This window comes from Lipophrys pholis (genome assembly GCF_963383615.2).
Source record: "Lipophrys pholis genome assembly, chromosome: 15".
In the NCBI taxonomy this organism is placed as follows: domain Eukaryota; kingdom Metazoa; phylum Chordata; class Actinopteri; order Blenniiformes; family Blenniidae; genus Lipophrys; species Lipophrys pholis.
In genome coordinates this window covers 6,505,578-6,577,666 of record NC_137642.1, presented here as the reverse complement: position 1 = coordinate 6,577,666, position 72,089 = coordinate 6,505,578, and the positions used below count along the sequence as shown (strand labels likewise).

At 42.4% G+C, this 72,089-nt stretch overlaps 3 protein-coding genes across 8 annotated transcripts in view; all 3 read right to left on the bottom strand.

Annotated features, from left to right (window-relative positions):
- Positions 1-23,715: 23,715 nt before the first annotated feature.
- On the bottom strand, positions 23,716-28,580 carry LOC308120393 (amine sulfotransferase-like; the record flags this gene model as incomplete). The annotated part of the gene is made up of 6 exons (XM_080480997.1): positions 23,716-23,834; positions 23,942-24,116; positions 24,190-24,284; positions 26,927-27,053; positions 27,141-27,349; positions 28,427-28,580. The coding sequence occupies 6 exons, from the start codon at positions 28,578-28,580 to the stop codon at positions 23,716-23,718; spliced, it is 879 nt and encodes a 292-aa protein (XP_080337123.1).
- A 16,468-nt stretch (positions 28,581-45,048) lies between these two features.
- Positions 45,049-63,464, bottom strand: LOC308120808 (atlastin-2-like; the record flags this gene model as incomplete). Of its 4 annotated transcripts, XM_080481649.1 has the most annotated exons (15): positions 63,158-63,232; positions 56,400-56,566; positions 54,664-54,876; positions 51,958-52,092; positions 51,766-51,870; positions 51,633-51,683; positions 51,464-51,520; positions 51,145-51,237; positions 50,814-50,952; positions 50,585-50,712; positions 50,237-50,293; positions 50,072-50,143; positions 49,514-49,945; positions 47,646-47,660; positions 47,324-47,446 (listed from the first exon to the last, which is right to left on the bottom strand). In XM_080481649.1, the coding sequence occupies exons 1-15, from the start codon at positions 63,228-63,230 to the stop codon at positions 47,324-47,326; spliced, it is 1,860 nt and encodes a 619-aa protein (XP_080337775.1). In that variant the 5' UTR covers positions 63,231-63,232. The 4 variants fall into 4 exon arrangements, with proteins under 4 accessions (XP_080337773.1, XP_080337774.1, XP_080337775.1 ...); XM_080481647.1 differs by lacking the exons at positions 47,324-47,446; positions 47,646-47,660 and adding an exon at positions 45,049-46,913 and having other exon boundaries at positions 63,158-63,452; XM_080481648.1 differs by lacking the exons at positions 47,324-47,446; positions 47,646-47,660 and adding an exon at positions 45,056-46,913 and having other exon boundaries at positions 49,503-49,945; positions 63,158-63,235.
- Positions 63,465-69,847: 6,383 nt separating this feature from the next.
- Positions 69,848-72,089, bottom strand: part of LOC308120635 (equilibrative nucleoside transporter 1-like) — a 20,310-nt gene continuing 18,068 nt past the window's right edge. The window contains exons 12-13 of one of the 3 annotated variants that reach the window (XM_080481358.1): positions 71,897-72,089; positions 69,848-71,723 (exon numbers count right to left, since the gene is read on the bottom strand). The exon at positions 71,897-72,089 is cut by the window's right edge and continues 7 nt beyond it. In XM_080481358.1, coding sequence (XP_080337484.1) covers positions 71,612-71,723; positions 71,897-72,089 — 305 coding nt within the window. In that variant the 3' untranslated portion in view covers positions 69,848-71,611. The remainder of the gene's footprint in view (positions 71,724-71,896) is intronic. The other 2 variants (XM_080481357.1, XM_080481359.1) reach the window with 2 other exon arrangements.

Sequence of the window (72,089 nt, the reverse complement as noted above, 5' to 3'; positions counted from 1 at the left end):
GCTGTTAAAAAAATAAGTTATGTGGGTTGTTCGTCTTCACGCAGTCAGGAAATTGACAATACTGGCGCAGTGAGGCACAGGGCTGTCCCAAAGCTGAACTTCATGCTTGACCGTCCCAATTGGAGAAAAGAGTCACAACATCACTTGTTTCAGGTGGATTTATTGACGACTCATCAAAGCCTCGGCATAACAAAATGTGTAAAACCAGGTCAACGCTGTATAATGGAGATATTCACTCAACATCTCTGCAACGACAACCTTGAACTCGGTGACAGAAAATGAAACTTTACGAATACGCTGAAGAAAAGAGACACTGAGTTGACGCTCTTCACATTATTGTGCAGTTCTATTGTTAAGTGAATATTTATTTCTACTTTGCATTCAAGGGTCAGTTCTCTGAAACCATAGAAAAGCATGTTTTCACATTGTGGTGACATGATTTCTCTTTTTTATCTCCCCACCTCTACCAACCCCTCCTTGGATTATTGATTTCCTCCCTCCTCTAACTTTCCTCCATGCTCGATCTGAATGTGAATACATTTAAATAATGTAATCCTTCAGATATAAAGCAGAAATCATTTAATTTAACTGCTCGGCCAGTCTGTTTCTCCCCTCTGCTGCACATATGTCTTCTTCTTGTCACGGTTCATTTCTCAAAAGTTGCTCCACTGAGAAATTTAAATTAGGCTTGTAAATGACTGTCGAGCTTGTATCAATTAGCATTTTACTTTTTCAGAAGACTATTTATTTGCTGAAAATCCAGTAAAGTGCAGTACTCCATGCAATACAGGGCTACTTTGAATTTGTAGATATTTACTTAAAATGCTCTGAACACCAAATAATAACCGCAGCTAGATTAATTGTGGTAAAACTAAACATATCTTCACCATCCAGGAATGGCTGAAGGAAATTCTAAAAGCTGTGAGTTTCCAGTAAAAACAAGATCTGAGTTTGTCACGCCTCATTGTCTAATAATGGTACAATATGCAAAGTCATATGCAAAGGTGTTTTGTGAATTAGGTGTTTTGAATTTAAATTCAACAATAGAAACCCTGTGGGATTCTTAGGTCCTGTTTACACGACAACGTTTCACATGACAACACCTAATCTGCAAAAAAAAGGAGAGTGTTTACACTTCAGCAGTGGACACAGAGACAACGATGTAGTTAGTATGCCGGGCCACTGGGGGAGCGCTGTTGCTTGATTTTGTTATGAAACTACACAGACGTGTGTGCAGAGAACAATACGCTATAAACATGTGGAAAATGGAGAGAACCTGACATCCGCATGGCCTGAAGATGCATCGGATGCTATCAGGGGTGAGTCTCAACTATTAAGCTACTGATCTGGACCATAAAACTAGAATATAGACCGTTAGTCGTACCACTACACGGCCGCCATGTTTGTTTACAACTGAATGAGCAGGAGGGAGAGATGTGCATGCGCAGTAACAGGCTCTGTAGCCTCCGGCAGTCTCTGCAGGAGGGATTAGCGCCGTGAAAGAATCTTTCCACCTTGGGAGCCGGATTAAAAACTTTGCGGATACAGTGCACATGCAAACTGGTGCCGCCTAAACAGACCCCCTAAAAGTGCAGAAAGTTTTGCGGATACACTCAAATTCGTTGTCGTGTAAACGGGGCCTTAGATATTACAACCTAGCCGCTGAGTCAGTACCTCGTAGAGCCACTTTAGGAGTATGGTCTCAGTCATTCAGAGAGCATCCGTGAACAGCAACTTTCAAAGAAAATTTCAATTAGATTAACGTCAAGACTTTGACTTGTCCATTCTCACACATGAATATACTTGGATCCAAACCTTTCCCTCAAAGCTCTGGCTGTATGTATTGGATCATTGTCCTTGCTGGAAGGTTAACATCCACTCCAGTCTTTTGCAGGCACTAACAGGTTGTCTTCCTGAATCGCCTTGTATTTGGCTCCATCCGTCTTCCCATTAACTCTGACCAGCCTCCCTGTTCCTCCTGAAGAAAATCAACCGCAGAGCATGATGCTGCCACCACCATATTTCACAGTTTTCCTGCACATGGTGTTTTGCATTTGGTCCAAAATCTTTAACTTATGTCTCATCTGCCCAGAGCATCTTCCTCCACGTTGGCTGTGTCTCTATGGCTTCTGGCAAACTGCAAACAGGAATTCCTGTGGCTTTGTATCAACAATGGCTTTCTTCTTCCCACTCTTCCATAAAGGCCTGATTTGTGGAAGGCAGGACTGATAGTTGTCCTAAGGACAGACTGATTGTCCACCTGAGCTGTGGATCTCTGGAACTGCTCCAGAGTTACCATGGGCTTTTCTGCTGCTTCTCTGATCAATGCTCTTCTTGCCCGACCGTCAGTTTAGGTGGACGGTCATGTCTTGGTCAATCCATTTTGTGACGATGGATTGCACTGGTGCTCTGTGAAAAGTTTTTTCATCTTAAGTACTTTGAACGTCTCAACAACTTTATCCCTGACATGTCTGGTGTGTCTCTTGGTCTTCATGATAGCGTAAGTTTAACTTGACTAAATGTATATAAAGATTACTTTTAAATACAATAAAATGTATTAATGTATTATAATTTGCCTTTTATGTGTTTTCAATAAACCTGAACAAGTTGAATAAGTGCATAAGTCTAATGTTTATTACTAGAGCAAGGTAAAATGAAATGTCAATAAAAAAAACAATATTAGATATTAGATAAGATTTAAAGACTTTTCTACGTTGAAAAAATTAATTCTCAGTCATTTCTACAAACACAAAAATAATATGCTGAGTAAATGTAATTTAATCATGTCACACATTTCCACCTATTCATATTAAGTAGATTGAATCCCATTTATTGATATTATCTGAACAACGTGTATTAGAATGAACTATTTAACAACAAGAAACTCAATATGCTCATGTTAATCAAACATATTTCTGATATGTAAACTGAAAAACTGCATAGTTGATTTTTTTGAGTGTACAGTGCTTCTCTTCAGACCGAAGTTTGCAGGAGTCATAACAATCAAAGACGCAAGACTTCTTAAAAGTTACTCAACACACAACAATCTCACAATGCCTCTTCAGATTATAAGAAAAATGTATACTGGAAATAATAAAATCATAATGTAACAAAGATACAAATTCAATGAACAAAAAACTGGCTTCATTGCAACTTTTAGTTTTATTTGGGGTTTTTCTGCATTTTCCTATCATATTAAGGATACAACTTCAGTTTTGAGCTGCAGTTTTGGGTTTTTTTTTCTTCTTTTTTATTGCTGGCAAAATGTCAGGCCGGCACAAGACAGCAGCAGGGGCGGAGCTACAGGAGTAGTGGACCAACTCTGATAACCTCAGGTGCTTCTCCCAGGCAAGTACACAAAACGTATTTGACAGTAGTCTGGTTGTACCTGCTTGTTGATACTTTGTTAGCCACAAGCCTGCCAAAAATAACTAGATAAATAAAAAGCTCACCTGCAGCCAGCCAAGCCTTACAAAATGAGATGACTTTTGTGTCGGAACAGGTTTGAGCCACTGAAGACCAGAGTTTTCCTGTTGTCTGTAGTGAAGTGCTTGGCATGGACAGACAGACTGAGAAATGATATAATTCTCCTCACATGTAACCCATAGATGGCCAACAACAGCTATATATGCAACATCAGTGCTCTTAATAGTAAGTGAAACAGATTTTTAGTCAATAGTTTTAGTAATTTACAAACAAACAAAATCTCATTGGAAATGATTCGATCCTCTTTGAACATGCACATATTGTATAGTCCTTATTCAACATGCCTGACTGTACTTCAGAGGGAAAAACACAGATTTTGGGGTGAGAACATATTTTATTTCCCTTTTTAGCGTCTCTGAATTGCAAGATAGCGATGGCAGCTCCATCATTTACAGTTGATTTAGCAAAGACATGAAACTAGTGTGTGTCAAATGAAGTCAGTGGATGAAGAGACACTGACAGAAATGAAAAACAATACTTCTGTACTTCCTTGCAGAGCTACCTCCATGGATGCGGCGAGAGCTCTGGTTGCATCCTTTAAGGAAGTTTGGTGCAGCTGCAAATGTTTTCTATATCTCAAACTTTACATGCTGCACAGATCTGTACGGCGTAATAAAGTCCCACAAAGAAACAATGATTGTGCAAATAGTTTTTCTACTGCAGGGGACACGTGTGTGTGTGTGTGTGTGTGTGTGTGTGTGTGTGTGTGTGTGTGTGTGTGTGTGTGTGTGTGTGTGTGTGTGTGTGTGTGTGTGTGTGTGTGTGTGTGTGTGTGTGTGTGTGTGTGTGTGCTGAGGCAGTGACATGGGATGGGAAGGATCTTCAAAGCCCAGTGGAGAGGTCCCTGGCCCCCCACTGCAGCCTTGTTCACATGAGAATCAATCTGGTGCCAGTGTTTGATGTGAACCGCAGATAAAAGAAAGGAAACAAAGAATGACAGCGGGGCGATATGGAGAGATGGGGCAGGAGCAGACAGGGAGATTAATGGCTGAGGAAGATAAAAAATGTAGAGGTACGAAGGCGTGCCAGAGGCCTGCGCTAGCCGGAGATACGACAAAGGTGTGTGTGTGTGTGTGTGTGTGTGTGTGTGTGTGTGTGTGTGTGTGTGTGCGTGCGTGCGTGCGTGCGTGCGTGCGTGCGTGCGTGCGTGCGTGTGTGTGTAGATACAGGTAGATACTAAATGACGCAAACAAATAAGATGATTGACAGAAACATGCATGTGGGAGGACAAAGTGAAAGACTGAGTGTGTTTCAATCAAATACAGACAATCCATTAGTCAGTCAGACATCCGAGGGCAGGAGAAGGTTCAAAGCCAGCGTGGAGGCCACCAGTGCAATGTCTCCTCGCACCGTCTCTCCGCGACGCCAGGAACTTCAATTAAAAAAAAAAAAAAAAAAAAAAAAAAAGGAACTTCAATTATCATCACAGTGCAAACTGCATTATCATCATCACCGTCACCATCATCGTGAAAAATGAAAATCGTCTTGAGTTCGGTGCAGAGCGTTCAGTCACACTGTTTTAGATGAAGGATTGTGAACGTAGCATCTCCTTCCACAATTTAGAGAAACATCCTCACGCACTGTGTCAAAGGCAGGACGAGATAAATCAGCACAAGAGTCTTATAGTAAATCAGAGGCTCTCTTCTCCGGCTCAAGACGGCCGAGGTCTCCCCCTTCCAGCCTCCATCGGCCGGTCGTCATGCTCCTCATGGAACAGTGTAGGAATGTTGTTTTATTTGTATTAAGTTGAACAGAAAAGTCAGAGCTCTGTTATCACGGGCCGTATGGGAACAATGAGAGGCGGAGAGAGCAGCTTTTGGGTCTTTTCTTGTTTTTATTTCAGCAGAAACAGGCTCGGACATTGTTGTTCTTTCTGCTAATTAAGCTGTTAGAGAGCGAGGCTGGTCTGACAGGGCCCTGCTTGGCAGGGAGGCGAGGAGTCAATGGGCCGAGGCTGAACAGGAGACATTTACGGGCTGCCTTAAGCCATTGTTTCCCCCCATCCAGGATCTTTTCAGGCTGGCCGCCTCTGTCTCAGTGACCTGTACAATGAGAAGAATGCCACTCCGAGAACCCAGAGTCGGTCACAAAGAGCCGCCCTGCAGAATGCGGATTTCACGGCACTGGGCCGAATCCGGACGCTGCCAAGATACCTTGGATAGTTCCCACTTCTTCTGACCATTAGACTCTGTGTGCGTGTGCGCATGCAGGTAAGTTAAACTACAATAACAAAAGAAAGAGTTCCCTCTTGCACAAGGTAATCCCAATGTATTCTGGAGACAACAACTAATAACACGGTTTTTCTTACCTCAGTGTGACAAAAGTTTATATTTCCAATTAGTATGCGTCGGAAAAAATCAGATTGGGCTTTAATCAACTCTTTCTCCAAGTTTGTCCAGCAGCAGTTGTTCCAGCCACCTGTTCCTGTAACAGAAGCTGTCGCCCAACCTTGCAGATTAAACAGGTGAGATTAAGGCAAAGCTCTGGGCAGCTTGCAGAACATCCCCTAACACCGGCTACAAAAAAAAACCCTTCTGTGAGTGTGTTCGTGTGAGCGCGCTGGCCCATTTGATGGTCGTCCAAGCGTCTCTGTGTGTTTACTTGGACGTCGAAGCAGATCCTTCTTCTCTCGCCGAGTCACAGAGCTCCGTCGCTGGCCTGAAGATTAGTTTGTGATCTGCTTAGTTGTCACAGAAAAAGTTTCTTTTTTCAAATTGTGGGTTTTTTTTCCGACCGACTTAAAACAAACCATTTTTGTGTCCACACCACCTGCTTATGTCTTATCAGCTTGCCAGTTTCCGCTTCTTTAGCAACTGCCATGTGTTGTCGTAATGTAAGTCCATTTACCACAAAGTGTTGAACAGCACTTTCAGACGAGCCCGCGCCTCGCACAACAAAGCGGCCCAATTATAGAGCCATTTATGTGTTTGTCAGGAGCTTCAAATGGGCACTGGTTTCTCGGGGTAGCCATATTGGCGAGGTCAGGCACAGCATCTAAAAAGGCAGCTTTATTACAGAACAACTCATCCCTCTCTTAGATGAACGCCCAAGAAGGAAAAAAAAAAAGGAAGAAATAAAAAATGACAACTTTGTTCTTTACAACAGTTTGGCTCGGGCTGCCTGTCTGGCTGCTCTGCGGAGCGCAGCAGCATGTGTTTCAGGGATTGTTCTGGAAGGGGGAGTGCAGAAACAGCAGGGAGCAGAAGACAAACAGGCAATTCGTGACTCATTAAACACGGCGACGGTGGCCAGCACAGTGGAGGGGTGTGAGGACCCGCGTTCCAACCGGGCGATAAACCCCCCCTGTACCAGCTGGAGCAGGCATCTGTCAGCCGCACGCCGCACCACACCACGCCACCGATTATCAGCAACAAGCCATATCGAAGTGACCGGCCGCTGCCGTTTTCAAACAACCCTACAACTTACGTAACCGCCCTGATTGGCTTACGTGATACAATCAGGTCCACTGGTGGGCTTCTGCTGGGAAGCTTTGCTCTCCAAGTTTGAAGGAAGCAAAGTAAGATCCCCATTTTGCCATATCAAAGGTCAGAACCCGTCATTTCATTTTTAGCGGCAGGTTGGCAGTTTGGTTTTGGAAGGACGTCGGCTGACTCTAAAATGTAATAATAAATTTGTGGCACATGCAGCAGAGAGCATCACTAGAAAATCACAACGTGGTTGTATTTGCCCTTGAACAACTGAAGCAAATGCAAATGCACAGTGTTCTGGGTGTGATGTCACATTTTCACCTTGACGTTTGACATGTATGATGCCTACCAGGACCTTCACAGTCCAATCACAGATTACGTTCACCATTGAGTCCCATGTTTGTAACTTGGACTTCTCTGTAATGTGATAAACACACGGATACTAAAAGATTATCTTCAAAAGGGGACCAAAAAGAATTCACTACTTTTACTAATTCTGCTGTCATAAAATCAAAATGACTCCAGTCACCAATGGACGCTTTTCATGTTTTGTCCGTTTAAAACAAATCATAATGCGACTAATGTGAATGCTGCCAATCAAACCCCGATACACACCAAAGACATTTCAATGTCTTGTGTATGTTGAGTGTGACGTCAGGATAATTTATAAATTTAGTACAACAACACAGCACTGTATTGATTGGCTTTTTGTGCTGATATCCATATTTAGCTTAAAGGAAATAAAACTGCAGGGGATTATCTAAATATTTTTAAATCTATGCAAAGCATTTATATATATATATATATATATAGTTTCTTTTTAGCCTTGTAAAATGTATTTCTTCAGTGGCCTGCGCGCGTCAGCAGGTAAAGGTGACGCTAAATGTTGAACATATGGGACATTTAGAAGCTAAAGAGCCAGATGTTTTCCTCACGAGGTGGTGCATTCATCCGATAATACCTTAATAATGATAGATTACGCCAAGTGAATCTTATTCACAGACTCATTATGTAAATTTGTGCTCAAACTTGAGTAACTTTAAATAGTAAGGTTGAAAAACCTGGAATTTCTTCTAAGTGGAGTGGCAGGATGTAAACTGGAGCCTCTGGCTCCTTGACGAACTGTTTATGTCTCCATCTGTCTCACCAAGAACAAAGACATTTCAAAACGGGGTCTTCTCGCCGAAAGATACGAGGCACTAAACCAGCCACCGACCAACACAACATAACTCAACAGTAACTTATGACGCGGTGGATGCAAGGTAATCAAAAGCCCCCGCCGCTCGAAAAAGCTCAACATCAGCACAACTTTGCAACGAGGTAAAAGTTTGCTCCCAATAGAATTTAACGAGCTGCTAACGGCCTAATTAAACGCTGAGAGCAGATAAAAGCATGAAATATAGATAAGCTGGAAACGCTGCCTATAGCTCGGCGGTCCGTGTAGAGGAAAGCAGCGATGTCTCCTAAAACCACAATCAGCAGAGCAACTGCACCGCGCCTCGCCCTCCACCCGGCCGTGAATGTTTAATAAGAAGGTGACGCTGAACGTTGCCGCCTCACACGCCATGAATAAGACCGAATCGCATGCCAGAGGAGCAACGTATTAAAGAACGAAAAAAAAGTGTGTCTTTCAGTGAAACGCCGCCGTTAATGTGGTGCTTCAGAAGCCCATGGCATCGAACGGAGGGATTGGGGCTTTAACAGCGCTCGTGGTGTGACAGAAGGGGCCTTTCCCTCTCCTCGCCAATGGTAGCCAGGGTTGTAATTCTGACTTTAGCAGTCTTTACGACTCCCTCTCCTCATTTCTCTGGAATATGAAAACATCAGCATATGGCTGCTGACAGAGCCGAGGCTAAGAAGTCAATTTCCCTTAAGTAACATTGGGACAGGGGTGACATTCACTTCAGTAGTGCCCCCCTGGCTCAAAACGAGGACAGAAGTGAGACGGAAAGAGAGACGGAGGATCCAGATGGTGAGCTGCACGAGGACGGGGGAAATTCACAGGAAAAGACAGAGTGGGACAAAAATAGTCCATTCTCGCGTTCTCCTCCGCCGTTCTGTCCCAGTGTGTTCAGTATGCGGTTCACAGAGTTTCACGTGGCTACCAGGAACAGAAAATCTGTCCGTCAGCTGCCAAAGGTTCCAGCTCCGCTCCGTTCCTCTGAGCGCTCTTAAAAACCCGCTGTTTCACACCCATGAATTACACTGTTTATGGCCCTGGTTAAAATGGGCAGTTTCTGGGCACGCTGCATGTGTGCGCCTCTGTTTCTGTGCGAATGCGAGTGTGCCATGTGGCAGATGGGAAGCAATATGGCACACCTCTGCCCGGACAGATGTGGCACAGCACATCCCAGCGAGCCGGGAGAGGGATCGGGAACCTCGGGAACATCTGGGCCTGTGGCAACCTTCACCCTCAGCCAACAAGCTAACTTTACCTCGCTGCTAAGGGCCGAGGAGGAGAGGAGTGTGGCGGCGGCGGCGGCGGAGGCGGAGGCGGCGGTGGCTGGGGGACCCCAGTGCCCGCGATCCTTCACACCGCATCTCTATCTCCAGCGACATGTTGACAGACACATGAGGAATCCCACCTCCCTCAGTGAGGGCTGTCAATCAGTTGCTCTGTGGAGTGGAGCGCTGAGGCCTGTCCCAACATGGGCCTGTCATGGCCTGCTGCACAGGAGTATATTCCCACCACGCAGGGGGCAGCCAGCCTGGGACATAGGACTGGTACATGTGAGGGCCGACACTGGGACAAAGAGTGAAGAGCACAGGAGCGAGGGAAAACGCGGGTAGTCATGTCAAAGTAGATCCAAGCTTATGTCTGCGCCATAATGTAAACACAGGTAAATAAAGGTGGAAAGTAAGAAATATTAGTAGATAATAAATAATAGAGTACATATATTAGTTTTCTGTATTGTGAAAACATAACGTCGTAGAGTGCAAGTCTGAAATTAGTGACTCAGATACATAATTTCTATTTTCAGAGCCCTCATTAGTCATTAAAGTATGAAAGTATTTTATTGCACTGAGGGCATCTCTGTTAATATTTTCCCAAACTTGTGTTCATGTTCACACAGCAACAATTTGAAAACGATGTCTGTTTAGACTGAAATGGCAGAAACAATGATAGTGATGCAGTTTTCTTGTTGGGTTATTAGTGGGTGCTGTCGGTTGTTTTTGTAATAAAACCACACACACATGCACGTAGAGAACAGTACACTATTAACATTAGCAATAGGATTACAGGGACATTCTAGTGGACACACCACCAAGCTGTATTGTTATTCCGGTGACTCTCAACTATAAAACCACCAAAGTCCCAGGAGAACATGGACTGGGAGTCATGACACTCTGGAGGTGGCCATTGTTGTTATTGTCCATCTACTGAGCATGTGCAGAAGAACCACTTACTACTGCTGTGGTGCACATGTGCAGTAGCAGCATTTCTGCCGTCTACATGGAGACAAAGCCACTGCGTTTCCAGAAAGGTGCGTTTTCCCCCGTGAAGAAGCCAAATGTTTGGTATAACCATTAGGTGGCGCTGTGAGTATATCAGGGATTGTTTTCTCTAGGCAGGTGAACGCTAACCTGGAAGTGCATACAGGTTTTGACTGCTGTCAATGCTTTAATATCGCTGTCGTCATGGCTTCTTTACTACTGCAAATGTACTGGTTTTGTTCATGCACTGGAAAGGCCAGTTGTTGTATTTGCCATTATGGACCCAATAACAGATTGGTGTTGCCATTTATTCAACATCACGCAGCGATCGGAGTCGCATCCAGGAGGCGGAGGACCGAACAACCCGTCAGTCACGCCAAGCTGGGGTCAGTGTTCCCTCAGTAGCTGGTAGGAGACCGATTCTTTTAACTCCTCTTTTACCCGCCAGAGATTTTTCAATAAGTCCCACTTTAGGAGCAGATTTCAAAATGTTGCGTTGTTAGTGGCTGCGAGCACCCTCATGTCAACTGTTTTGTGTTTTTATCTGTAAATGCTGCTGTGTCAACGGGGCCTCAGTCACAGTATTGCTCTTAGTCCTCCTCACACCACAGAAGATTTTCTTAGTTTCATTTTCCATGCATATTATTTTGCATGTTCTCCCTGTGAGTGTGTGGGTTTTCTCTGGTCATTTCCTTGTACAGTCCAACAGCGAGCATTTTAGTAGAATAGCTGACTGTCATTTGCCCGGATGTGTGAGTGACTGTCCGTGTCACTCTGTTTGCCCGGTGATGGACTGACCACCAGTCCAGAGAGTGACCTGCCTTCACTCATGGTTAGCTGGTGAGAAGAAGAACCGATGGATTTATCTCAAGTCCCTCTGAAGGATTAGCAGATTTAAAGAAACACAAGCTTAATTTATAAGACCTATCTGTTTACATTTTGTTTAGCCGCTGATTATAGAGCATCTTCCTCCTCATAACTGGTGTAACTTTAGCTAAACTTGCTGAAAGCTTAGCTTGTCTGTCACAGAATCACTACAAAAATACACATATGTGCACTTTATTAATTCTGGCCAAATTAAGTGGAATATAACACACAAGCTCTTTCACAAACAATGTGAAAATCAGAATAGACACAAGAAGGAGACCTGAGTCGAGAGAAAAGGTGTTGAATGAACGAGCTCACAGATACATTTCATTCAAGGCTACGTGTCACATTCACATTTTGTAAAATATACCTAATAGAGGATGTATTCTCAATTATTATTATTATCATTGATATATTTATTTGATTCGTTTTGCTTTTGTTTGCTCCACACAAAGATGAATGGGTACAAACTGACACGTTTGCTCTTTTTCCGTTAATAATATAGTTATAATCAGACTAATCCTACTGAAAAGAGAGGCAGTATTGTTAATGTTTACACTCTATCACACATCCACAGCAAGTAAAAGTGATTACAATCACCTTTTGGAAAATTACTGAGGAATGTGTATTTTGGTATGAATGTAAAACTATTAAATTTATTACAAAAGTATGAGATGTTTTACATAATACACAGGAACTAGGGTGATAAATGTGGATTACTGAATGTTGGAGAAGGGCTCGGATTAAATGAGTTTTACTTCTTCTTACACCTTTTCAGACATGTTAAACTAGATATATGTGTATTTCTATGTATAATAAGTATGTCTAGATAGATGTGTGTACAGTGGGTATAGATTTATTTATTGTGTATATGTATATTCATAAAATATTGATTTATTTACAACGGTGTGTGTGTGTGTGTGTGTGTGTGTGTGTGTGTGTGTGTGTGTGTGTGTGTGTGTGTGTGTGTGTGTGTTGAGGCTTAGATTGGAATTCCTTGTTAAACTTAAAAACAACAGTCATTCCCAAAATCATAATTTGATTTGGTTAGAATACAGTTGATGAAGATGTTAATTATTAACAATGAAACTAATAATGAGACCTGAAAACTGCAGTTCATTATCTGCAAAAAAAAAGAAGTCAAAATACAGAGTTCAGAAAAAAAACTGCATCCAGAACCAATTTAACACTTTAAGATTTTATTAATATATTTTTTTTAACGACTTTCCCTCCTGCCAAGGTTGTGATGGCAAAAAAACAAAGTTTTTCAGTGCAGTTTCTCAGACAACAACACCATAATAACACCCCGCAGCAGCCACTGGAGCTCAATTAAGCGATCGGAGAACAATTTCACCGTCGAGCAAACAACAGGTAATTAGCTGATTCTCCGGAGTGAGGCTGAAGCAGGCAGGATGGCTTCAGGTTCCTTTATGCTGGCGTGTGAGACACAGGCACGGGACAGCAGTGTGAGGCGAGAAGTTAATGTCTCTCTCCCTGCGTGATGCGCACACACAGACACACACACACACACACACACACACACACACACACACACACACACACACACACACACACACACACACACACACACACACACACACACACACACACACCACAATGTTATAGGATTTGAAAAGTGCCCTAAGCAGCCGTTTCTCCTCCAGTGTCTTTTGCATCCTGACAGAAGTCAAAGATGATAAAAGGTTGTGTTTTTAGTATTTCCTGCCTGATGAAGAAGCTTTTGAAGGAATGAGGGAAGGCGTATGTTGGACAGAGGTGTCCAGGATTCCAGTCGACCGTAGCACAGATGTCCTCCTGCTCCCACCATGCACAGTCAATATGGAGCACATCCTCTCAAGCGCTCCTCACGCCTAAGACTATTCATTTAGATATGATTTCAAACTCATTTTAATACACATTCTCTTTTAAAAAAAAAAAAAATGCAGCAGTTTACTTCCCTCTTGAGTGTAATTTAGACTAAAATCGTATATTTACGTTTGCTGGCAAAACTAGGTGATAGTGTTGACGTGGGGCTTCCACACAATATCTAATTCACGCCTGGAACTTTTGTTTTTCCCCTGCAAAACTGTGAATTTTTAATTAGGTTGCTAATTTACGGCAGCTGTATTTGTACATATAAAATAGTCACATTAAAAGAGTTATGATAACATAATTAGTGATTCTCGCAGAAGTTTTCTCGTTCCACTTCCATTTTTAATCAGATTTAATTAATTTAGAGAGAGAAAAATCTAATTCTTAAAGACATAATAGAAAGATAAATATAGAAATAACTCTGAAGAACTATCAACAGAATGTTGGGAACATTAAACAAATTCAAAACATGGTGTGAAATTGACCTGGGCTCAGGTTAGTGAGTCTTTTCTTGTTAAATTGTACGAGTCAGTGTATAATTTCTTTACAATACAGAGAGAAAACAGACCGATCGATGCCTTCTTCAGCCTTCTTCTTCTCTCTCTCCCTCTCTCTCTCTGGTCTTTGAATAATTAGTGATGTGTGTCAATATTGTGGCCCATAGTAACCATATGGTGGGTGCAGGCAGACAGGCCATTGTTGGGAGCTGTGAAATATTGTGTATCCCTGCGAGGGCTGGAGCCAGCGGAGGCAGGAAGTGTTGTCGGGACTGACAGGGACATTGTGCGCTTGAATGGGCGAGTCCTCGGTGGCAGGGAGCACCGCGGACCCAGACAGAAAGTCTTGACCCTGGCGAGAAAGGCTGATTAGGCATGGTGCTGCAGGCCTCTCCTTCATCTACCCCCACCACCTCCACCCCATCTCCACCCCACCAGAGGCCGTTAGGGCCCGGGCAGAATACAACAAGGCCACTTAACTCAGCGACGCCTTTTCACTGCACACATAAAAACACTCATATATTCATGTCAGGGGTGGAGAGCGGAGGAGAGGGACGGGGGACTCGGGGCTGCAGTCAGTGTGTGAACTATGATGAGAGAGAGACGAGTGTGTGATTTGTGGGACTGACAGAGTAACATGCAGAGTTTCAACCCAACCACTGAACTAATGTCTCTTTCATGGAGCAGAACAGAAAGCCATAAAACTGACTTTGTGATTTTTTTGACACCTCCTTTTTTTTTCTTTTCTTTTCTTTTCTTTTTTTTTTTTTTTAGCATTCCTGACTCGTATTAAAACATGCATCAAATCTAAGTAATGTAATTAGTGTGTCGAGTAGAGAACAGATTGGAAATGATGCGTAGCTTTTGTTTTACATTCTGCATATCGCCACCGGATAATCAGACAAACACATTAGTTCAGATGTAATAGAAGGAGGCCGACATTACCCTGTCACATTAACAAGCTGTGGAGTGCAGGAAAGCTAAGCGGCGAGTGTACCCTGACACTAAACAAAGGCTTAAAACACCATATAAACCCCCAGCAAACAACCCACTCTTAACTCTGCAAACATTTAAATTCGGAAAATCCTTCAAAACGTCGAGGACAGACATTAAATTGCCGCGCTGCAAACATCTGAGCGTTATAGCAAACATTTTATTTGGTAATTAACCATTTAAGAAATTAAATATTTAAATGGAAAAAGTTCCCTCGCATGATGGCGGAATAACTCCGCAGAAATGTGATGCTTTGCACATGATCACATGCTTGTAAAATACTGATGATTCCAGCATCTCTTGAACGCTTTTAAAAGTATTTTATCATTAATTTTAAGAAACTGCAGTTGGGAAGTTATAGACGAGGGACTCATTTTTCTCTCCTGCAAAAACAAGCTGGATAGTTTCAACTGGAGGAGCTGCTTCGTCTGGTGGAGTTTCACTTCGCACCGTCTCCGTCCTTTGCTCCTCACCGCCGATCAAACGCCCCTTCATCTGCACCCTCTTCTCCTCATCTCTCCATCCTTCCCCTCTTTCATCCCATCATCCTTTCCCCTCTCTGCCAATTATCTCTCCGTCAGTCTGTCACACTTTGTAGTATCATAAAGGCATCCTAAATTGCTGCCCATCCCGCCTTTATCCCCCTGATAAAGCACAACAATTAAGGCCCATGTCTCTTTGCTCAGGGCCTTTGATGGCGCACAAAGCTGCACACAGGAAGAGGGAGAGGTGGTGGAGCGGCACTCGTGTTCAGAAACATTTCACTCTCTCTCCATCCAACTGCATGCAAACATGAGAGTACACAAAGAGAGTACATTCTTGTTCCCCTGAACTCAACGTTACTACAGCCGTGTTACATTCATCCATTTTTGACTTCACCACAACTTTGTTTTGGGGTTTTTCTAGTTCCACATGTGAAAACTGTAATTTATCTCTGAGGATGAAGATCACTTACCACAGAATCACAGGTGGGACGACAGCCTCGGGAAAGACACATTTTCTACTCAAAGCCTCTTTGACGTCCTTAAAACCTCTGACCTCTGATGGCAGAAACTCCACCACAAACGACAAAAAGTTGGATAAACTTTTCAGCACCACCATCTTGGTCAAAGTGGAGACAAAAGATATTAACGATAAAAGATGGGAATATTAATATCACAAATCTGCATCAAGTGGACGAGGATGAGCCTCCTCTGGATCTTTTATGTAACCTCCACCATACCATACCATACCATACCATACCATACCACACCACACCACACCACACCACACCATACCATACCATACCATACCACACCACACCATACATACTATACCATACCATACCATACCACACCATACCATACCACACCATACCACGCCACACCACACCACACCACGCCACGCCACGCCACGCCACGCCACACAACGCCACGCCACACCACACAACGCCACGCCACACCACACCACACCACACCACACCACACCACACCACACCTCACCACACCACACCATACCATACGATGAGAACCAATGTAGATCGATTACACCAGCAGACTGTATGGATGCAAATTGCCGTTTCTTTCTTACTTACTTTCTTTCTTTCTTTCCTTCTTTGTTTTTTTTGGAGCATTGGGGATAGTATGGACTAGCTGGAACCAGCAGATGGCGGTAGTGCAGCTTCATGGATGCCAACTGCCATTGAACCCAAGTGAAGAAGAAGGGAAACAGTCATCAGGGATGACGGGAAACAATGGAAACAATGTAGCTAGATCCAGCAGATGGCAGTAATGCAACGTTAAGGATGTGAACTGCCTTTAAACCCAAAAGAAGAACATATGTGCGATCCGATGCGATCCGATACGATAAATACGATCTTTGCATTCATCTGTATCTAAAAAGAATATCCAACCACATGATCAACCACCTGAAACTCCTTTGAACTTGATGAAATTTATTGTGCATCATAAAATAATCAATTTCATTCTGAAACATTTAAAACATGTGTGGACCAGATTTAAATCATCTCAGAGATAGCATTAGAGATCACACCACTCCAATACTAACCTCTCTTCATTGGCTCCCTGTTAAATCTGGAATAGAACTTAAAATCCTCCTTCTAACCTATAAAGCTCTTAACAACCAGGCCCCATCATATCTTACAGAACTGTTAGTCCCACATCTCCCCAGAAGAACACTTGGTTCTCAGAGTGCTGCTTACTGGAGGTTCTTAGGTTTTCTGAAAGTAGAATGGGAGGCAGAGCTTTCAGCTCTCAGGCTCCTCTTATGTGGAACCAGATCCCAGTTTCAGTTAGGGAGGCTGAAACAGTTTCCACTTTTAAGGTTCGACTCAAGACTTTTCTATTTACTAAAGACACTTTCAAACACTCCCTCTTTACCTCCCCCTACCCGAATCAGGGTCTCTATCCTAACCCGAACCAGGGTGTGTTTCTTTCTCCCCGCCCAATCCATTAATCTGTCTATCCTATCCCTTCCTCTCCTCTAGCCCCTCACCCCAACCGGTCAGCAGAAAGCCGCCACCTCTGAGTCTGTTTTCTGCAAAGGTTTCTTCCTGTTAGAGGGAGTTTTTCCTTTCCACTGTCGCAAATAAATCTGCTTGCTCGTGTGGATTTGTTGGGTTTTTCTCTTTTCTCTGTTAAAAGCAACTAGAAAGGACTGTGTTGTATTTGGTGCTATATAAATAAAGTTGAATTGAATTGAATCGAATTGCATCTCCCTTACTTTTTTTATTCCCAACCAGGTCATTTTTCATTGTGCTGTGAAATATATTGTAAGTTATCAATTTGTTTATGTGCTTTGTGTGTGTGAGTCTGCTTTCTTTTTCAAACCAGGTCAGACTGATACAGAAAGTATTGTTGTTATTGGTGGAAAACAGATTAAGTGTCTCAAATCAACACAAGCACTGATTAATTAGGTTATGAAATGTAATAATGTAATGCTTCGGTGGCACCGTGGGGCAGTGGTTAGTACTGTTAGTCGCCTCACATGAAAAAATATCCAGACTGAACCCGGGCTTCAGGACCTTTCCCTGAGTGCATGTGTGAGTTTTGTCCCACAGTTCAAAAACATACATCAGAGTCTAAATGTGTGTGTGTGGTTTTTCTCTCTCTGACGGACTGGCGATCTGTCCAGGGTGTAGCCTGCCTTCACCCATAGTCAGATAAGCTCGAGAACCCAAAGACCTCGAAAAAGCAGGATATGAAATGGACAGAGTGAACAATACAATATTCTAAATAATAAGGGTTTTGCTATTCTATCTTGCTCAGACCTGTTGAAAACTGTCGCCGCGGCTGAGAGAAGCAACAAAGTTTGTGTTTTGAGGAGAAGAGACAATCGTTTGGAAAAGATTGCTAAGTGTCTTCAAAGATCAAAATGTGGTAAACAATCAAATTTACTGAGAGTTGATGAGGTTTAAAGCATAGATAATTACCGAGTAAATGCCAAAACATTTAGAACTACAGAAAAGAACATTTAAAAATCACAGCGTGACTCCTGCAAAAATGTTCCACATGCTACCTTCCTGTTTATTGAGGTTTGGGTTTTTTGTGTATGCCATGACTCCAGGGGGTGAGCTGGAAATTTGAATAGTCGGGGGACGCAAATGGAAGCGTGTGAAAGAAAGCAGAAGACACAACGTTGTTAAAATCCATCCTCGGTCTGTGGAGGATTCGGGTAAACAAGAGATGCTCCGTTGCCGACGACTGAAATCAAATCTGCACCCTGTTATTATACCGCATCTTTTCACCAGAGACAGACAGCGACGACAAGAAGGAAACTCAAACTTTTTCTCCTCCGAGGAAAACAAAACTATGGGAAACAACTTGTTTTTCAGAACTGTACCAATGTTGGATCATTTTAAGTGACATTTTTTCTTTCCTTGCTCATTCACTGCATGGGTATGATGAAATATGTTTCTCTGTTTCTGCAGAGTTCATTTATTACTCATCTATTTCATAATAGAGCGTGTTAGTAAACGGTTGGCCAAAGGTTGTGCATTTGCAGTTTTTCAAATTATTCATTTGAAACTGGCACAAGCACTCATAAGCTGATACGACTTGAAAACGTAGGTTCAAACCTGTTTGTTTTTGTAGTGAGGGGCCTTTTATTGGCCTTTGTTCAAGTCAGAGTGAGAATAAATTTAAACTTCAACAAAATCAGCGTTGTTGATTTTTTAATTTTTTTTTTTTATTCGTCAACTGGTTAAATTTAACCAAAATCAAGTCAAAACTTTCTTGTGAAAAACACATTCAGAGGTTGGAGGTTTTTAACCTGAGAGAGTGTGATATTATGTAACACCAGTTTTACCGGTCAAACTTCTCCTTTTGGTATTTTTTCATTCGAGGTTGCCACAGCTGATCATCGTCTACCTTCTGTCTCCATGTCCTCCATCCCTGCTTCCAGGAACTCCCTCACTCTTCTTCCTCTTTGCCTTTTACCTGGAAGCTCCACCTTTTCCCTGCATAAGGAAACTTATTGTTGTTGTAGCAATTTGAGATTTCTCTGCACTATAAATGTGTGATTATGTTTGTCAGTTCTTCTGTAACATTCTCAACATACTTTAGATGAAATATTTATCATATTGCCTGTGTAATTTGAGTGGAACAGACCCCTCCTCTGGTCTATATATAGAGTTTTATTGCCTAAAGGGTTAATACTTCACCTGCAGACTGAAAAAATAAATGCATCAAACATCATCTAAAATGTAAATCATAAATTCAGAGAGAAACTCAGTCTCCCATTTTTTTCACGCAAAGTAAATTTCAATTGAAGTTCTGTATTTTCATAGTAAAGATAATCTTGATCATACTTGTCAACAGGTGTCTGTTGGAGGCAACTGACACACTCTAACATGTGTTACTGTGATGCGATTTATCATTATATTATTTATAGTATGCCCTTTAAAGATTCAAGATAGAGGAACATAGATATTGACGTCTAAGTCTGGATTTTATGCACACTAGGAAATTTAAGTTAATAGTTTTAACCACCACAACACCGAAACAGACACTCAAAGTCAAACTGCAAATATACTCAACATAAACATCAATACAATGTCCATGTACAAACGGAACTTTAACACAAGGTAAGTATAAATAGAACAGGAGTAATTGTGCAATAAAGTTGAATATAAGTGCAATATGTTTAGTATTATGACATGCGTGCTGTGACGTTATTATGGGTTATGTTGTACCATTCACACTTTAATATTGATTTCTTCTGGAGTTGCATGGAAGTGTCACCGGACTCTGTTCAATAAATTACTTGATCTTGAGAGTGTGCGCGTGATGTGGAAAAACTCCCAAATCCACACAGGTAATTTAGTTATTGCCCGGGCAGCAGGTAACCAGCAGTTAAACGTTGCTTTTCTGTCTGACTGTCTTTTATGCTGCTCACTTGGCTGTGTGCAGGCAGAGGATTGGGTCCCTTCCTGCAGCAGCGCCGGCTCAGCAGTACAGTTACCTGGGAGGCACGGCCTCGTGGGTGAGTAATGTGGCTGAGACAAAAGCTTTGACAGCAGAAGTGTGGAGAGAGTGATGGGAGTCCCCGCCGCTGCGCTGGCTTGCCTGGCCTCAGAGTCTCCTCTTTGGCTTTCCCTTTCACAGTCATGCCCCTCGAGGGCTGGAAGAGCGGAGACGTTAGGGCTTTACCCGTTGCCACCATGTCTGCTGCAAAAGCTGTAATTCACAGATGCAGTTTTAGAGTGCATGTTTTAGATCTACAAAAGAAATGAATAGTTTATTGTAAGATAGAGAACTTTAGAGCACTGCAGCATAATGGCAGCAAATTGAAGCCTCTCTTAATCTACTGAGATCAAACAAAGTCTCAACACTTCCACCTCATCACATTTCAAGTGCAATTGTTGTAATCAGTCTATTACTAGTCAATATTTAAATTTCATCAATCCATTTTAGCTTCGCAGGAAGCTGGAGCCAATCCCAGCTGACTATATTCAAATTCACATGCACACCTTCAGGAAATTTAGAGTTGTTGGTTAACCTCAAGCACTCGTTTGTGGACTGAGAGAGGAAACCACCGGAGTACCAAACCCAAAGCTGCCGTGAGACAAGAGTTTACAAACCGAAATAGTAGTTATATTGCTTTGCATAAATGTGCATGATGCATAAATGATCATTTGTATTTATATAAAACTAGATATGCACGCCGAAAGGTGTTATTCTACATATTGTACAAGTTGAACAATTGAAACTGGATTCAAAATCTGAATGGCATGAGGGAAATGTGACTTATTGTACATATTTTGGGTTTGTAAAGTAAACTGAGACTCAGTCATGACACATAAGTGCATCTCTTCATGTGGCTGCCACCGGCCCTCCACCCAGCGTCTCCCGAAACAATCTGACCACGACGTGATGTGACACAACAGCGCCCACTTCTCGGCCGTCCCCCGTTGTTGTCAGCTTCTTGTGGTTGCCAAGGTAAACGTCATGGTGACCATAGGCCCGGCTGCAGGCTCGGACCGGACGTCCAGCTGTGATTGGGTGCGTGACACGATGGCCGACAATCAGACGCCATGACAACCCGGCAGCAATGCTGTTGATTCAGCAGCGAAACTGTAAGGAGGAGACGGGGAGAGGGGACCATAAACTTGTTGCTGGGGGCAGGAAGCAGTTGTAAACTCAAAGGCTTGTACTGGATACAGGCTGTGTTTTAAGAGAAAGCATGGGGGGGGGGGGGGGGGGGGGTTGTGTCTCTCGTGCACAGTTATGACATTTTTATGTCTATGCAACACTTAATAATTCAAAATAGGGACACTTGCACTTGCAACAGAGGCAGGAATAAAATCACAATGAATAATCTATGGATTTGGAAAATGTCCCATGGATTATTGATGTTTATTTCAATAACCTCATTTTAGATAATTTGCACATTACCTGACTAGTATGCAGTTTCCCTGCTGCGTTTGTATGTTGAATCCTTCGGTTCATACAGAATGAGCAAAAACAAAAATGCATCAACACTGGAGCTGCTGATGTGATTTATTTACTTAACCCTGTTCAATTCATTGTTATCGTTAAATAAATATTAAGATCTTTTTAGGATCTAGAGTCAAACTCGATAAATGGACGAAGGTGACTCCTCTGAAGCAGCTTTTTATATCTCTGAATTAACATTAGATCGATTCAAGAAGAAAAAAAACTACCTTTACAATCATTTAAAAGAATCCGGTCAAGAGTAAATATGTCTGTTTAATGTTTGCTGAATGGAATGTGTCAGTATTTACATAAAGATAATCATTAAGCTCCTGGAGCAGGTGAAATTGTGTTTTCAAAATGTCCTGGTGTGCAACCTATTGTAAAATCACTCCTCCAATGTGTGTGTGTGTGTGTGTGTTGTTAAAAGGTAACTTTAGTCATATAAAGGGGAAACAAAAAAACCAACAGAAACATAATAAAGGACAAAATATATATTTATGCAATGAAATAAAATCCGGACATGCAAAACCCATATTGGAGTAGAAATATTGTTATTGTCCAATTACAGTATGGAAACAAAGGAAATAAAAGTGCTGTGGAGGAAGTCGTCGGTAAAATAGACACAGGAGAAGAGCAGAGACGTGAACGGTTGAATTTAAGATGCATCTGTGTGAAGATTTGTTCTGTGTGGAGACGAGCCATTTTCATTTATATTCAACCAGAAACAACACTTACAGTAGATATCTGTTAGACATGTCTTCAAGAACAAGAATTCATATTTTTTTAAGTATTTTATAAAAACTCAATAATTACTGAAGTCCATGTTGTCCAATTTGATGGTTTGTTTGTTTTTTGGTTTTTTTGTTTGTTTTTCAATAGCGCAAACATGTTTTAGATATAAAATAGTTCAGCCCTGATGAAGTCAAAGAGCAGAAAAATGAGAAAGAGATGTGTGTTGCTGCCAAATGACAAACCAAGCCTGCACTGCCACCATGTGGTAGGGGTTTGGAAAACAAAAACAAACAAAAAAGATGAATTATTATTTACGACTTGACGAAGGAGAAGGCCAACCATCTGTGTTGTTTTAGACACTGTTTCCATTGTCTTTCCATTTTTGAAATATAGATCTGTGCTAGTGTTGAACAACATGATTACTATAATAAAGAATCTGAAAAATACACAATGTAAACAATAAAAAATTCACCTAAAAGAGAGAGAAATAACTCAAACTAGTTTAGAATTGTTGAATATCTTTTTACAAAACCAGCAGCATCCTGCTGCATCACTGTCCTTTCTGCTCAAGTGTTGTTTTGTCTTCTCTGACAAAAACATCAAAATCCCCGGAACATAAATTAACAACAGTAGAGGCTCATCTGTTTTGTTGTGCTTCTGTAAATGTTGGGATGACGAGTCTGTGTATTAGCAAGGCTGATGTTCCATTTTCTAGTTGACTGACATCTGACTACAACATATAGGAATATTTTGGAGAAGTGAGTATTGTTACATAAATCAAATATGAATGCTGACATTTGAATGCAATGCAGTGTTTTAGTTACATGTGCTGTCGTGGTTCTTGTCTGGTGTTTCTTATTTGTAAGATTCGACTCTGTCTCTAGTTTCAGGCTCCTTGGCTTCCTCTCCTACCTAGTGTTTGGTTTGTATTCCCCATCCTGATGTCTTTAACCTGTGTAATATTGTTGTGACCTGGTGTACTCCACATTCTTTGTGTTGGACTCACACTCAGATTGTTTTTTTTAGCTGGACATGAAAATGCACGATATCGCAATAATCCAGCCTGCTGAATAAAAATGCACTAATACATTTCTCCAATTCTTATCTAATTTTATTTGAATGCGTCTTTAAATTTGGTAATAAAACGATAATGACGACTCCTTGAAAATATTACAAATAGATATTTGAAATGCCTAAAATTTCAATAAAATACACTTAATTAAAACATTTTAAGCAGATCCCCCTTCTTAAAATTCGAAATCCACTCCTGAAACCCCCACAACCAAACTCAAACTGAGGCTATTCTCGCCACACAAGAGAGCTCACCACTACATCGCCATGTTCAGAGGAACAAAAGTTTGTACATCAAGGTTTTTAGTCTCAGAGGAATCATATTTTCCCCAAATTAAAGAATTTACTGGACAATTGAAAACATTGAGACTTCCAACGGTGATCTGAGTCTCGGAGGAGCTACAGTTTGACCTCCCAGGTGCAGTTCAGAGGAAAGTCGCTCATCTTTTCTTGGAACACTCGGTCAAACTGCTGATTCTGGGCCAAGGTGAAGAAATTCTTCCGGTCTCCTGCCGTACCTGTTTAGACACAGAAAGTCAGAGATGTGCTGGATGTTCTGCTGCTCGTTCCTTCCCAAGCTGACATCACCAGATTTTCTAAATGGCAAAGAAAACCAGGAACAAACCTTTACGCATGGTTTTCTTGGTGTAGATATGTGTTTCCAAAAAGTCCTTGTAATTTGCTTTGGGGTTGGTCTTCATGTTTTTGAAGGTGGACATCTCAACAACATGATTGATGGCTTCATCTGTCAAATCTTTTCCAAGGAAGGCACAAATCTTCACAACCTCTCCTCTGAGGTCCTGTCAGCCAAATGTTGATAAGTATATGTGAAATGTTGTGGAAAGTACATGAAGGAATGTTAGGATTCACTACCCCCAGCATGTCTTCGTACTTCACAAAGTGGATGTTGAGTTGATCTTGTGCTGAGAAAAAATCTCTAATGTGATCGAACCATGATCCCATGAAAACTGTTGAGAAAAGCACAAATGTCAGAGGAAGTTATTGAACATTACTACTTGACTGTTACCAGTTAAATCTTTGAAATACAAAGCAGAGGAGATGATTGTGTCACGACTCAGAATTGGACGAAGAAGCAGACTTGTACAGACGAGGTACGTTAGAGAGTTTAATGAAATGCCAGTCGAAGGTATGCGACAAGGAAAATCCAGGAGGAAAACAAAGTCCAAAACACATAAAGAGCAAAACTAGAAACACACAAAGAACAAAGTTTGGGTTTTCATGAGAAGGCACAAGACAATCTGGCACAGACACATAGGAGAAGTGAGCTGTACATACACCAGGGAGGGAATGACACAGGTAGAACACATTGACACAGACTGGAACACACAGAGGGAGGCCAGCAGGACGGTTAAGTGCACGGAGATGCACACAAGCCAGGTGAGTCATAATTAAACAGGAAGTGACAACTGGTAAGAGACACAGACTAGACCATGGGGGCTTTCATGTTCGGATAGTCCGGGACTTGGTTCACTTGGGAGGGGGGAACTTTCACGCCTTCATGTGGTTCTGGTGGCATTCAAGCAGCCATTTGGGGCCGGATTAAAATGGCTGGAAAATGTCAATTATAACAGCTGCTCATTTGGGGGCACTGTTGCCCTAAACAAACACTGATCAGAAATCAAGTAAAGAAGATACATGGCTCATTGATTGGTCCAGACTGCAAGTTGAAGTCCTGTCCCTTTAGCCCATAGTGACGAGGCTAATTAGCTTTTAGCTAATGGGTAGCCACAGCCAACCGCTATTTTCAGACCAGATAATCAATGAGCGCCTTTCTCACTTTCTCTGTCCTCGAGATACTTTCCAACTTTTTCTTTCTGCGTCTGCTTTTTCCTGTGGTTAGCTTTATTTGTTTACTACCCATAAAGCATTGAGCTCTCTGTCATGTTGTCACACCCAGTACTCTCACCTCGCCCACTGGAAAGACCATTTGCTTGAGAACCGAGACCCAAGTTTTCAAGGGAACCAGAGCTCATTTGTTCGGTCCAGTCAAGAGTTTGTCGAAGCTTTCGAGACGCTCAAATGAAAGGGTCTTTCCCAGAAATTCCTCGAAGAGAACTCTGGTCCAGATCAAACGGGAAAATGTCAATGCGTCCTATAACACATAACGAGACCTGTCAATGGTCTTCCAGCTGCTTGCCTCACTGGACTAGAGATCTGTGTGTTTGACTCAATGCCTTTCCTGATACATACCACCCTGATTAAATGGTAGCGGGATTCAGACTCCCATCATCCAATCAGAAACTCACTACTCTGAACTTTAGATCTCCAGACACATCTTCAGTGTTGTAAACTGGGGTGTGTTTTGGGTCTTCCAACATCAGACACCCTCGCTCAGATGACTTGACCAGAGTTGATCAGATCTGCGGCTTCAGTGCAGACCTGATGATCTCCCTCTTTTACTCCTGGTGAAGCCCAACAATAGCTCTCATCACCAAATGCTTTTGGGCTGCGGCTGAGGAAGTGCCCTCGGGATCCCCAGCCTGGACACTGGAGACAGAAAGGTGTCTCTGTTTTTCCCCGGACATGGAGGTTGGTTGGACTTGGTAAGCTGTCATAAACAGCTTGGACTACATAAAAGGAAAAACTGATCCAATGGAAGTCTGCTTTACCGATGTTGGATGAGATGATCTTCCATTGAAGAAAATTGTCCCATTTAGTCCATGCTCCCATTACTACCATCCTGCTTGCTCATACTCCCTCCATGTCTGCCCACACAGGACATTTCCTGCCTGTTCGCACCTGGATGCCATCTGATGTCACCTTTAGATGTCTTGACCCCCTGTACCACAACACTTCCAGTGTTGTGGACACCAAGCGCTCATAAGAGATGCAGGATGTTTCTGCTGCCATACAGGGCAGAGCTGCTCAAACTGCATGGTAGGTGAAGTCCTCTGCACAGGTCGCAGATGATTTTCCTCTTTATAGCCTTGACTGTTTCTATGGGTACTGTGTACACTAACAAAGACCTCGAAATCAGGGGCAAAATTAAATGCTGGTCAATCAGACCAATTAGCAATTCACTGATTAATTATAAAGCCATACTTATAAGGACAAGATGCTTTGCAAATGTGATATGAAAGAAACACTGAGCTCCTTTGTGATTTAATTGTAATAGCTAAAGCCCAATGCTAAAGCTACCTTGACGGATGAATACAGTAAGTGATGCGCTCGCTGTGAACACCTTCACTGACCTAAAGAAGATGATGTCCGACTCCATGAATTGTATACAAGTCCTCTTTATTTTACTCACACACTTGAGCCCAAAAACCAAGTGCCTTTTAAAACAATTCATAATACGGCAAACATGAACTTTAAATAGTCTCTGTGTTTTTCAACTGAGGTGTTGCGGCAGTTGCAATACGTAGTGTAGTGGAGCGGACAGAAACTATAAGGGCTCGCTTCATCAAGCAACATCTGACGTGCACAAAGGTTCCAACATATATTAGTTCCTATTCAGTGCAATTATTCCCCCTTGTGGACCACTCAGCGTACTACACCCACACATATACACACCAAAATGGCCATTACAGTCATATCATTAAATTCAGATTAAAAACTTCACTAGGAGATTCCTGAGTACTGGACCTACCTTCACCATCCAGAAACTGCTGAAAGAAAGCCTCAAAGCTCTCAGGAATTTCCAGTAAAACCCAACTCTCTGCAAAATGATAGAAAGACACCAAGACATCCTTTGGGTTCCTCCAGACATACACGATCTGACAGAAAACATGGACGTATTCATGTTTCAACACTGAACATGTGATTGGAAAATCAGTCTGCGAATGTTGTAGGTTGTAAATCACCTTTATGTTCTTGTCTTTCACTCCATGAGGTAACATGTCTGGGGGCAGATGTGTGCGAAAGACTCGAGGATCACTAATTTCTTTGAAGGGGTCATCCAGAACTCTTCCTTCCAGACAAGAGACTCTCTGCCTGTTGGAGGCATCTCCTGCCTGTTCCGGATGGGCTGTGTCCATGATCTGGATCAGGATTTGTTGCATCCAAATTGTTCCTGCAGAGCAAAACAAATACTCAATTCTGGTCTTACCTTGCAAACTAACATTCATAAACTATAAAGAAAATAGATGTAGTCACTGTTGAGAAATGTTAAAACATGACCTAAGATGTGTGGATGGGCAAGACACACATTTGCAAAAAAGAAATTTTTTAAGACCAACGGGATGTAAATAGATTGTTTTGGCTCATGTGTTGGCCTTAGACAACAACAAAATGTGCTATCATAACTAAGCAGATGAGACATAGATTTATGACACCCTCAACCTAAGAGATTACAGTCAAATAAAAACACTGAGCAAACATTTGGATGTGCCAAAGTGTTGCTCTGCTTCAGTCTGTGGGGTCGAAAAGCTCACCAAGAACTCCAAAATTCTTCAGGCTTTACTAATCACTTTGATAATTGTCATTAATTTAACTATTAAGTGAAATACAAAATTAATGGTTTCCTGTATATTGTGAGACTAATATAAATTTATCAGCCATTTTTTCAGGTGGTGCCCTAAGATCGATCCATCCATCCATTTTCTCCCACTTATCCGTTTCCAGGTGGCGGGGATGGCAGTCTGAGCACTGTCACCCAGATCACATCGCACCAAGTAAGAACCTTCCTGCAGGTGGTGAGCCCACAGGAAAGTGGTGCCCGGCGTGGGACACGAACCCACTACCTAGAAATTGTAAGTCTCATGCTCTACCAACTGAGCTAGCAGGGTGTGTGCCCTGAGATTATCTCATGAATAGCTATTCTTAATGATTATAAAACCATTATCTATAGCCAAACTGCCCATAAAGTTAATTCCCAACACAATTGTATCCCGGTGCAGGACCAGTGCTTCAAACAACTCTCTTCACATTTTTTGCAGCACACTTGACTGTGCTGATCCTGGCCACTGTCTATACAGCAGGTAACACACTCATTCTGCTCCTGAAAGGGAAACAGGTATAACATATTGAGGCCAACTTCTCTATAAAGCCAGAGGTCCTTTTTTTCTGGTTTCCTTCATTCACACTTGATAGTGACTGAATTCTCAATCGATGTGACAGATGCTTTGTGATAGGTGAACGTTAAACTGACCTGACTTGGGATACGAGATGAGGAAAACATCAGTGGGTCTGACCTCGAAGTCCCGGATAGCATCAAGTCCTTTAGGATAAAGTTGGTTGTTGACCAAAATGTTCCTCTTCTTGTACCTGAACAGGTATGGGCTCACCAAGTGCAGTTTTTCCATGGATGTTGAAACTACACAAACAAAACAAGTAGATGAAAGGAAGACTTCATGCCATCAAAAACCTTTTCTTAAATCTTTTCCCTCAGTTCAATGTGTGGAGGTTTCATTGTGAATATTGATGTTTAGTATGTTGCTTGTTTTTTGAAATTTATATTTTTTATTGACATTTTCATGATTACAATGGAACAAAACATGGAGAAAAATGAAATATCAATCAGAGAGTGAGCCGAGTAAGAGCAAACAGCCTGTGTAGATCCATTTTCAAGTTGTTGTTAAATACAAACTATCTAAATCTAAACAACATGACGAGGGAAAGAAGAAGGAGAATGTGGAAAAAAGAGAGCACAGCTTTTACCAGCTGTAACATTTCGGCAGAGCCGCTTCTTGTCAGTCACACGTCAATGACAAAGCAGTCGCATGTATATAAATATCCACAAATGAACGAAGCCTGAGGTCTGGTGTGAAAAAATTGGAATTGGCGCTTTCACTCGGCCACAAAAACTGGTAGGATATTGACTGTTGAGTCAAAACTCTGAATTAGTTCGTATTACCCTTTAGTGTGAACGAGGCCTTAGTGGGCCGTATGAAGTCACCAGCATAACAAGACGATGTTCCAGATGTTGCTCTGCTATTCATCTCGCCAGAGAATGTTCAGTCGAGCTCAAATGCAATCCGTGTGAGAGTGACCGCCACTGCACCATGATGCATCCAGACTCAACATCCCCACGAGCAGCTTCTTCAGTGGTGGAGCCCAGCACGCAGCATTATGACAACGTCCTAACAGAGGTAACTTCAAGGTGCACTGAAGTCTGTGGTGAAGGCATCCCAGCTCGGTCTTGTGCAAAAATATGCTTGGTACGGGTTTTCCCACGCGGGCAAAGAGAACGCTCAGTCAAGATGTATGTAATCCTTGACGACCACAGCAACCGCTCACTAGCCCGAACTGAGTTTTTCCAACTGTTTGTCATCCACGGTGGTCATTCCGCATATCTAATGAGGACGTGTGCTGGCACCACCGAAATGACTGGTAGGAAAGCATCTGATTTCCAGATCGAAGCACTGAATGGCGGCACATGCTTAGACTTACCTCCACTTATTGAATGTAATGAGATAATGTCTAACAGAGCAGAAATCCCTTCACCTGATGTCGCTCTTTCCCACACTCATCTAAGGCCTGTGGCTCCTCACATCCCGCAGCTCGATCCTGAGGCACAAATCCTACTCTTACTGGGGAGAGACAACATACGTGTTCACAAAGTGAGGCAGCAAATCGATGGGCCTGACAATGCACCTTTTGCCCAGCGCTTGGACTTAGGCTGGGTGATAGTTGGAGAAGTATGCCTCAACAGCGCTCATAAGCCCACTGTGGCCGTCTTCAAGCCTAACATCCTGCAAAATGGACGCCCATCTTTTCTGACACCGTGCCAGAAGCACGTCTGTATTAAAGAAAAGGCGAGTTACGGCGGGGAGAGAAGCTCTGGTTTCTCCCCTCATTTGTCCAGCTGCTCTGTTCCTTTTGTGCCAACTGAAGATGGACTTGGATCAAAGGTGTTTGAAAGAACTTGAAAGAAAATGAGAACTTTCTCGCTTTGTCTTTTCATGACGAGACCTTCTTGAAAATCATGCACACAGAGTTCCACAGAGATGAGAATAACAGCTGGATTGCGCCACTTCTATTCAAGTCACCTAGGCCACGTCTCCCCAACAACCGTGCTCAGGCCCTCTCCCGACTACACTCTCTGCAACGCAAGCTGAAGAAAAACCCTGAAATGAAAGAGCAGTTTGTTCCCTTTATGGAGAAGCTCTTTGAAAATGGACATGCAGAGGAAGCAACACCACTTCACAAAGATGTGGAGTGTTGATACTTGCCGATTTTTGTGGTGTACCACCACAGAAGCCTGGCCAAATCAGAGTAGTATTTGACTCGAGGGCACAAGAGTGTGGTGTCTCCCTAAACAGCGTGCTGCTCTCAGGCCCCGACTTAAACAACTCTCTCCTTGGAGTGCTGCTTAGGTTCAGAAAGGAACCCATCGCACTGACAGCAGACATCCAGCAAATGTTCTACGGATTTTTTGTGAGACCAGACCACAGAGACTATTTACATTTCCTGTGGCACAAAGACAATGACCTGACAAAGGAGGTAACTGAATTCCGAATGCGAGTGCACGTTCTCGGAAATAGCCCTTTGCCGGCAGTGGCTATATACGGTCTCCGGAAAGCTGCACAAGAAGGTGAACAGAAATAGGGCTCAGACTCATGCCACTTTGTTCAGAGACACTTTTATGTAGATGACGGGCTTATCTCCCTCCCAAGTGAAGATGAAGCCATCGTTCTGCTCAAGCGCACGCAAGCATCCCTTGCAGAATCAAACCTCAAGCTGCATAAAATCGCCTCAAACAGTGTCACTGTCATGCAAGCTTTCTCACCAGGTGACCGGGCTGCTGGCCTGAAAGATATAGGCCTTCATGACGAAGCTCTTCCTGTTCAAAGGAGCCTTGGTTTGTGCTGGGACATCGACTCTGACGTGTTCACATTCAGAGTACCAGCAAACGAAAAGCCATTCACCCGCCGGGGAGTGCTATCCACAGTGAACAGTCTCTTTAGCCCCGTTTCCACAGTGCCCCTTGGTGCCCGTACGGGTCAGGTCGGAACCGGTTGTTGTGCGTTTCCACTGACTCGGAACCGTTACCAACCGGTACCATTGGTAACCATTTCTCGCTACCCCTCCACTTGGGGTACCAGGCACAATGTGCCGGATATGAGGGGGAGGAGCTTCAACACTGCCGTCTGCTCATTGGTCCGTGACAACCGCTGTTCTCCCAGCAAGCAGCCATTTCCAATCAGTTCTTCTGCAGCAATCAGGAAACTGTTTTGAAAATGTCCTCCCGTTATGGCGTCACATCCTGCATGATTACGCAACCATTCATAACCCTGCCTACATTTCAAACCGTTCCCCGTGTAATGGAAACGCGGCACTGATACAGGTCTGGTTACGGATAGTCAACCCCCACCTGACCGGCACCGGTACCAAGGGGCACTGTGGAAACGGGGCTTTAGACCCACTAGGTTTTGTGGCACCAGTAACCATCCAAGGACGAGCATTACTTAGAGAACTTTCTGCTGATGTGGAAGACTCGGACACAGAGCTTTCTGCAGACCAGCATAACAAGCGGGAAACATGGAAAAAATCACTGCAGGACTTGAGTAGCCTTCATCTTCCCCGCTCATACCAACAAAAGTACCTAAATGCAAATGGCTGTACATGGGAGTTCAATCCCCCACATGCATCCCACACGGGGGGTGCATGGGAACAGATGATCGGCGTAACCCGCAGGATACTGGATCACATGCTGATGAAAAACAAACATACTTACCTGACTCATGAGGTCCTTTGTACCTTGCTGGCAGAGGTGTCTGCTATCATCAATGCAAGACCATTAGTTCTTGTTTCCTCTGATCCCACTTGTTCGATGCTGCTGACTCCGGCTCACTCAGAAATCAGGCGTGCCTGCTCCAGCTGAGGGTTTCACTGAAAAAGATCTGTTCAAGTGTCAGTGGAGACAAGTGCAAGCGTTGGCAAATGAGTTTTGGAAATGATGGAGAAATGAATACCTCCACACTCTTCAGCCACGTCGCAAGTGGCACACCGAATGCCGAAACCTGCAAAACGGGGACATTGTGCTCCTCAAACTGACTCTCTCACCTCGCAATGAGTGGCCAATGGGCGTGGTCATTTCTACATTCCCAAGCAATGATGGAAAGGTCCGAAAAATAGAAGTCAAGACAACGTCAGAAGGAAAGGATAAGACCTTCTTAAGGCCCGTCTCTGACGTGGTTTTGCTTGTGCCAAAGGAAGGTTAAAGGACAATAAGTACGTTGTGTCGTTAAGTGGCTGCAAGGCTGCTCACTTCCCTGGCTCTCAAAAGAGTTTGGCTGGCTGTTTCATCTATGTCAACACTGCAGCAGTATAACACATAGAGAGAACAGTACATATTCAATTCATATAATAATTAAAAACGAAGTGTTTCTTTCCCCCCATGTGAGAGAAAGTCATAATAGTTCATACTCACATTTTCACAGCAGGTAAAACATCAGTGGAGTGAAAGTACAAATGCTTTCTGTTCCTTCAGTAAAACTCCTGTTCAACCTGCCCGCCAATGCAAGTGTGATTAGTTGCACTGTAAAACAAGAGCACTCAGAGATTTCTGACAGCTGCCAAAGGTTCATGTAGTTTTGACATAATCTTTTAAAAGCCAATTCAAATTAACAAATTAAAGCAGCAGTTCGTGGAGTTTTGGGACAAAGTGGTAGAACAGCATGAAGAAGGCGGAAACTTTTTAGTCAATATTCACACCAACAAAAAAAAAATCTGCAATTCAAACATGAAATTCATTGTCAAGGTAAAAATCAATTCCTCATTCATCCCTATAATATTTTACCCATTACTGTTCATTCTTCATAAACTTCAGAAATACAATAAAAACATTTGAAAAGATATGATCTGTGTTGTTGTAATGCAGTACACCTACACACAGACAGACAGAGAGATAGATTGATTTGATTGATAGATTTATATCAGAAGGGCAACAAAAAGATGGTGTTCATTTCTTAGGTTTATCTTAATGGGAGTATTGTGTAAATTATAATACAAATATTGTAATATTCTATAGTTTGTATTGTGGCTGAAATCCTTTGATGTAGGGTTGTTTGGTATACCGGTAATGCATTGGTATTGCGGTACTGACGCCTTTAGAGCGATACTATACTGGGCCCAGCCGGTACCGGTAACAATCTTTATATTTATTTTTACTCTCCGAAGGCGTCACTGTGCTGTAATTTGACTTTCATTCACTTAGGATTTTGTAATTTAGGGGGTGTTTTGGACAATCGAAAGTGCGAAAAACAGCGCTCAGGTTTCTTTTCTTTTTTTCTTATTTTTTCTTATTTATTTATTTTTTGCACTCCGGTTTCCGAGAGGTGTGAAAAAATGACGGGGTGCGCGCGCTCCGACCCGAGATCCACAACTGAATAAACGCTTCATAGTCGACCTTATTTACCAACAACATTCCTGGACACAACTTCAAAATAAAAGTCAAAACAACATATTTTCAAAACAATGTTCTCCCAACCGAGCTTGTACTTTGAAAAGAATACGGGGTGCGCATGCGTAAATGACATTGCGTTTGCGTCCATGTGAGAGTGCGTCTGCGTAACTGACTCAAACGACCCGTGGAAACTCTGTAAAATTTATTATCACTAATGGAGCAGAATAGTACGGAAGAGTTTTAGGGCCACTGAAGAAAAAAAACAATTTGGAGGCAAAAAAAAAAAAAAAAAAACCTTTGTGGTTTTTTTTCACGGTGGAAAAAAAAGTCCGTCCATTCACATGCCAGCGCGTGTGACTGCTTCCTCAAAATGCACATCAGGGGGTTTAATGAAGTGATGAAAAGATGCTTCAGAACAGAATCTAGCTCATAAACACGGTGCAGTTATCATCAGTATCAGGACTAGAAGAGACAGAGCAGCCTGCGGCGTTGTTCCGCGGAAGTTCGTCGAGTACGAAGGACAAAGGCACGGATCCTGGGCTGCTTATTTAAATGTGTTCTTATTAATCAAGGAGATCCTGTGTAAAATCACATGTCCATAAGCAGTAAGCAACCCGATATAGTCAGAATTAAGTGATTTAATGTGAATTCATATCTACGGGCAAATGATGAGGGACGGATAGACGTCTCTCCGTGAAGAAAAAAATCTCGACTTTGATTTTCGACTTTTTCTGGGGCCGCGAATTCTTTATTTTTTTTAGCCTCCGAATGTTTTTTTTTTTCTTCAGTGGCCCTAAAACTCTTCCGTAGAATAGAGCAAGAGTCTGCAAAAGAGAGTAATAAAAGAGAGAGACAGAAGGGAAACAATGGTTGCTGCTACATCCACAAAGCCGCAACTTGTAGAAAAAACAGGTGCTAGAAGTGCTATATGGAAGTACTTTGGCTTCAAAACAAATGAGCACGGTGTCTCCATCAACACCGAAGCACCACTGTGCAAACGGTGTTTGAGAACATGTCTGGCCAAGGGTGGAAACACTACTAACCTGGCTAAACACCTGAAGGACAAGCACCCAGACCTACATAAGGAGTTCAAAGAACAACAGGTAATAACTTATATACCCATGAAAAAGTAGCTGTGGAAAGAAATTAAAGCTATTATAAATATTAGTATCAAAAATATAATATATTAAATGATATAAAAGAAAATATTATATTTTAGCCATTTAATGTTATAAAGATTACTGCACAGTAACATACCATTTAAAGACCTTGGTCCTACTTAAGACAGTTTGTATCTAATTACCTTTTTTGTGTTCTCTTTTTATTTGGAAAAGTATCGAAATACATGGTGGTATCGGTATCACTACTCTAGAAAAAAGTCCCGATTCGCTGAGGGGTAAAATTTTAAAGTGCCGATACTGTGTACCGGTGCTTATCGGCCCAATTAAAACACTGGTTTTGTGTGTCCTGTGGTCCTGTGTTTTTGTTTGGTGTGACAAAATAAAAGTCTCTTTATCCACATATTTTGGAAACAACTCCTCAGAATCCACAGTTTTCGATATTTTGATAAAATTATCATTTCTTGAGAGGGAGATTTATTGTCTTTCAGTCTGTGTGGATTTCGAAGCAGTCAGACGTAAACTTTAGCCACTAGGAGGCGCAGTTTGACGCAGACGCACGATTTTGCTCCACCTGACTCAATGATAAATATCGCTTGAAATCGTGGGAACAAAAAAAAGATGACAGCATTGTTCTCTCCAGCAGCTCTCACAGAAGCAACACAGAGACGCATTCCAAGACCACCAGCAGTGATGGAACTTCAAAAGTAGAACTGTCAGTGCTGTTTGGGAGAATCGTGCTGCACTGATCCCATGTCTGGAGGACAAACTCTCACAGCCAGGATGGGATAATATCAGTGGTGTAGTCTAGTTTAGTCTAGTGGGTATACTCTGATTTTTCCAATCCCAGTCTCGTACTCCCCCATCCTGGAGCAACATCTGTATCGCAGCACCCCTCCCAGAGCAGCAGCTGCTTTAAAACAGCCCCAAACAAGGACCATAAAGTATGCATCCACACATAATTGAGATCATGAAAGACTGGTTATGCATTATCTAAATGTAAATGTAGAATAGAATAGAATGGAATAGAATAGAATAGAATGCCTTTTATTGTCACATGTACAGGTACAGTGAGATTAAAAACAACTCCAGTGACAGTGCAGCAGTCAAAAAGGGCAGAATATAGTGCAAGAAGGAGGGTGGGGGGTGTAGGGGGTAAGGTGCACGGTCCAGTCCTGTGAACGGTACAGAGGGTATTTACAGGGGTACAAAGTGTATTTACAGGAGTACAGAGTACAGAGTGTATTTACAGGATAATAAGAACTATAAAAATTATATTGCACATTATGAGGTAGTCTGTAAGTAAAGTAAAGTGAAGTCAGTGCATACAAGAGTTCACAGTGGTGATGGCTTTAGGGAAAAAACTGTTTTGGAATCTGTTCGTTTTTGATCTCATGACCCTGTAGCGCCTTCCCGAGGGCAGCAGGTCAAACAGGTCAGAGCCAGGGTGGGAGCTGTCCTTGATAATGTTCGTAGCTCTGCTGAGGCAGCGGGAGGTGTAAATGTCCATCAGGGAGGGGAGAGAGCAGCCGATGATCCTCTGTGCTGCCTTTACCACTCTCTGGAGCCTCTCCCTGTCTGCAACGGTGCAGCTGCCGTACCATACTGTAATACAGTAAGTCAGCAGGCTCTCGATAGATGAGCGGTAGAAGGTCAGCAGCAGGTTGGAGTCCAGGTTGTACTTTTTGAGAACTCTCAGGAAGTGCAGCCGCTGCTGAGCCTTCTTGGTGATTGCAGTGATGTTCTCTGTCTAGGAGATGTTGTTGGAGATGAGGACGCCAAGGAACCGGAAAGAGTGGACCCTCTCCACACACTCGCCGTTGATGTAGAGGGGGGCTGGGTCAGTGCTGTGTTTCCTGAAGTCGACGATGATCTCTTTAGTTTTCTTGGTGTTCAGAGCGAGGTGGTTCTCTGAGCACCAGTCTGCTGTAAGCAATACAAGATGTATAACAGTCTTTAGCAGCTGGACTTTAATTAACCACTGAACAGCCAGTGACAAGGCAAGATAAATAAGTTTCAAATAAAGAAAAATGAATGAATAAATAAATAACAATATACTAATACAAATAAAGTTTCAGCAATCAAGAGCCAGAAGTGGATGTTTTATACAACACAGTGCAAAAGAGGGGGGGGGGGGGGGGGGGGGGGGGGGGGGGGGGGTTAAAATGTGACACCTCCTGGGATCAAACCCAAACCTCTTTCCCGACAGGTATGTTTCCTAACCACTAGACCAACAGTGCACATATGCTCATGTCAATTCTGACAATAAATTTGTCAGCATGTCACTTATATTTGACAAGCTCAAAAAATGGTTAGGAATCAATGTTATCTGGGGCACACGTTTCGTCCCAATAATTTTTGGAGTGAATACATTTATATCAAAATTTAATTCATTTCTTCTTTATGGCTTCTGATGTCATTTTTGGTGATAAAAGATTACGACGTCACAATTGTGCTTGAAAGACACCCTGATCTATTATTTACTTTGATTTCAGTTTGATCGTGAGTTCACCTGCCCGCGGTTGTGAGACACGTGAGAACGTTTCACCGAGAGACTTGATCCACACTGAGATTGTTCTCAAGGAATTACTCCCAGACAACATTATATATTTACATCAATACTGTGAGTTGAATGAAAAAAACTGCATTTGGCCATGAGAGGCAAAGCTTATTTCTTTAAATTTTTTTAAAGAAGATTAATCCGTGTGTATTTTTTCAAATGAAGAGTTTCGTGTAATATTGAATTTTTCATATACTAACATTTCCTTCTTAAGCAAAGTTTCCCTTTTAACTGCATTTTAACATGTATTTTCCTTCAAATGTAGTATTTAGTTTAAAAGTGACAAAATGTCCAATTCAGAGTGGCTGGGAGATGAACCTCATGGAGGAACTTTGATCTTTTCCAGTTCTTTCATCACCTGTTAGGACTTCACTATGACACCACCAAACAGAGTTTGCAGATAGAACCACTTGGTTTCCTCTCAGTTCAAATCAGCTTTGTTTAGCTGTGGCATTCACATATACATTTTCTTCGTAATGCAAACCTCTAGTTTCACTTTGATTCCAGTTTGATTGTCTGTTCACTTGCCAGCTGTTGTGACACACGTGAGAGCGTTTCACCGAGAGACTTGATCCACTACCAGATTGTTCACAAGGAAGTACTTCCAGACCACATACATTTATTTACATCAATACTGTGAGTTGAATGAAAAAAAGGTACATTTGGTAAATTTTGGGGGGAAAACAAAGATCATTATCGGTGTGTAATTACGAGGATTTTTTTGCCCATTTTCTGTGAAGAATTGACAATATATTACTAGAATTAGTTTTCCGCAGATTATAGTGACAACACTTGAAAAGAAGGATGAAAAACCTGTTGTTATCAGCACAGTTTCCGGAAATGGAAACCGAAGAAGGGAAAATCCTCCATGAAGTGCTCCAGATTTTGAACGTAAGTTGTTGTTGAATATATTTTACAAGTCCTATGTATTTCCAGCAGGACCATGTCATTTTGGATGTAAATGAAATGAGAGGGAGATTGAAGACCACAATAACATTTCCTAAGGTACTGTAAAAATAAAATGGAGCAGGTCCAATGATGGTCTTTGCTTGTGTTTTACAGTATATTTGTGGTTCTCCCACAATACACCGACAGACACTAGCGACAGATGTGATGGGAGTCGCAGTAAAGTGTTTGAAAACTATGAACAACGACAAACTGAAAATCAGCTCTCTTGAAAAAGAGATGAACGACGTGCGTGAGGAACGGAAAAAATGGCAGTGAAAGAGCGAGCCTTGATAAAGACGATCTGATAGGTATGTGATTGTTGACATAAGGAGTTTACAGGAGGATGTCTTCTAACGCACATTGACGGATAAGCAACTTTCTCTCTGTCTTCACAGATGTTAAGCAACCCGACCCCCACCCTGCAAATGTGCATGATGTGAGTTTTGATGATAAATGTCAGTGTTGGGGTTTATGGTTGGTTATTAGCATATAATTACTGTAAGTTATAGATTACTAAAAGTAATAAATCACTGGAAGTAATTTATGAAAAATTGAAATTATTAATGGAAGTAAACGGTCATTTACTCATTAACAACTCCTAAAGTAATTGAATAATTACTTTAAAAACAAAAAAATGAAAAATTATCGAAAAAAATTTTTAATAAAAAAAATTAGTAATTTGCATAAATTTCTTATTTATGTATTAATAATTAATCGGGGCACCACCAGATAAACTGGAAATAGCTAATAACAAAATATCAGTCTCGTTTGTAAAAAGTTTATTTAAGTTAGTTAATATTTCTGCATAAAATATAACCATCTTAAATAGAATGGAAGGTGTGAGATCCGAGCACAGACTGTTACAAACCAGTGAATTGTCAACAATAAATACACAATAATCACCAAGAAGCGTACAATTCAGCTAACAGGCGTTTATTAATAAAAATGTAGTAATTCATAAATAATTCGGAAATCATCTCATAAATCAACACATTCAAATAGCAAACGACATCTAACACGGAGATCTAATCTATTAAACAGCAAACACTATGTACAAAGAGTGTGTGTGTGTGTGTGTGTGTGTGTGTGTGTGTGTGTGTGTGTGTGTGTGTGTGTGTGTGTGTGTGTGTGTGTGTGTGTGTGTGTGTGTGTGTGTGTGTGTGTGTGTGTGTGTGCGTGCGTGCGTGCGTGCATGACGAGGGGGTGTGATGACCTCGAACGTCCACCAGGTGGAGGCAGATGTCGGCGAGTCAATACGGTGACTGTGACGACCACTAGGGGCGTGCGGCGGCGCGCAGAGGGAGAGCGCAATAACCTGATGTGTCCACCAGGTGGATGTCAAGAGGGATTGCGATGACCCACGCGACCACTAGAGGCGTTTGACTCGCTCTTTCTGGGGACGCGGCGGTTGCTCAGCGGCCAGATAAACAAGACGTCCGTCGAGCGCGCGTGCGCGAGGGCGGTCTCGGAGCGAGTTAGTCTACCGAGGGTGTAGCGAACGGGCGGTTCCGTTGGCCCGGTTCTGATCACCAGAGTCCTAAGGGGAGGTCGGGTCCTGCAGTTAGAACTCCTGTGATCAAAACAGATCTGCTCTGCAGCAGCTGACATGCAGTAGGGTGTGACCTTATCTCAATCTGATAAGGGGGGTGCTGCGATTAGTGAAAGAGGGGGAGAGATGAGAGAGGATGAAGACAAGAGAAAGACAGAGAATTCTGCGCGGCTCGGTTCTGAACCCTGGTTCCTTCACACAGAGCTCCCAGTGGGCCTGGAGCTCACTCGGACCTCTGGTTCTGAGGTGGAAAACCAGAGTCCTGGACTTGGTTGGTGCGCGTGAACGCGCCTACACAAACATATGAGATACTGCGGCCTTCTGAGCGGCACAGGGAAACATATTGCATTTTCAACAGAACATCATTCTAACTATTCTCTGCCCAGACAAACGCTCTCACCCTCCGGTTCTGGACAGCACCGTCCGTGGTGCTGTTGGTTCTGGGAGGCGGTGGTAACTGGTTGTTACCGGGTCTTAATTTCAGCGTCCTGAAATCAGAGGCCTGGCTCCAGCTGCAGGAGTGCAACTGAGAGGATGATCTTGGGAGGAGACGACACTGGCTCTGGTCTCCAGAATCTCCCAAAAACAGGAAAAATAGCGGAAAACAGAAGATGTAGTCCAAACTGGGTCCTGCTCGTCCAGCGGGCTGGCGTTGGTCCTGTCTCTTTGTTTCTGCTTGGTGCTCTCTTTACCATTCTGATGAGGGAAAAAGATGTCTCTCCCTCCATGGTTAGTTGAGAATAGCCGAGAGCTTTGATAGAACGTGAGTCTCAGTAACTTGGGTTTGGACCCCTGCTGTGTTCGGGTCGGATTCAAGCATCCTCATTGGCCACTTCCTTGGTCTGGCTCGCTCCCCTGCTGTTTTATGGCCTATCCATTGTCCCTGGTGTTTTCCTTTCGGGGGAAAAACCTCTGGAGGAGTTCATGGAGTTCTGGCCCCAACATCAGTTAGTGGTTTATTACAAACTGCTGCCATAATAGATGACACCTTACAATCATGTCCAAATCTACATTCAAAACTGAAATAATTTTGTTATAGTCTCAGGCAGATCTACTGCAGAGGAACACCCTGATTGGAGCAACGATCGTGTCCTCCAGTGCATAATTCGTGGTGGAATCTATACTGGACAGTGGTGTATCTGGAGTCGTGGCCCTGTGTTGGAAAAAGTCCTCCAAAGAATTGGTGGCTTTAAAAATTATCAAAGATAGGAGCCACATCCAAGTGGCAAAACAGGAGGTGACACAGTAAAACACTCATTACCATTTCACTATATGAAATTATTTTTTTATATATATATATTTATATGATGTGATATTGTGTGATTCTAGGCGGAGATATTGGACTACTTGAAAGCTTCGGGCTCTGAAAATTTCAACATTGTGAGCTGTATTGACTCCTTCATGTTTGATGGTCACTTCTGTCTGGAGTTCAAGCTGCTCGATACCAGCCTGTTGAACATCATCAGTGAATATAGGTTCCTTAGATTGAACAAGATTCGTCCAATTTTACAACAGGTTGTGTCTTCTGTTCTTTCTCTTTAGTTTTGTTTCTTGTTTTAGATCTCCTGGGGGTTGTAGACTGATGTGTTAGTTCTTCAAAATTATAGCAAAAAGGTTGAGGCTTTTGAAATGCATCTCATTTTTAGTGTTCTGTCTTTTGTTTCAGGCGGCTGTTGCTCTGCGTTTCCTGAAGAACGCAGGAGTGGTTCACACTGACTTAAAGCCAGACAATATCATGCTGGTAGACTATTATCAACAGCCACTTAAAATACAAATCATCGACTTCGGCTTGGCACAGATGCGACTCATCGTAACCCTTATGGGACAGCCACCAGAGGAGATGTTGGACAGTGGCGTCTATACTGGGAAGTTCTTCTATGAAAGAACTTCAGGAGAGCAGCCCCCGGGTTGGACTTTAAAGGTTCTATTGGCTGTCTCTCTATTGACTGATCAGTGAAAGTTTTTTTATTGTCGTCTGCATCTGGTGATGTAATCATTTCATTCCTCTCTTCAGTCACCAGGTGATAGTCGTCCTCAAATATCTTCAGCAGGAGGCGCTGAGGACGTGCCCAGGAAACTGCTTGAGCTTGTAAAGGTTTGGGAGGTCTTCTCGAAAACATTAGTTACTGAACAAGTTTAGTTATTTTGCTAAATTGTTTTTGCTTGATTTTTCTGTCCCTCAAGGCCCCCACTTCAGTCCAAACAGACGAATACCAAGCGTTTGAGTGGGACCGGTTGTTCTTCATTGATTTGCTGGCAATGATGCTCCACTCGGATCCTGTCCAAAGGATCACACCAGAAGAGATCCTCGCGCATCCATTTATTACATTGAGTCACCTCGATCCACAAATCCACCGCAGCTAGTAAGCGTGTGTCCAAGCATTTAACGTCATCGTGCAAAAGATATGTGAAGTTGTTGAGCTCAATGATGGTTTATCTTCCAGTGTAAAAACTTCAATCCAAGACATGGATGCCTACAACAGGCAGTTCGTTGATGGGGGGGAAATTGCTCAGGGGCCCTCCTCCAGGACCTCCAGCACCTCCACCCATGAAATCGACATGCTGGTAATTGAACATCCTGAAAACAGTGATGAGGAGTCGTCAGTGCAAGAAGTCTTCATTAGAGGAGCAAATGGTTCACCTAATGAAAGACACTTGGAGGATTTGGACCTTTCAGAGTCCGTCAACAGGTATTTGTCCAAACTTTTTCTCTCTGATGATTTTGAGTCTTTTAAACAAACAGACCGTTACAATAGCTGTAAAGTGTGTACAAATATTCAACATCATTGTGCCTTTGCAAGCTGTTGAGTGTATTGATTTTTTATCTTCCGATGGGAAATCTTCTAGCAAACACATGGTGGTGTGCAACAGTTGTACCTTTGATAGAGAGGAACATGTTGAGCAACGCTCCGCCAGCACCACCGGGTTCACCAGCAACCATTTGGCCAATGAGCATTGTTCGTCCGACCTGAGCAGTGCGGAGCAGGCCTCGACACAAGATGTCTTATTCAGGAAAGAAAAAAGATATAATGAAATGCACTTGGAGGATTTCGACCTTTCAGAGTCTGTCGGCAGGTATTTGTCCAAACTTTATCGCTCTGAGGAGCTTTAGTATTTTAAGAAAAAATAGGAACTAAACTGAAACTAACAATTTTCTTTCTTGCTTGTTAAAGATCACCCCAACAAAATGAAGATGAGACACAGAGCACGACTTGTGACTGCTCCTCCCCCCCGAAGGAAAAGACCCAGTCCAACAGTAACACTAGTAAGCACATCGATGACTAGACAAGCTGAAATTGAAAAATGACTGGAGCTGTTGGATGGGTTTTATTTTATATGTAGTTGATTAGACAGCTGCACTAACCTTGGTTGATGGGCTGTTTAAGCAGCAATGTTTTCCACAACAAACATCATTTTGTTTTTCAGATACCAGAAGAAGAAGAAACATTTTGAAAAGACAACAGAGAAAAGCAAAAAAACGAGTGCAAGGGCCCGGGGGAGCGCAAAGCCCAGCCTATTTATAGGCGTAGCAGAAGTTATTAATTACATGAACACAAACCCCCCCCAAGACTCGGGTGCGCTCACCGCCGCAGAATAGTTCCAAACTATTAAAAGATAATTGACCAGTCCCTGTACGCCTGGAGCAGGAGTTTGGTTCGCATTGCCGGCAGTAAGTCGGACCTGTTCCCAGTGCACGTTGGCCTCCGGCAGGGCTGTCCTTTGTCACCAGTTCTGTTCATAACTTTTATGGACAGAATTTCTAGGCACAGCCAGGGACCGGAGGAGGTCTGGTTTAGGGACCACAGGATCTCCATCCATCCATCCAACCATTTTCTTCCGCTTATCTGGGGCTGGGTCGCGTGGGCAGCAGTCTAAGCAAGGATGCCCAGACTTCCCTCGCCCCGGACACTTCCTCCAGGCTCTCGATTTACTGGTCGATCTTCGTTCCTACCCTCACCTATGGTCATGAGCTTTGGGTCTTGACCGAAAGAACAAGATCCCAGATACAAGCGGCTGAAATGAGTTTCCTCCGTAGGGTGGCTGGGCGAACCCTTAGAGATAGGGTGAGGAGCTCAGTCACCAGGGAGGAGCTCGGAGTAGAGCCAGTGCTCCTCAACATCCAGAGGAGCCAGCTGAGATGGCTCGGGCATCTGTTTCGGATGCCTCCCGGACGCCTCCCTAGGGAGGTGTTCCAGGCATGTCCCTCTGGTAGGAGGCCTCGGGGCAGACCTAGGACACGCTGGAGAGACTATGTCTCTCGGCTGGCCTGGGAACACCTTGGGGTCCCACCGGAAGAGCTGGAGGAAGTGTCTAGGGCGAGGGAAGTCTGGGCTTCCTTGCTTAGACTGCTGACCCCACGACCCGGCCCCAGATAAGCGGAAGAAAATGGATGGATGGATAGATGACTAACAAAAATAACGGGGGAAAATAACGGGGCCAAATGACCGTAAGAGGAGCAGAAAAGACCCCCGTGACGTAACACACACCAAAGCAAAGGGCAAGAAAAATAAAACATGTAAAAAAACATCCAAATACTGCTGCACAAAGATGAGTCTCTTTCTAGGTGGCACAAGAGAGCACATTTTGGCACTCTGGGGGTTATTTTTTACATTCTCTTATATTCTTCGTCAGTCTTGAGCGTGCCAAATTTAGTGAGCAATTGAGCATGTTTAGGGGGTAAACTTTAATCTCCCTCAGAGGTGATAGCGTTTGCGTGATGGATTTTTTTGGGTGAAAATCTTACTGTTGAATTTAAGTCAGGGGTATCGGTGTGTGATTTTTAGGTCTTGATGAGACGAACAATTGAGTTTTGGTTTGATCTCCCCACGACACTCCTACGAGCCGTGGCGGCCATTTTAGTATTTCTAGGTGGCGCTAGAGAGCACATCTTGGAACTCTGAGGTTTATTTTTTTACTTTTCCTTAAATTTTTCACCAGTCTTGATGAGCGTGTCATTCAAAAGCTACACAATGCACTTTTAATGTCTGCTTCGTGGTGAGCACAGTCAGATTTGCCTGGTTTGAGTCCAGGTGGCCTTTCCATGCATTTTGCATGTTTTGTTTTTTTGTCTCTTCTTTTCCTGTTAGTTTAAAAACATACATCCGAGGGTAACTGGTGTCTCTAAATTGTTTGTAATTGTGCTTTATTGTCTGAAAGCACAGGAAATGTAATGTCATACCCAGAAAATAGCTTCATGTTTAAGCTTAAGACAACAGATACAACCTAAAAAAAAGACAAGAGATGTGCAGACGATTCATTCTTAGAGGTAAACATTTTATTCAAAAATAAATTACCAGTGATAACTTTAAAAGGCAGACAAACATGGTCTGCAGCCCGCTCGTCACAATCCTATCAGAATCCAAATAGTCACACCACATGATTCTGTTGACATCCGCTCTCTCGTGAAAAGGACAAACTAACGTAAACCTACAGCAGCAACTTAATGTCGTTTGACAAACCACACACTGGTAAGTTGATCAGGGAGGAAAACAAACTGCCATTATCAACCGAGTCACTATAAAATGTATACAAAGTTTATTTAAATAATTAATCCAATATACATGCCCGATTTGTCAGACGAACACAGGAGCGACTCTACAGTACGAGACCGGTGCTGGATGGAGCACACACACACACACGCACACACACGCACACACACGCACACACACAAACACACACAAACACACACACACAGTGGTGCAGCCTCGTTGTGGAGGAATCCATTTGTTGAGGAAGATCCAGCGGATTTGACTTCTACCTGCTGTTTGAAAACATCTCATCAATGAGGAGTCATGTCATCTACCTCTTGGCAGGAAGGCGAGTCACTATCTTCAAACTGAAATGAAAAAGGATGAAAACCTGAAAGACTTTCACCACATCTGAGCTGGAGCTTCAAAAAAAAAAAAAAAAAGACGACTCAAAAGTTCCTCCTGCAGGTCCTGGAGCAGTGTGGACGAACAGTCTGAGCTAGTGCGGCTTCAATACTTCAAAATTAACAGCTTGACTCGTAAGTTGGCTCTAAAAGCTCCTGGCTAAGCTTCATGACACGACGCAGACGCTCTTTAAACACCATGCAGAAGGCCAAACTGCGCCCGACAAAAAACACACAGTATTGTGAAATAATGACAAAAGAATCAGCTGAGACTATCGAGCCTTCCTACAGATCTTATATAGTCTGACAGTTACAACTAAAGTTCTTCTCTAAAAGCGACCTGAGCCCAGAGTTTGATTATACAAATGTTACCTGGTTAACACACTTTACAATGTGCGGCGAACAACTTGTCGGAGGCCGAGACCGTCAGAACGAACCGCTTTGATTAAGTTCCCTAAACAAACACTTCAACGTTTTTATTGCTGTTACAGCTTTTCTTTTCTATTTACTTTCTCTTCAGCGGAGTAAATACCGAGTGATGTTACAGGAAAGAAACGGAGCGACCACGTCATTATTTCAGAGCTGATCCGTCACTTGTGCTTGTGAGAAACATTTGATGAGGCTGAAGAGAAAGTAGACTCTCTCATCGCACTAAGCGATGAAATGCACGTCGATGTGTTCAGATTGCATCAAAACGTTTACAGCTGCCCAAAGCGGTGTCAAAGTTTTCCCTGAAGTTGGACTCAGTCCTGCGAACGCAGTCCGCCACCAGCAACGTGTACACAGAAGAGTGTGTGTCAGCCCACAGGATGCATTACGAACGCAGCATGCAAGTATCGCAGCTTGGCACAGGGCAGAAGATCCTCCGGGGCGGTCCGAGGTTTTGGCGAGAGGCGACGCCGCAGGTTTCTCGTGCAGTATCTGATAAGAGGCACTGGGGGTCGACGGAGAGCAGGTTGAGCCAACACGTCCTCCGCGGGGCAGTGATGTGATGACGGGTGTGTGAGCGGGATGGTGGGGGGGGGGGAATTATACAAGCTTTGGTGTTGAACTAGTTCCACAGTTCTAGGACTGAAAACAGCAGACAGGGGGGGGGGGACATGATGGGGGCGGGGGATTGGTCAATGAGTTTTTAACTTGGTGTGCGATGAGCCCTGTTCTGTCAAGCTGGCTTTGATAGAGTTAACCACCGTCTGTCTGACGTTGTCCTCCATATACTGTTCACTTAGAGGCTTCAAAACCTGCAGCGACAAGGAGAGAGGACAGAAGAAGCAGGAAGTTAAACGAGTGGCAACACAGATGGGAAAATGATCTCAGTTAAACCAAAAGGAAGAAGATCCAACAGAAACGATTCTCCAACAGAAATCCAAAAGCTCTCACACAGAATCGCAAGTCAACTGAAAATGTCAAACTGAAAACACAGTTCAAACTCGCGCCACACAGAGTAAGATGAAGAGGAAACCGTGTGGTCAGGCTCCGAGTCGCCGCGGTCCTGAGGCGGCCCTGTTCTGCAGGCGTCCACACCCAGACGGTAAAGCATGACAGTCCAGCACCATCAGACTTAAAATTAAACTAAAGAAGCCGGCCAACTGCAGGAGGTTTGATATGAGGAAATGTTTAACAGTGCGTGAACGTGCCGGCCAGCCGGCAGCTAGTTAGTCTTCTTGTAGTTGTTGTTGAGAGGAAAGAGCGCTCGCAGTCCCAGAGTGGAGGGCAGCAGCGAGGCGGGCCACGCCAGGCGGCTCCTGACGGGCTCCAACAGTTTGGAAAACACCTGAGAGGACAAGCAGGGAGGTTAAACATGGACACAGTCCGGCTGGATGACCGACGCCGGAGCGGAGGATGGAGGAAAACTTCATGAGGAGGATCGACGGAACCAATTAAAAGAACCCAGATTAGGAAGCAATGCAATCGGGGGGAAAGAAAACAAAAAACAAAAAAAGGTTGGAGGGACAGGAAGCGGCGCCGCTCACCTTTCTGACCGTCCTCTGTGAAGCAGTGAGGGCAAGAGGAGAGAGAGAAAGAGAGAGAGAGAGAGAGAGAGAGAGAGAGAGGAGGGAGAAGTCACAGGAGACGTGAGTCCTGTGATCGTCATGAAAATCAAAACGTACAAAAACAAGCCAGGGAGGAAAAGTGAATGAAGGGAGGCCGTCTGGGTTTCAGGCAGTGAGGGGGCTGATGGGGAAGCCGAGTGAGGGAAGAAAAAGTAACAATCTACCGTCACATTCCAGGAGAAGGAAAGAAAAAACATCAAACAAACAACAAACACCTGTGAACCTGAACAATGGAAACACACAGAGAAACAATTTGCACACAGTATAATACAATAATGATAATCTCAAATATTGGGGAAGAAACTAACATTTATATTGGAATGTTAACAAAAAAAGGGTGGGGGTTGGGGGTGGGGGTTATGAAAGGTCAATCAACATAAACAGAAATCTTTGGGTCCAGGTTGTAAAACTGAACTTTGTATTTTTTCTGTCTACGTCACTGAGAAAACCAACAGATTGAAGAAATGAGCATAATGATTTCCTTCAAATTTAATACAAAATCAGGAAGAATCATAAAACATCCCAGGGACTTGTTCTACTTTCCCAGTTTCACAAACGGAGAGCTGAAGCCCCCGGTGGTAGTTTGAAGTACTGCAGGGAGATTCATTTATTCAACTAGTGAAATTCAAACTTTGATTTCTGATTATGAGACACTGGATGGACCTGGATTTATTCTAAACATTCTGATCTTATTGTGCTTGTATACCTTCATGTGATTCATTTCCTTCCTATGCATCTGAGAATTTGTTAAAAAATGAATCTGATCACGATGTGATCAAGAGAGCAGAGACGTGATGAGCAGCAGTGGAGAGTTGACAAAGAGCCACAAAAGTAGAACAAATACTGTATTTTAAATGAGAACTTTGAATCCTCACATCACAGTGTACATAAGTACACAGAAAGAAACACTACAATGGGCTAAAACATGTAAATAAAAAGTTTTTCCAATTATGACATGTTTGAAGTGTCATCTCAAAGCTCATTATCAAAATGAGATGATTACTCAGTTTTCAGCCAGACGAGTTTCCTGCTGCTGTCGGGATGTGAAAGCTGGTCGTCTGCTCTCTAACCTAACCTGTTTTTATAGACTTTATTCTACGTCTTAAGACCTTCCACTGTTTGTTTGTGGACTAGAAGTTGCACCTGAGTATAACTTGATTCTGGGATGAATTATGAAAAGGGAAAAATATAAGTCACAGTGGATGAGAATATGTTATTTTTACATAACCAGACATAAGTGTACTGTCAATTGTAGTTTCAGCTCAGGATTACGTCATCCTTCTGGTCTTTCCCCAGTCCTTCATAAGCTTCTACAGACACTAAACTCTTTCTGCTGCACAGTTTATGATTTCTGTTCAAATTCTGCAGAGTGGCTTTTTCCACCTAGTGTTATGCTGCTGCAGTGCCATCTAGTGGTGCCAGAAGGTAAGTGCTGGTCTGTTTTGATTTTATAACTCGCAACACATTTTTTCATAGGAGTTTGGTGTCACATCACATTATTGTACCTTTGAAAACCGTTTGCCTGGTTGAATGCATGAAAAACTGACAATACCTCATCTAAAGCATATCTGATGGTTGTTGCACATGTAGGAAGTTTTAATATGCATTTATTCCTGAAAGATTTATTCCTGCCACAACAACAATGACCGTTTCTAATTAAAAAAGGAAAAAGGGGAAACAAGTCCAACCGTGGCCAAATAAAACGCTTGTTGTTTTTTTTTTCCCGGGGACAATCTGCCCTCAGTAAACACACACTCGTACACACACGTGTCACACTGGTTACCCACCTGCTCCCACAGCGTTTCAGCAACCTGGTCTATCAGCATTCCCACCTCCCGAAACTCCCCAGAGTACTTCACATACGCCCAGGCGCAGAGTGACAGCAGCGCCACGCCCATCATCAGGTTGGCGAGAACCGCCAGGGTGCTCAGGCCGATGAAGCCCGTCACGCCGGAGACCACGTAGGTGACGAACATGACCGCGAAGAGCGTGGCGGGCGTGCGCGCGGCGTAGAAGATGTTCTTGCCGTCGTTGTGTTTGGAGAAGTTGGCGAATGCCTCGTCGAGCTCCGCCTCCAGCTGGCTCTGGTAGCGCTGGCAGAACTCCTCGCCGCCCATTTTCTTCACGGAGCGGAAGAGACGCACCGAGTGCTGGCGAAACTCCTCGTGACAGCGCTCCAGGTCAGCGGGGGCGATGTATGGCTTGTCTCCACCACAGACCTGCGGGACAACGCAAGAGTGTGACACAGCCATTTATTAACAACTAACTTGTGTCCTCGGAATGGACCATTACAGTAATTATGATACATGCGGACTAAATAAAAAATAAATAATTAAATCTTTCACCTGCTCCATATTCTTGTTGTACAAGTCTTTGGCTCCTGCTACGGCGGTCAAGTTGTTGGCTTCTGCTGTTGCCTGGCGTAAAAGTTAAACAAGTTGACGATCAAAGTGCACTGAGCAGTGAAAGTAACAAAAGTGAGACTTTGAATTTCAAAAGACCCCACTAACCTGCAGCATGGACTTTGGGTGAGGCAGTTCCTCGCCTTGGTAGATCTTTATGTAAGCCTGCAGGGATGAAAATTAAAGCAGATTTGAACACAAGTGTGACCTTTATACTGGTAATATACTCGCAGCTAAAACCGGGAATTACCAACATGCCAAGCAGTGAAAACAACAGGCATGTGTGTCCTTTTGATGGCAAATATTAAGCAGATTTAGTCAGAAAAGCTCACTTCATGTTTAATTCAGCACATTTGCTTTTACCGGGGTAGACAGAACATTGAAGGATTCAAGTTGATCTTTATTGGTTCATATCGAATGTGAAAACTACCGGACTTTAGTCAAGCAATGTGGCACCTTGAAGTACTCCAGAAGATCTCTGCAGGTGACTTTGCTGCCTCCGATCTCCTTTACCACCAGTCTCTCTGGAGCCAGGAGGAGAGGCACCAGCGCAGCAAGCTCTTTTTTAAAATCACCATCAATGTCTGAAACAAACACACACACACTGATTTGTATTTGTCGCTCAAGGCATTTCAGCAGAGTTCATTTTGGCCGATCATTCTGATTTGTATTGTTTTGATCTCACCTTTCAGCTTGCCGTCAAAGTTTGGGTTGGTGGCCACCTTGAGGCCGGGATGTGGCAGCAGGAAGCACCCGATGTTGGAGAAGCACGAGTGGATGTGCTTCCTCACGTTCTGCAGCTCCTCGTGCTGATTCTGTTTGACCTGCATCACAAAACAGCGACAAGGTGTGGGTCAGTCAATGAATTTGGGAGAAACGGTGACTCTGCCGGCTGATGCACATATTATTCATAATGCAGATTAATGTCAGAGAGAAAAGACTTTCTGTTGTCCCACATTCTATTTTTTATTTTTTTTTTTAATTGACATTTTAAAAAAGGTGATTTGAAACGTCACCTGCAGTCTCCTCTTCAGGAAGCCGTTTCCTCCTTCCAGTCCATAGTAATGTTCGTATGGGTAACTCCAGTCTCGAATGAGGAACATCAGGGACTGAAACATAAAACGAGCAGCTCAGAAATACAACCTGAATTGACGCGAGGCTCCATACTTATTATCTGTATAAATGATTTCATGGTTTAAGGGAACAAGTAGGGAAGATTGTTATTCTAAGGAATAAAGTTTAGCTATTCGATCTTAAAATTGCATGACTTGTTACAGACATTTACAATACATTCGGTTCATTTATGAACAATAAGCCAAAAGTAATATCCAGTACCTGAAAAGGCTTCTGGTAGATTTGTTCCATTGCAAGACGACCGTATTCAGTGAAAAGCTATATATGAGAAAAAAAAATTATGTTTATAATAAAAATTAAAAAAAAAACATATATATATATATATACACCATAAGTCTTGCAGAAATCACTGAGCAAAAATAAGATTGACCTGCAGATGCTGCAGGTCGTCCTCTTGTATGTTCTGAGACAGATTGTACACCTGAAAACAAACAAAGAGCAGGTTGAGGTTTCAGCAAACATCAACACAGTCTGGACAAACGGAGACGCACTCCAAGAGTCACCTGCACAGAGCTGGTCATCGTGCTGAGGGCAAACACAGTAGCACAGTCCTTGATGGTGGACTGGCTGTCGAACGCTCCCTGAGTGTCAACAAGGAGCACCGCCACCTGGAACAGCCAGACGGAGTTTCTCGCTTCAGACGTTTGGGATCAACTCAACATGAAGATTCTCTTGGACATCTGGAAATGGTCTACCTTGCTGCCGTCAGGTTTATCCACCACAAACACTTCGCTCCAGATCTGAATTCCTGTGGTCTCCCTCTCGCAGCCTCCTCTCCAGGCGAAGCCCGTCAGGGGTTCATCGTCAACACCGATCCATGAATTACTTTTCTGAAACAGAAATGAGGGACATGCAGAGTGAATAAAAGTCAAAAGAAAAGATATGCGGGTGATTGTTGGGAAGGGAACCAGATGGATTGGGAAGGTGGATGAGGAGGGACATGGAGGGTAGAAAAAGAGCAGAAACGTGACGACAGGTACAGGTCAATAAATTAAAGTTTACCAGCATTTTGGTAGACATGTTAAGTCCATGAAAAATATTAGAATTTACATTATTTTCTTACGTTTGTTCATTTTGTGATCTGTGCCAAAAAAATGTTGTCAACATCCACATTTAGAGGAAGAGCAACGATTGCTTTATTACAATTTCAGTGAGTAACATTCCTCAGCCTTGAGGGAGAAATACTTTAAAACCTTCAATACAGGTTAATGGTTAATTCATTACTTTAATCTACGGCTGGGCAAGACAATCGATTTAGCGAATTTGTAGCTAAAATGATTTTTTATTGTGAAAATTCAAGTTTTTTTCTCACGAGAGTTTTTACACATTTTCGCGTTCCGTTCTACCGTCCCTTGTGGGTTTCCGTAGTTGCTGTTGCACTTTTGCTTAAACCTGGTTAAAGCTTGAATTTGTTGAATGACGGAGCCTCGTTTACTTTTTATTTTGGGATTGTTTATATGCATTTTAGATCAGAGGACAATCACAGAATTAAAGTTGTACTTTTGACAATATATCTGATGTCTGCATTCATTTCTAAGTGCATTCAGAAAAAAACTGAAAATCAATCAGAAACTCTTTTCCAGCCCTACTTTAATCTGATACCAGCAGCTACCATTACGTTGTTTTCCTACATTTCCCTTCCTGTAAAATGGTGCAAAAACCCGAGGATTTTTACTAATTCTGCAGTTAGCTTAGCAATGCTTCTTCTCCACAACAAAAACAACACAGTTTTCAACAGGCTTTTATTTCCCAAAATGTTTATTTTATCTTTGTTGTCAATAACGTAATGCGTTGCAGTTTTTATGCTAGTTTATTGAACTTCTCTGCTGTGAGCACATGATCTTGACTTGCATGTCTATAATTGGTGTGTATGTCGAAGCTGCAGTGACACTAGTATTTAAAATACAAGTGCTGAAATTAGTGATCCCACAGGCTGGACTCTTGAAGGAGTGTCACTAAAGCATCTGTCGTCTAACAGCTTTGGACAGACGTCACTGTGACAGTATTGATGTTACTGGGACACTATTTACAGTTTTAGAGGAAATACGGTGACTCGTTATCAGGAGGACGTCAATATGCAGCAAGAGATCAGACTGGGTTTCACAAGTAGCTCAGTAACCCTCAGATAACCCCAGTGAAGCCCGATGACCACTGCAGAGCAAAGGCAGGAAATGTGACCTCAAAAAACAAATACCTGATTTGCGAGTCAGAAAACAGGTCGTCAACAACAACAACAGGCCAGCACAGGTCTGCTTTGTGTCTCTCCAATACAGTGACAATAGAATAAAAAAAGGTAATGAGGATTTTGATATTGTGAAATCCCTGCAGACCCACAGCAGAAAAAACCTGCACACACGTTAATTGTATGCATGAATCACTGACACACACGTATGAACACATGTAGAAACTTGCTTGCATGCACTCAATCATACAGCCACACAAAAGTGAGGAAGAGTCGTGGCATTGCTGCGAGTTACTTGTCTGCCTGCGCGTGTGTGTTTGTGTTGCAAAAAAAAAAGTATTTGCAAGTGGATGTAAGGTGATCCCAGCTGTCTGTGTGTCCAGCTGCTGTCGGAGGGTCTGAAGGACTTGTTGACACTTGTGTCACACACAGTTACTAGATGGATCTCAACAAGGGTGTGTGTTGGGCGTCAACTTGCGGGAAAGAAAAAACGACACATGGAAGACAGAAACAAAGACCAAGGGTGGTTCAGGTGATGTCACTCTCAGAATACTGAGGGCAGCTGAACCACTCTGCCTTGCTTATTATCCATTTTTCATACTGAGACGAGTTCAACCAGATTTGCCTTTGCTTGTCACCCACACACACACGAGTACAAGCTCATCTGTGTCACTTGTCTAATAAGACCACCTGCTTTTACACTCTGACTGCAACTATTACACAATATTACGCCCCGGCGGACAGATGAGCTCTTTCAAGTTAAAAGACTGCATGTAAACAGGCAATCAGCTGACTCCTTCAGAAAGCATCTGATCATGTGGTTGATGCTAAATGTTTTTTAAAAGACAATAAATAAATATTATAAATTTCACAATTATAAATAAAGAGCTTTCAAAAGTCTTTTCTCCAAGGTCACATTTGTCATCTGGATGCTCTAAAATAGGCTAATAATTCCCGATGTTTCTTTTACACACATCACTGATCTATCTTTCTTTAGCACTGCCTCATTGTGTGTATTGGGAGTTTGAGTGACAGATACACATTAAAGTGCCAAAATGTCTGGAGTGCAAACCGGCTAAGTGAGCCTTTGCTGCATTAAATGTGCTGCTCACATGAGCTTAAATAGCACACAGAACATTGCATATTCAGGTGAACAAACACACAAAAATGTGCTCTTGCAAGTCTGGAGAGTACATAAACACCACCTTGTTCATCTCACCTGATTGTGCATGTAGCGCAGCATGAAGTCCAGCAGGAAGGACTTGCCCTTGCGAAAGGCTCCGGCCACAGACACGACCACCACGTCCAGGTCTTTCACGTGGTCCTGCAGAAGGATCTTCTCCAGTGCGACGGCGTCCAGCTCAAAGCTGTGCTCGTCCTCGTTGGCCAGGACAATCTGGATGGGCCGGGCCATTTCTTCTTCTACTGCAGCCTGAGGACATGAGGTTACAACCAATTGGGGTCATTCGTTGGCTTTGAGAGACGTTCAAGTGACTGCACTGCTGAGGCTGCAAATGAAGCACTGAGTCAGAACGAGCCAAGACGAGCTCAGCTTGACGCGCACATATCTTCAAATTCAACGACTTTCATATTAGACATGATGACAGAGTACATGCAGTTTTCAACCATGACAATGTCAATACTTTGTAAAATACACAAGAAATGAGTTATGGCTAAAATGTTTGGATGTTTAACCTACTTTCTAAAATTTTTAATTCCAGCTACAATATAATATATTATTAGCAAAGACAGCCAAGAGAGCTGTATTAAATGCATTTGGCGTATATTCAAAATAGGACATAATCTAAGTTGCTGTCGGTCCATATACACATTGCATGTCAATTATAATACGAATACAGGACCAAACATTAGAGATGGGTAACAAATTCAGTACTTTTATAGGTACCTGCCGAATTCCGTCGGTACTACCGAGTACCAATTCACATAAAATCAAATGTTACCATCTCTCTGTACCTAAACACATCTTTGTGACTGTGAGGGAGTGGAAGAGTAGGCGATTTTGAGGGCCGGACTTGAACACAGAGTTGCACACACACGAGCGTGATGACGTCGGTAGCAGGCATGGCTGATAAAAAAGCGCTCAAAAGTACGGCTCCACTTTTCAAAATGCGAAGCAGATTACACTCACCACAATATTTATGGCACGAAGTGCAAGGCCAGCGGCGGGATTACTTCTAATCCGAGGAAGCTCCTAGTTAAGCACAAGATTTTCTTTTTTTTTTTTTTTTTAATTCCTCTATCCTATAAAAACTGTTGTTTCGGTGCGGAACGTGTACTTAAAGAGCATTTCAATGCACATTATACTATGTATAATTGTTGTGTGTGACAAATAAAGGGCTTGACTTCAAGGGTGTAGACAGCCTCAGACCTACCATCACAGTTACAGATCTACCATCACAGATCTACAAATCTACCGTCACGTTTCCAGAGGGTTAAGGAAAACGAGGACATAGACCTGGGTTTTATTTTGTGAATAATTAAGAACACTGCGTAGTTGTAGTTAAGGGTTTTCACGTTGAATACATTTGTGAAACGACTGTGATGTTACAATACAAGCAGTTTGATGTTGTTTTGATATATTTGTTAAAGTTTACATATTAAGAAATAAATGTTAACTTAAAAAATTAAGGTTTTATTATCAAACAAATTAACATTTATTACAGCATAAGCGCACACAAAACTACCAAAAATTGGTACCATATCGATTCCCAGGTATCAGTTCAAATGTGAAAGGTACCATCCCTACCAAACAATAGTGTTTAACAATGTGTGTTAATGTGAAGAAGAATCATCCATTTTCAGAAAACCTGACCAATACGTTAATGGTCTATCTTCACTTTACTTCAGTCATCATTGTTAGTTTAATACCAAAAGAGTAACAGTTACTAAATATGATCGCTTGCACAACACAGGTTTATAAAGGTAATACTGCACCTCTTCTTCCAGAAACTCTTTATCTGATCCGGGGGCGACGCTGGGATCTTTGCCTGAGCTTGAGGCCATGGCGGTGGGAAGAAACACATCCTCCTGCTCTTCAGGCTGGGCTACTGGGGGTCTTTTCTTGCGCCGAACAATGGGGACATCTTGGACTCCTCCCAAGCCTTTAGATGATGAGACAAAGTTGGAAAAGATTCATTTACAGTGGGTCTATATCTCTATGCAGCATATGGAGGTAGTTTCTCCTGTAATAAGACCAGAACCCACAGATATTTTCTGAAGACTGAGTGATACAGATCCACTGTTGGTCTGTGAAGCTAAAGACTGAAAAGTGAAATTGGCCTACATGGATTAAACTGAAGCCTTCTCTGCCGGGCTGCTATCCATTCTGGTCTCCCCCATCTAGGTCAAACTCGAAAATAGCTTTGCAGTGAAAATCACAAAGGGCCAGGAGAAAGGACACAAGTAAAGTAAGTTAGCAGGACAGCGCTTCTATGCGTTTCTGCTCAGCTGATTCAGTGAGACTCTTCGAATCTAAACCACATGTAATCTCAAACAGCAGGACTGCCTCTGTCCTGTCACATGCCATGACTGCAGTGTGAGCGAGTTTGCCGAACCAGAAACTACAACTAATACAGACGTAACACGAGAAAGAAACCAGAAAATATGCACGCCGGAGGAGGTGGAATTGCCATGGAATTTACACAAAACGATCCTTTGACAACACAACCGTGTTGATTTAGCTCCTTCAGGGATTAAGCTTCATGAAATAAACATTTTAGTCTTTGTTTATAGGCTATCCCAGATATGTCAGTGACTAATATCTGCTCATACAGAATTAAAAGACACTCCCTTCATGATTAGGACAATAGCTTGGTCAAATGATTTGCACACAGCTGATTCAACAGGTTGGACCACAAGTATCAAACCTTATTCATACAAATATTTGAGTGATTCACTGTCTGGCTGCACTGAATTTTCCCAGCATTGAATCTCATACCATTGAAATTAGGCTTTGGCATAAACGACACAGCCCATCCATTTTAATTTTGTTACTGGTCTTGACAGACACTTCACGAGCAACTACATTCCTGACATATAAAAAAACAACAACAACAAACAACAAACACACACGGAGAGAAAAAGAGTCAGAAGAAAACATACCAAGACTTTTACAATCTTCTTTTTCTGTTTTAAACACAATTAGCCAGGTCAACATTGAGATGAAAAATTAAAGCTTCAAGGTCACAAGAAAAAAAAGTTAAAATGCTTAAAGTATCAACTGGAACTTCATAAAACCAAATTCTTTCAGCTGTAGGTTGACACAGACTTGCTATTTTTTTTTTATGCAATGCATCAACCACCATTTCAAGGCCGAGCACACAAACCAGTCAAGTTAGAACTGGTCTGTGTGCCGGGAGACGATTGGAAGTCAAAGAAACTGATGATCAGTTCCTCCAATGTGGTTTAACAACAAGTTCTTTTCAAAGAGCAGTATTTGAAAATAGTAAGTATTGTCTATTTTTGACGTTTTACTGACTAAAACAATTAAAAATAATAAATATCGCCAAGAAAAAACAGGTAGTTGTAACATCAATACCTTTTTCCAAAATCTGGAGAGAAAAGAATGGACTCTCTGAAGCTCTGAGACCGATGGATGACATGTTCAGTGTGGATTGGTGGATTGTGCCCCAGCCCATAGTCGGCTGGGAACAGCTAAAGCGTTTCACCACCTTAGATGGATGAAGTGGTATCAAAGAGCCTTTAACAGCTCAGCTGTTATGTAAGCAAAGACGAAAAGATGGCAAAGATGACGGCAAAAATCATGAGGAAAAAGTTTTACAGAAACTAAATAAAGTCCGCCGCACCTCGTGAGTGTGGTGAAATGATTCAGTGATCAGTTAATAACACCAAAACCAATCAACATTTAGTTATAGAGCATTGTTATTGTAAAAAGCAGCACAAAGTTAAAAACTCAGACACACAAAGTATTAAAGTCTTTTTCTTTCTTTTTTTCTGGGCTCAAACAATGAAAACAGTAATGTTTTATATCAGTTTGCAAACAAAACTATTTAGGTTTTAGTTTCATCCTGTAGGTTACGTGATAATGCCAGCATTTACTTTGGGAAAATAGTAACGGTCATTTCTTGTTTTCTAAAGACGGAAGGTTAAAGTAAAAAAAATAGATATCTATAATCTAGGGATCTGCAACTTGCAACTCTGGAGCCACATGAGGGGAAAATGAGGGGAAAACATGCACAACCTCAAATGTCAACATTGTCAAAAAGAACTGCTGGGAAAAAAAAAGAAGGGTGAAACAGATAAGGTTTTCTTTTGGTCATAAAGGTTGCAGGTTATATACTATTGTTAGTTGCAGCTTTGGAACATCGACCTAAATGTGAAAAACTATAATGGCCTTATCAAAAATGAGTTTTAAAAAAAGACTTAATTTGAAACAATAAAATTGGTCATTTTTACTATTAATTTGTTGATTTTAAATATTCTAAAAATTGCATTGACATACATAACTTTGTGGTTGTAGCTTTAGCCCCAGGCAGTAAAATTAGACCCATATCTCTCATCAAAGCTTTAGATGCACTAATCCTCGATCCCCTCTGCATATATTGACTCTTTTCATCTGTCCTGTTGGCAGCAAGGTGCCCAAATGTCAGCCACTGATCTCTTGTAGTTGAAACAGTGATAATACATTTCCTCCTCTATAATGACTTGCATTGTTACAAGTATTGCCAACATTAAAATACATGTCCTGTTTCAAAGGGAAAAGCAGCGATATCTGGGTCCTTCAAAAAGTGACGTGGAGGCGCTGCAGAAGGAAGCAGTTACAGTAATCTGCTCCGCACACAAATTAGGCCAGAGCTTTTTCCTCAGCCTGTGGCCTTGCAGCTCCCCATCCGGTCCAAAGCAGCACTCAGCAGGATGAAGTGGCACAGCGATCAGGCCCAGACGGGACCCACACAAAGACAGTACTCTGCTGCTTGTCGGGACTGTGAGGAGGAGCCCGTATTTCAGCAGGGTGTGAGCGTGGAAAACTAAAAAAGCAACCCCTGATATGTGCCCTCACAGGTTGTGATAAAGTGAGAACCACCCCCCCACTGCGATCCTCAGCTAACAGAAAACGAAGGCAGACCTAAAATTAGCCACCTTATTCCTCATCTCAAGGTGGCATTGAGCAGATGTTTACCCGCCAACACGTTTCCTTGCTCCAGCACGCACCCACAGCGTTAATAAGGGATGAGGTGGGATTGCTGCACACATAAAAAGCATCACGGATGAACACACAAGTGCACTCAGTCTTGCATCCTCTCCGGTTCTGATGAGGGCCTATCTTTAACTATGCACAGCAAGAATAGCATGTCTACGCAAGCTATCCTAGATATCACTACAGTATCCCGAACAAGCTCCTCCCCTTCCCTCGACGCCTGCGCTATATCGGAGGCCGACTTTGACAACACCACGGTCCACTTCAGCAGCTGGCTAAATATGGCGTTTTCCTTATGTTAAATCTCACCGACACTTCCCAATGAAGAAAGAAACTGAGCTGATGTGTTGCTGCTCCTGACGTTTCATTCGAATTAGTAGCTGGCACACAGTGTTGAGGAAGCAGGCAAAGATGCCAAGTGATTCTGCATTCTCCCAGCTGTAGGCCTGTAATATCCAGGCTTTACTTTAGGAAGAACAATATTTGATTTGTATGTGCAGACAACAAGTCTGCAGAGGCAGAGTGTATGAAAGAGAGACCACTCTTCCAGTCCACTGTAGCCCATTGAGATGCAGGTACACTGACTTCCCCGCACAGCGCAGCGGCACCAAAGACATCCTGACTCGGCCTCTCTGGACTCGAGTCAAGAAGGGCAAACGTTCAGCCATAGCAGGCGGACCAATGGGGAGGCTGCGAGGACAAAGTGCAGATTAAGAGCAGCCTCAGTTGGAGAATGTTGTTGCCACAGAATCAGCTGATCGGTATGAAAGTAGATGCAAAGGGTGATTATGATAAGGTAATAGAGACGAACAGACAAGAGTTTCAGGTTTGTTTATCAGCCTGAGAAACAAGTGCTGATATTGAGCGTTCAGCAGAAACAGCCATTGAGACACACCAGGAAACCAGGGAATGATTAGCTTCACAAGAAAGTGCAAAAGAATCATCAATTTGTGTTTTCAACAGACATTCTGCTTCTAAGAAACTCATTAAATCAACAAAAACCTTCAGTCTCATTTTTGTGTAAATGAAAAAAAAAAAAAACACCCAAAAAAATGATCCATCTTTAAATTGTGTTTTTTGCTGTAATACAGCTTAACGGTTAATTTCTATACACACGTAGCAGAAACCTTATTAGACACAGCTTAATGCACATTCCTTCTATGGAAAGCGGTTTGTAGTGGTATTATATTGAATGTTCGTAATAATCTGCCCCCCTCTTGTATGCCAAGATATTGACTCATTGAGGTCTTAAGTTCCAAGAAAAACTAAATAGTAAATAAACTTAAGCAAATTTGTATCGATCAACATGCTTGAAAATGAGCGAGGAGACGAAAAGCATATTCTCTGTTCCATAGGCATCAAAATTACATGTGGTTACTATGCATAAAGTATAAAAATATTCATATAGTTACAGAACCTTGACTTTGATTTTATGTGATTACAAATAATGGAGGCCTGTTGAGTGTTACGCTGCAACATTTTTAACAATATAAACATAGTTATTTGTGAATGAGTTTACACTTGTGCTTGATATAAAACTGAAAGTCTTTTTGCTGAGGACTGTTGGTTATTATGATAAAAAGACATTTCACTTGTGGTGGCTGGTGATACACTTCTGAGGTGGGGCTCTTCATTATCATTCAATTTCAGCCCATGTTAACTTAATTTAAATAACATGTATTTATAAACCACATTACAACAATCTTGCCTTTTTAAATTGAGAGAGGCCACCAGTGATGAAAAGTTTTGTACATTTAAACAGCTAGTGAAAAGAGAACACTTATTAAGATGACTTTATTAACATACTTGTACACAAATACAAGCAGATGCTTCATTAGTCCCTTTTAGGAACTTTATGGGTTTTGGTGCTGGTTTACTTGAACTAACAGTTAGTCTGAGTTTAGGAAAAACAAAAAGGTAGATCAGGTATATTTTCAAACAACACATCAATCTAACTTTCAAAGCATTTTAGAATGTTGTGTGCTTTTTTTTTAAGCTCCTAGATTTCCAGTCAATAATAAATATGATCAGATTTAAACATTTAAAAACGTTAACAAACCTGGACACATTTGTAAAATGAACACATTTCTGTTTGTGTGCATTTAAAAATAACTATCCTGGAGAAAAATGGAATCTAACCTGCAGCTTTTCAGCCAAATCTGTCCTTTCAAATGGGTAAATTAGAAGAGATGCAATTAATATCACATTGGCCAGCTGAAACTGAATTCCAGGGTGCACCTCTGAAGTTCACAACAATGCAAAAAGACAAATCAGCTCTTTAAATAAAATAAATTGAATTACAAATAAGCACTTAGCTGAAAAATGGCTTTGTCTCAATGGGTTAAACACAGTATGTTTTCCAAATGTAATTGAATGACTTTTAAGGACGCTTTAAAAGGAAAGGTTCAAAATAACATTGAGTGAATTCAAAAAAAATATTTCCAGCTTTAAAAACAATAACAAATCTCTGCTGGTCTCCAGGATGATAAACTGGAGATCGCTCGGGTGTTGTAAACAAGTTCTGACCATGTTCAAGTCAAACACAAAGTCAATCGATCAAAAGAGGCCATTGATCTTGAAAACAAACACTGGGTGGCTAAATGATTAGCTCGCCCTCAACTGTAACTGTAGGTACACTTTCACGGAGCAGATCGATCGAGGCAGCTCTACTAAACGCTGCGTTTACATACTGTTCAATTGAGCAAAGAAGCGAGAAAATAAATGTGCTGATAAAGTGCATTTCAGGTGGTTTATAAATAAGCAACTGAAGAGAAAATGATGCTGAGAGACCAAAAAAAAAAAAAGGAACAATATTGTAGCTGTCCAGCATCCAGCTGAGTGAGACGAAAGAAAAAACCCAGTGTAGATGTATGTTCATTCAGAGAAAACGTGTTGCACTGTTTTTACTGGCGTTAACTGACGACACTGTGTTGTGATTAGTGTAGAAACCTGCAGGCGAACTGAACCGACTAATAATAGCCCATTTAAAAATACCCGAGTCATTAGTGCGCACAGATTAGCGTGTTTGTTGTAGCCTGACACGTTGCTACAATAAACTGGTTTCAAAGTTCGTGGACGGTGAAGTTGAAGCTGGATGTTGGACCCCGGGGCAGGTCCAGGGGCAGCGGAGCGGAGCTGAGAGCCGCCGCGGCGCGGCGCGGCTCGGCTCGGCTCGCTGCTCCGCGGGACCAGGTGAAAGTGACGGCCGCGGGACAAAAGAGCCGACAGGTGTCGCGGATCAATATGATAGCAGCCCTTGTGGCCAAGTTACCGAGCGAGGACACGGGTGGATATCTAGTGCAGTGCATCGCCGCACAGTTTGAACTGTGTTTATCAGCCAAAAGGAGACACATTCTAGCTGGGACACCACATTTGACAGAACACCACTTCGACTGACAACACAGGCTAACGGAAAAGCGGCACACAAAAGACCAAACACAGACAAACGCTCCGAGCTGCAAACCGCCACGAGAAAAACCCCGTCCTCACCGGTTTACTATCACACGGCTCACAGACTCATTAAAAATAAGTTTACCTTCGTCTCCGGCTCGGCTTTTGCAGTTTGGCTCGAAGTGATTTCTGCTCGTCAGCCCGCTCACCTCCGCCATCTTGGACTACTGAAATCTGACGTGGCTGACGTCAAAAGAGCGCTTTTTTTCCTCGTGGCCGAGTGCCGGTGTTCATCCCGCTGTGGCGGCTGGCTTCAGCTCGCTGCTGTGCGGGCACAAACGTCTCCTATTCCTCTGGCAGTTTATTTTCTTAGTTGAAACCACAATTATTTAAAAATCCTATCTGTAGATATTTATCTATTGTGTTCACCACTTGTATGTGAACGTAGGGGCGTGACATAACAAGGAATTATGAACACCTTTAAGGATGAGTTGACAATTGGAGAGGGGCGGAGTTTACTGTCTGAGGTGAAGAACCCTCCATCCGTCCTCACGGTGAATAACACCAACGGACCTTATCAAACTGATGAAAATAAATGTGATTTAAAATTTAAGCTTCGACAGAAATAAACAGATATGAAATATCACCCAGTTGGCAGAGCAAATTGTGTGTTGATGAGTTCAATGAAACGTATTTCAAATAATGCTGATTGATTTGAAAGAGTATGATGACTTTCACTTAAGTCGCAGGTGTATTTCAGAGAATTAAGGAATTGTAGAAAAGAGTGTGACTTTCTTTAATAAAGTACAAGTCTGAATTAGAGAATAAAAGTCCCACTTGAAGAGCCAGCCTGAGTTCAGGTCAGATCTAAAAATGTTGTGGAGTTTAAAGATTCCAAATGTGAGTCTCATTATAAATGTCCAGATCTTGCTTTAAGAGTCTGTATCTACTTTAGAGTATGTTATTGGTTTTGAGTTCATATCTAGTTTAAGGAGTTTAGATTCTTACTAAAGTATTCCTCCTTTTGGAATGTAACCCCCTATATGGGTATCATATTTGCGATCCTCATATTTGAATTGGCAAAGAGGTTTTTATTACTGGATGCCTTTCCTCACACAGCCATTTCCATTTATCCAGGATTGTGTCAAACACTGTATATACTAACGCTACACTGTGATCAGAGGTAATGTACACAAGTACATAAAATCACGATTGTGTGCAGATACAAGTATAACACACATGCACACGTCCATTCAGACATCTATATTCTTCTTCTTGTGCAGGGTCCAGCACCCTCGCATCAGGCTGCCATTAGTAGGAGTTGAAATTAGTGAAACGTGCAGATGTTGCTGCTTAAATCTATGAGAGGAAAGTAAAAAAATCTTCAGAAAGTTGAATATGTAATTGAAGTAGAGATACCAAAGAAAAACTTTACGGCTAACCTGCAGGAAATTGATTTTCACTTTTTTGACTGCAGCTCATATCACCACCAGAATGAGGTCACCTGCATTCCTGATTCCTCTGTATCAGATCCATGGTCAGTTTATAAATAGGTTCTTACCTGCATGTGCATTCACATAATAACAACATTTATAAACTAAGCCTAAATATTTGACCACTGTTCTCATATTAACTTAAGAAACTAGGAAAAAGAGTTTTTTGACACACACACACACACACACACACACACACACACACACACACACACACACACACACACACACACACACACACACACACACACACACACACACACACACACACACACACACACACACACACACACACACACACTTATTTCCCAGGCAAATGGAAATGTATAATATATTTCCCTCGCATGCATATGAGATTGGCTCATCATCAGACCAACGCTCATCATAGACTTTTCTTAGTATTTGTACTTATCTGGCCTGTCTGCCACTCTCTCTCTCCCTCTTCTTTTCCTCTCTCTCCCTGTCCTATCCCATGTACTTCTCCCCCCAACCGGTCAAGGCGGATGGCCGTCCTTCCAGAGTCTAGGGTCCGCCCCACGGTTTCTTCCTGAAGAGGGAGTTCTTGAACTTCTCTCCATGCGAGGGAGTTTTTCCTGGCCACTGTTGCTTGTTACACCTGCTTGCTTTGGAAGGGTTTAGTTGGGTCCTGTTGTACTCTATCATTGTAAGAGCGCTTTGAGATGTTTGTTGATGTGATTTAGCGCTTTACAAATAAAATTGAATTGAATTGAATATGCAGGATCTCTGTGCTGGTAGATGGGTTCTTTGTGTGATCAAGCAGTACAGAATAATGGGAATATCATGCACACTCCAGTCATATAATCACACTTTGTATAATCATCGATTGCACAATCACATGTTCTATCCGATGGTATTCCTTATTCTACCAGTTACTTCTAACATTTTCAGAAATCTGAAAAAAAATGATCAAATGTAATGCGACTTTTCTGATCATGAATCCACAGCATTTTTGTCTCTGTTGGATTCCTCTTCAATAATCTGAGACAGAAATCTTTAAGGAAATTAGATCCATTTCCTCTGTGCGTATCCTGTCTGCATGGACTGTTTCATTTTGTTTGGCTCCTCCTCCTCCTCCTCTGTTTTGTCTGTTGAGCTCAGTGAAACACTAGAAATAGATCTGGACAGGTCAAATATTGTGTCAGTATGAATGAACGCTTTTTTTTTTTAAACAACATATTAATGAGCGGTGGAAACATTTTTGCACAAATATGTTGTTAACCACAACAGCTTTGAGCCTCTTTTTATTCAAACGGGTGCGTATGTCATTTTTTCCTTTAACTCTAAATTAAGAGTTGCCCAAATTCAAACGCAGGCTTGCAAAGATGCTTATGATGTTTAGAGGACGAACCAGTCAATCAATACTGATCTTCTTCCAAATGTTTCATCAGCCGTCACCATCACAAAGCCAAATTGTGTTCATACTTCAGATTTATTTTCTATTAATCGGCTTCAAAATGTGCCCCTGTTCGCCAAATGGCTGTGTTCCTTGAGCAGATGTTAAATGAACAATCAAAGTGGCATCAAAACAACAACATGCAAGATGAATACAGAAAGAGAGGCAAACAACAAAGTGGAGTTAAAAGAATCTAAACAATGCAAATGAGATTGTAAAATCAGAAATTGCCCCCGGATTTGGGTCAGGAACCAAGTAAACTTCATTAACCTCTTGGTGTGTTCATCTCTACTTTTAACTTTCCTCTATCTGCTGCGACCGTCTGTCCTGTCGCAATCTACTCTTTCATTTATTCTCCCATTCACCACAATTTATCTTTTAGCCCCCCTTCATTCACAGACATGATAAACGTCAAGCACGCAGCATCCCCCCTCCCCCCCGATGGCCTTCACAGGGGTCAACATTGCTTTCACAGCGAGGAACAGTGAAGATAAGCCGTATCTCTAGTGTCTGAGAAATGCTCCTCTCCACTTCACTAATGTTATGGTGCTTTTAATTGGCCCTCACCGATGATGACGGCCAAACAGAAAGTGGTAACAGCTCGTCTCCCCAGCAGATAAACTCTCTTGGTGTGTTTGCCCAGCTGTTCTTGTCCACGCAGCTTTATCTGGTGACCCAACAGGAGGGGGACTTTCAAACCAGAGTCCACTTGGCTGGAAAGTCTGAACAAAGTCTCACGTTAATGCTGGTGGAGATTAGCTCAAAGGTGATTGGTTGATTTACTTTACAAAGGCGATTACAGCACTTTTATTGTATTTTTATGAAGATTTATTATATCCAAGAGTACCTGACTGAAGGTCGTGGGTGTTGCTGTGATTTTTGTATATATTCACTCATGTATTGGTTTCCCATATAGTTTCTGGTGATGATCCGTCTCTCTTGTACTGAAATCAGCTTGTTGTGTTTTTAATAGAGTTAAATAAATTTATCAATAAAGAAACTGAACTACAGAAACCCCATTTGGGCTTTTTTTTTTTACCCCTTTTACTTAATTTGAGACTTTTTCCGAGACTTTGACCTACAAACAGCACATGTGATATAGATCAATGATTTGTGCCACTTTTTGATCCAACATGTGGTTTGCAAGAGGACAAGTAGTAAAAATATCTACCCTGCTTCATCACAGCCAAATTAAAAAGAAATGGAAAAAACAAAAACATTTACTATGTTAGAACTTGTGTTTTCAGAAAAACCAGACTAATTAAATCATTTTGTCATCAATCAATCTTGGATTTGTATGACTCAAACCGCGACTTAACTTTTATTTCACTCTATCATGTGCAGTGTTAATGAACATGTGTGCATTGGCCTCGGTTCTGTCTGTTTGCCTTCGCCACAGCGGGTCAGACGTGTTTGCTTTTGGAACTGAGCGTCACAAAACGCTTCTTCAAGCTGTTTTAACTTTCCAACGCCAAAAAAAAAAAAAAAAAAAAAAAAAAAAAAAAAAAAACTTTCCAACGCCAAACTCCGACGGCGATGGCTTGGACGCATGCAGCACAATCGATTCGCTGAAAGTCAGAGGGAGAGGAAAGGGAAGGGCAAACTGAAGATGGATTCAGAGCTCACCCCGAATGACCCCGCAGATTGAGCCGGTCGGGTTTTACTTGGCCAAGTGTGATTGGATGTCTGACGGATGCTGGCTCGCCACTCCTCTCTCTTTCAGGGGCAGCCCCACATGTCCAGGAGATCCTGCTCCATCCCCAGGATTAGCTGTGACATTTAGGACTCACTGGAGGCCACTCTTCAGCCCGTCCTGTGGGATGAAACGAAATATTAAACGACGTGCACGATTGATAAGGCCTAGTGAAGGTCTAAACTAAACGTCTAAATGACCGACGCCGGAAACGTATGACGCACGTTACAGTAGCTTGTCTGTAAAATAGAAATAACAAGAGTTAATCTGCAACGGAATCCCATAAAAATGTGACCAACTTTGGCCTGGATGATTGTCTTCAACACCATGTTTGGTGAGCAGGTTTTTCCCGGTGAGCTCCTCTGCCCCAAACACTATAATAGGTGAGGTCAGCGGCTTAGAGGAAAAGGTCAGGAGGGACACACATAAGGAGGAGGTTCACCACAGTAAGATTGACAGATGGAAAATAATTGGTTTTTGAAGGAGTGAGCAAAGGAGAACGAGAGCCGCAGTGTTAATCTGTGTCTGTGCTATTCTGAGCTGGTCCCAGTGGCCAGCAGAAATATGAGAGACACACGTGATGGCATCCTCCGATAAATTTAGAGACGGGGTCAGAGAACAGTGACACAAGCCTCAGACCAGCACTGAACTCCAGATGTGAGGACACAGAGTGTGTGTGTGTCTGTGTGCTGTCGAGGAAGGCACCTATCTACCTGATGACTTCTTCTCTGAGGGATGATTTGGATTGTATGCTTTATATTTGACCTAACTGTGAAGAGGGATGATAATACAAATCCAGATTATTTGCTTCTTGGTCTCATAGTCAGATTAGACGTGTTTGACGGCCACTATATTCCTAACCTGCCTCAGCAAATCACGGACACTGAGCAGAAGGCGCCCTCTAGAGGCAGCATCTTTATACTACATGTGCTGTAAAAAATAAACAGGCCCAGCTCGTTTTGAGGCACCCAGAGCAAACCTTACACTTCTCAGATTATTAGGTTCAGCTGAAAAAAATCTAAATCATTTTTTAAAACAGATTTCAATCCCAGAATTCTTTTTTTCTCACAAATTCATGTTCTTTCCTGAGACATATGACTTGGAGTTCAGAATTATGACTTTTTGTTTTCTCTTAAAATTCATTTTTTCATTTTAAGTTTGTCAAGAGTGAATCGCTCATGTCTTCTGCTGTGTGGCTTATCCTGTACTAAAGTCTATGACTGTTACAACAGTAAGAACTCTAGCCACAGAGCGCTCTTTGTGGAGCTCAAGCACTGGCTTCCTAAATAAGGATTTGTTTAATCAGTATGGGGTTATGTGAAGAAAGACATAAGAAACTGGGTAATAGAACCGAACTTCTTCAACTAGAACAATGGAAGACCTCTCCATCTGTCCAAATCGATTGAATGAGGGATACACACTCCCAGATATGTAAATCTATCTGCATCATACTTGAAATGATATTCTGGGTTAGATTTGTAGCCTAAGAGTTGACTTAAAGAATGTCACTCTCGTGGGGGTTTAGTTTATTGCCGGATTACTACCCATAGATACAGAGAAAGACTGGGAGAGGCACAGCATAACTAGACATGCATGAAAGGAAGTCGTCAGCATACAATAGTTTGTGAACTTTCCCGGCTCCGGTGAGGCCTTCAGACCCTTCCTCTTGACAGACAGCTCGAGGTTCGATAGCAAAGGAAATTAAAGGAGAGGTAGATAAATAGATAAAGTGTCCTGTGAGCTGTGTAACTTTTAGCTTTACTACAGCAGGCGACTGATGAATTTCCTCACGGTGGCTCGGAATGAGCAGTTTGACCGTGTCAAGAAAAGATGAGCGACTTTCCTCTGAACTGCACCTGAGAGATCAAACTGTAGTTCCTCTGAGACTCAGATCACCGCTGATCTTCTAGCTGTGGATTTACAAGATCTTTTAGAAAAAGGGGAAGCCCAGGGGTACCCTCCCCTGGAAACCGTTTCCCCTATTAGCTGTAGCTACTGCAGCTAGGAAGGACAAATGTTTACCAGTTATATTCATTTGGATCACAGGCTACTTTATTCTGAAGGGGAATAAAGTAATATTTGTGTTTAGGGGACTTTTCTGTACAAAATTTTCCAAGCAAACAAACTTTGTTCAGTGAAAATCACACAGGAATAATGATCACTGCAATGCCCTCAAACACCACTAGGGGGAGCCAAAGTCTTAAAAATACACATTTATGGTTTTTTTTTCTTCTTATACCACAGAACTGTTTTAATGGTCTATGAAAAACATCCATAACAAAACGTAAACGTACAGAAGAGCAGACCAACGTTGTGCTTTTAAACAAGCAGGCTGTTAGGATGTGCACAAGTATTAATAAAACATACAAATAAAGCATTTTTTTTTAAAAAGGTATCAAATGGCCACAAATGAAAATAAACTAAAATATTAACACTGACAGGCTTTAAACACCTACAGCGAGAGCTTAAACAGTAAAAGCTAAACATGGTATAAAACTCATCTTTAATGAGTAAATATTCAATGAGAAATGCCATAAGAAACCAAAACATAGGCCTTTTGACAGTCGGACTCCGAATGGCACATTTCACCGACAGCTGTATGTACAGTGCATCTAGAAAATATTCACAGCACTTCACTGTGTCCACATTTTGTTATGGTACAGCCTTAATTCCAAAATGGATTAAAATTCCTTTTTCCCCTCAAATTCCGACACACGGCACCCCGTAATGAGGTGAAAATTATCTTTGAGATTTTTGCAAATTTATCAAAAAGAAAAAACTAAGAAATCACATGTACGCAGTACTCTGAGTATTCGCTCAGAATTGAGCTCAGATGCTTCCTGTTTCCACTGATCATCCTTGACGGTTCTGCTGGTGAACTGGAGTCAACCTACAGTAAATTCAGTCGACCGGACATGATTTGGAAAGGCACACATCTATGAGGTCCCACAGTTGACCGTGTGTAGGATTTTGAATGGAAAAAAATGAACTTAATCCAATTTGGAATAAGGCATCATAAAATGTGGAAAAAGTGAAACTCTGAATACTTCTCCGATGGACTGTGTTTGCATGTTTATGTTGCCTTGTAAACGCAAGGTGGCAAAATCTGGTTTCATCAGGAAGACAATAAAAATACCTCAAGAATATATATATATATATATATATATATTCTTAACAGATGAGGTCTGTTTCTCGATTAACAACAGATCCAGGCTAACAACTTCAATGTGGACTAGGACATTACAGACTCGGCAGGAAAGTCGTCTTCAGAATTCACTTCATTCCTCTGAAGAGTTTTACCGACTTGTTACGAAGAAGCTTTAAAACAAAGTGCCTCGAAGTCAAACCACAACGAGGGAGTGTAGCACTTTAGTTTGACGGGCGGAGGCTTCCCTTCGAAGTTCAATATTTTCCCCATGTTGTCTTTGTGTATTTGGTTTGATCAGTTTATAGACAGCAACAGTCCAGAGACGGAAAGGTCGTGTTTCGTGTCCGAACGCACAAACAAATAAATTCATAATGAGCCAAACAGCATCATCATTATCAAAATACTGCAAGACTTAATTTACATAACATTTTATAGGATTGAATTTTATTTAAACGTGTATATTGTATAACTTGTTCTGAATGATGCTGCACAATATGATACTGGCTGTCTTCATTAACGCTGCCTTACTGAGTTCGTCTTCTATTCAAGAACTCCAACTAAGTTTGGTTTGGATCCGTTTGATCATTGGCATTAATAAAAAAATAAAAACATCTAAAGAAAACAAGAGAGGCACAAGTTTGCAGTTTTGGCTGCAAAATTTGGAGTCTAAAATCTAATTCAGTAACATGTTTCAGGCTCTGCTGCTTGAAGAGGAGTCTCTGCTGTACAGGTGGAGGACTGAGCGTCTCATGCCTTGTCGTCTGCAGTGCCGCTTCCTGCCAGGGAGTGACGGGAGGGATTGGAGGGTGGGGCGGTCTACTCTACGTCTACTGAGGGTTCTGCTGGAGGTTTTAGACCAAGGTCCGGAAAACAAAGGAGACCGCAGCGCCGAGCGCCAAGCCGAGGGACAAGAAGAAGGCCATGATGGCTCCTGCCGTCTCCGCCTCGTGCTGCGCCACCTTCCTGTAGGGAGACGGAGGGAATCAAATGAGTCTGGTGTGTTTCCTCCATTCGGCTTCAGCCACCCTGCATATCTATTATATTTATTCGTAATGCAAATGACACAGCACTAATTTAATTTCGTCACCCGACTTCTGGAAGTTAAACCCCAAATAAAAAAGACCTGCAGTCCTTACTTGGGTCCAAAGCACATGCAGAGGCTGGCCAGGTATCCGTTGGAGAAGGAGAACAAGATCATGAAGATGATGTACCAGGCGTCGTGGGAAAACAGCACGGGGAGGTTTTTACGAGGCTGGACGTTACACAGCATGAAGAGGGGGATGAAGACGGCCCGCAGTCCCACCAGGATGGGGAGCCAGACGCTGTCTT